Below are 71,276 nucleotides of genomic sequence, written 5' to 3'. Positions count from 1 at the left end.
CCATAAGCATTTGAGGCATTTGAGCCCGGGTGTAGAAACTCCACGCCGCTTTTTCTTTACTGAACAGTCCATGGAAACAACTAGGGAAGATTTGGGAGCATCCTGGATGCTCTCACCTACCTCCTTGCCCCCATTGTCTCCAGCTTCACACGCAACCGATTCAGGCTGCAGTGATGTAACCATGTGCCCAGGAGTGACAATTCATATCCTTATCTGTAAACTGTCAGAGAGAAAGATAAGTCCAATCTCACGGTGCTCTTTCGCCGCATGTTTTTTAAGAGATATGGTGCCACTTGCCCAAGAGAAAAAAGTCCAACCTTTGCGCTCCTATCTCACCGACTGGTCACCGAACTTCCCAAGAAAAATTCTGAATTGGATCCAAAACTAACCCCTTTCTGTATCATAAGCAAAACATATATTTTTAAACTTCTCTAAAAAGAAAAGGTCCAATATAAAGTTGTTGATATTTATATCAGACAATCATAAAATCAAAATAAAAAATAAAAATATTTATTCCAGTCAAACTAACGTGGAAGTTTTTTGAGATACAGTTCTAGTCTAGAGCCTTGTCATCTTGCTCGTTTGTCCCTAGCAACAGGACCACACCCACGCTACCCATGCGGCTGGCTCCTCCCAAGTCAAATGGGAATTGAGAAAAATAACTCTCTTTTGAAAGTTCAACAAAAAACAGTCCCACTTCAACTATTTTTTAAAAAAAACATAGAAATAAGAATTGTTCTTGTGGACTATGCAACCTTATCCACTTTAACTAAATATGATCCTTTTCCTCAGCATCAACCACTTTAGCGTTGAACTTGGCAACATTGCCACGCATACTAGCGTTATGAAAAAAATTAGCATTTTGACTGGGGAAATATCGTCCGGCATTGCGATTTGTGAGCTCGAAGCCATATTATTCAGTGTTTAACCTCTTCTATTTAGCAAGTGCGGTGAGCGTGGGCTATGGCCTGCTAAGTGTTGCATGTGGCTGACTACACAAGTGCATGCATGGATGCAGATGAACAGGTTCCCGTTGCGATGGCCTCCAATTCAAGCCGTTCACCTACAACGGTGGAAGAGCAGCGACTCACGGCCCATATCCCTCGTGTCTACAAGCTTCAAATTTGTCAAATGATCCACACGTACCAAAGAATATGCCGTTGGTGTTGAGCTTACACGTTGGAACCGATGAAGATGAACCACACGGATCTTCGTTCCCCCGCTAAAATCCGAGGGTTTTTCTGACACGGCATGCGTGGGGTTGGTGTGGACTGTGGACAAGTTCGACACCAAAATGGCTGGCGCTCAGCAAAATGGTCAGATTTAGTTGACACTCTTTGCTGAACTGTCAAAAAGAAAGGGGGGCCACGCGGCTGCCCCTTCCCACCCGCACTAGCCACACAACATGTCTCCAGTAATCAAGTCATGTTTTCGCCAGCCAAAGCGGAGCTTGAAGCAGTCAAAGGCCGCATGCTTTGTACAGTGATATGACAAACCATTTTGTTGGGTCCTCTCACCTTCGTCACAGTTACGAGTTTTCCCATCTCAGAAAACGATGGGTTTCGTTCGAGTCGTAAGCATGGTTCAGCAAGGAATAATCCTAGTTCGAAGTTTCAACCAAAGCTGACCATTTTGCTGAGCGCCAGCCATTTTGGTGCTGAACTTGACCACACCAACCCGCCACGCCACATACTGGGTAAGAAAATCCTTAGAAATTTACGGGGAAACGACGGTTTTGTGGTCCAACGCCACTGAACTTAAGCCACACGAGCGCCATGCATACTCGCGTTAAGGAAAACTGGCATTTTAGGGCATCTTCAACAGTAACCCGTAAATTTCTTTCCGCCTCTGTTCGCAGACAAGAGGACCAGTCCGCGGACGCGGATGCAGGAGGACGCCATCCAACCGTAGCCGCATTTTATCCGCCAGCAAATTCAAATTCAAATCTACGATAGCAAAGAATACTCGGAGAAGAGCGGCGTCGTGTTAACATCGACGATGTAAGGATCCGTACCGGCGGTGTTTGCGAGCTGCTTGGTGGCGTAGTAGTACGGAGGCTTGTAAGGCTCCGGCCACGACGCCGTCTGTACTGTGGGCGCTCCCGTCTGGCGGTGTCCGCCATGGCCTCGCCGACCGCCCCGTCCTCCATGCCCACCACGCCCATCGCCATCACCAGGCCCACCGGCGGCCATGCGCTTCTTCATCTTCTCCTCCTTTGCAGCCTTTGCTTTGACGCGGCGATTTTGCTGCGTCTTCGACCTAATCTTCCAGGCGATTGTGATGCTCGGATCCTCCAGCACCTCAGCCAGCTCCATCTTCGACAGGTTCTCTGACAGTACCATGCGTCGGTGGCAGAGGGCAGGAGAGGGTGAGAGAAATGAGCGGGAATTGGGCGGAGAGCGACGGAGAGTGAAAGAAGAGAGTGGGGGGATTTTGGCGCGGAAACAATGCGGGATGCTACAAAAGCGCGGGCTCGGACTTCCTTTTGGATGGGCCAGGGGGTGGAGAGTGACGTTTCGCGGGTCCGGAATCCCGCAAACCTCTCTCAAGTTTGTCTCCGGTTTCGGGAGAAATCGCATCCGGACCGCTCCGCGGATCGATACAGGTCAGCGTTGGATGGCTTCCGCGGTCCGGACAGCGCGGTCCAAACGGTTGCGGGAGATTTGCGGGTCGGCATTGGAGATGTCTGCGGGGAAAAGACAGCTCACTGTTCAATGACATCCCTTCCAACGTGTAAGCTCAACACCAACGGCATATTCTTTGGTACATGTGGATCATTTGACCAATTAGAAGCTTATAAACACAAGGAATGGGCCGTGAATCGCGGCTCTTCCATTTTGGTGCACCTGCACGTAACCCACGTCTTTGGATGTCTCCAGCACTCTGTTCGTCTGCATGCATTTTTTTCAACGCTGAAATGGTTGATGCTGAGCAAATTGATCAGATTTAATTAAAGTGGGTAGGATTGAATAGCGTCATTTCAAGAACAATTCTTGTTTCTGTGTTTCTTTTCCTTCAAAATATGTTCAGAGTGGGATCTTTTTTTGTTGTTGTTGTTGAACATTCAAAAGAGAGTTAATTTTCTCAATTCCCATTTGACTTGGGAAGAGCCAGCCGCGTGGGTGGCCTGGTTGTGATCCTATTGCTAGGAACAGCCGGGCAGATGACAGGGCTTTAGAACTGATCAAATTATTATTTTTGTATCTGGAAAACATCCGTGTTAATAGAGAGGAAGTTTGACCCAAATAAATATAAGTTCGTAAATGATAAGTGTTGCACGTGTGGCACGAAGCAATCCCACTCTTGCGTTTTTTACAACTAACACGTGACACAGATCAATCTTGTTCTGACATTTTTTAGACTAAAGTTGACATCAAAAAGAAAAACAAAAAAAAACTGAAACCTGTCATCCGAAAAGAAAATTGTCATGCTTGACAACTAAAGTTGTCATCCTCGCGTCCCTCAAAAAAGAAGTTATCATCCTCGCATCAATAAACTTGCCATAAAAAAACATTCGGAGTTGTCATGTGTTCGTGACACACGTGTGACACTTATCAGGATCCTATAAATTTTATTATTATTTTTATTTTATGATTATCCGATATAAATATCAAAATTCAGGATTTTTGTTTGGAAGTTTCGCGGCAATTCAGCGAGATAGCGGTGCAAAGATTGTACTTCTTTACTCTTTGGGCAAGTGCACCATATCCACGCGGAGAACCAGCAGCGTTAGGTTGGACTTTTCTTTCTCTTGGACAGTTTATACAGATAAGCATGTATATGGATTCTATCTAACGACTGGCTACATCAGTACAGCCTAGACCGGCTGCGTGTGAAGCTGGAGATAATGGGGGCGAGGGCGATGAGGTTGGTGAGAGCATTTTCATGCATGGACTGTTTATGAAAAAAAAAAACTCTCTGGATATGGAAAGGTTCAGACAATCCAGACAAACGGGACCAGCCAGCGACTAGTTGCATTAGTTAAGTGGAATAGTGTAATACAAGAAAAATCGACGGAGAAATAATAGCCTTACTGCACGGTGCGGACAGAAAAAAAAACATTCCTCCTTACTAATATGCCTATATATAGATCGAACTACCAAAGAGGAAGCTCAAAACCAACAGCAAGCAACCATGGCTTCTTATGACAAACAATTCAAGGTTCTCGAGGTACCTCCGATCGTGCAAGAGCTGGTGGGCGCCGGCGTGCAGGAGCCACCGAGCCAGTACGTGCTTCCTGAGCAAGACCGTCCCGCCGCGGCGGTCTCCGAGATGCCCGAGCCCATCCCCATCATCGACCTCAGCCGGCTGTCTGCCGGCAGCGCCGAAGAGTTCGACAAGCTGCGGTCCGCCTTGGAGAACTGGGACCTCTTCCTGGTAAACTTCTTTTTGAGTTTTCATTTCTTTCATGTGATGAAGCTAGACAGCTAGTGGTCATCTCATCTCCGGCCGATGTTTCTCCAGGCTGTTGGACATGGAATGGAGCCTAGCTTTCTTGCCGAGGCGATGAAGGCCACGAGAGAGTTCTTCAACCTCCCACTGGAAGAGAAACAGAAGTACTCAAACATTGTCGACGGCGAGAAGCTGGGCATGGATGGATACGGTAACGACATGGTCGTGAAAGAGAATCAGGTCCTTGACTGGAACGACCGGCTCAATCTCCTAGTGGAACCCGAGGCCCTAAGAACCTACAGACTGTGGCCAACACAACCCCCTTCTTTCAGGTACTTACCGTCTAGCTCTAGGTTTTTACCATATACATGCACGTGCTCCATAATGCCTAAAGCGACATCTATTTTCTCAAACTTATACTGTACATCAGTAGTCCGGCAGTTGATGAGTAACCCAGTACAATTTTCTTAATTATCATCCATAATTGTGCAGAGACATCCTGTCTGAGTACACGGTCAGGTGCAAAGCGGCGGCTAACCTTGTCTTTCGAAACATGGCCAAGATACTCAATTTACAAGAGGAACACCTGGTAAACATGATCGGGGAGAACTCCATCACCCAAGCTATATTCAACTATTACCCTCAGTGTCCAAGGCCGGACCACGTCTTGGGCCTCAAGGCCCATACCGATGGCTCCATAATCACAGTCAACTTCGCCGATGCTGAGGGGCTCCAGCTTCAGAGAAACGGCGTCTGGTACAACGTGCCCATCGTTCCAAATGCATTGATTATGAACGTAGGGGATATAATGGAGGTAATGTGGATTAGCAGTAGTAATTCCATGTGCTCCATATATAATTGTTTGACCTTGTTTTGTGGATTGACAAGCTGAGATATAATACTTCTCTTTATTCCATCCCGATGCATGCAGATTTTGAGCAATGGGTTCTTCAAGAGCCTGGTGCATAGGGTTGTGACCAACGCGGAGAAAGAGCGCTTGTCGTTGGTGCTGGTCTATACATTGGAGCTAGAGACAGAGCTTGAGCCGGTGTCAGACCTGGTGGATGACAAGAGACCTGCACGATACATGAAGATCAAGCTCCACGACTACATGGAAAAATATCATGACACTTATGCCACAGGGACACTAGCCATCGACGGCGTGAAGATCTGAATATGATTCTGATGTGTACAAGTCCGCTAATGAAGAACTATGCATGGTGAAGTATCTTCCGTCGACCAGTTTGTAACGAGTTTATATTTTTCATGTACCCTTTTCCCCAATTTTTGTGTGTGTACTCCTTCATGTAAAATGTTCGGCAGCTTGTGTGGCTGCATGAAACATTAAAATAAAATGTATCTGCTGTGTGCAACATGCAGATGCAAAGGATGGAATAAAACTTATCGGTCGTGTGCAACATGCGGATGCAAAGGATGGAAGGATTGTTTCTTGCTCGTATATATCACCTTAAAAATTGATAGGTGTACCATTGTGCCTCATTTTCATGAAAAAAAAAAAGACCATTGTGCCATGAAAAATATGTGGATTAGTGGTAATAATTCCATGTACTTCTTTCCTGAAAATAGACATCCACTACTATAGAGTGTGTCATCACTAACCGGCAAAATTTTCTCCCGATCGGTGACCTGTCAGTAGCTTCTCACCTGTGATGACTATGTTGGCACTGACCAGGCACAACAAAGTCTCTCACCGACCGGTGCTTCCAGTCCTCAACAGAAGTATGTTCAGGAACTCCTTGATCATTCTGGTCTTAATGAGGCTCGCATTGCTGAAACTCCTATATGCAGCCGTAGCTCAAGCTTCGTGCTACTGATGGAGATCCCGAGGAAAAAACAACAGTGTGATCCTTTTTTTCTAAAGGAGGATAACCTCCAACCTCTGCATCGAGCGATGCACACATCCATCTTTATAGTAGACTAAAATCAATATATGTCTTCCATCACATTAAGGATATAGTTCTCACATCATAATAACAAGACCAAAGCAAGCGAAAGGTTAGTACCATTTGCAAATGGCCCAATACCATCTACAAGAGGCTCCAGTACAAACCAAAGGCTTATCACATCACAGAAGGTACAATAAATTCTTCTAACTCAAGAATTTCGGCGCCATGACGTGGGAGGGCTCCACATGGATGAAGCAAATAGGAGAAGCATCCTGCAGGTGACCAATGATTCGCAATCAGCTAAAGCAGGCAAGCACAAAAAATATAATCAAGCTAAAGTCTTGATCAATCCAATTCTAGTGGCAACATATACTTCTCTAGAATATAACATATTATCAAGTACCAGATAATGTAGAAGATTTAAGTAAATGGCCATTCCTATCTGCCATATGCATCAACATATAAATATATTAAGAAAAATATTTTTCGTCCCTTAACTTCACCGATAGTCTAGAAATAGTCCATCAACTCCAAAGCCAGAAAAAACAGGTCCTTCAATTGTCTAAACCGGATATTTTTCGTTCATCAAGTTGCTTCGGTTGGTTTTGTGTTAAAGTGGCATGGTTTTGACCGTTGACCATGCCGCATCATTGTCCACCTCACCTTCGAATTATTCCTCTCTTCTCTCTTTCTCTCACTCTTCAACACTGTGCGACATCAACGTCGACGTTGGGCGATGAGACAACCACCGCGCAGCTGCATTAGAGCGCAAAGCCGACGTTGTCGAATTCCTTCCTCACAGAGGCGCCTCCAAGAAGAACCCGACAACACCTGGTCCCCATGGGCTCACAGCCTTAGGGTGCTCCACACGAGGAGCAGTGACGATGGCTGCAAGTGCATGTTGATGCTCTCACACCGCGGTAATGAGGTGTTCGACTGTGTAGAGGTCAAAGGAGTGCACGGTGGCCACGCTCTCGGACACGAGTGCACCCGAAGGGCGCCTTCGTGCATGCCACCTTGGACTCCGGCATGTGTGGCAGTAACAGGCAGAGCGCGACTATGCGGCTCGCCGAACCGTCGACCGTTGTCACAGCTACCATTGACATTGCGGGGCGGGAGCGGGAGCATGGCATCAGGCTCGGAATCGGCTAGGGACTCTACTAGTCAATCTTCTTACACTAAATCCAACCAACATTCATAATTCAAATCCAATATTGTCATGCTTAAATTCCAATATATAAAATCATAATCCAAGTTTCAAGCATTCTAGACCACAACACCACCCTCACGGTGTCATCCCAAAACGTTGCCTCCATTTTGTTTGAAAACAATTTTTACAAACCAAAAAATCTATGAAGTGTGGCCTTGCTAGCTCGTCTATGACTGTGGACAAGGCTATTTGATTAGTTTGAGACTCTACCCAGGTTGTACACTTTACCCACAAGGTCCAGGATGCTTTCCGTGTCAGCCACGACTCGCCATACATTAAGTACCCGAGTTAAGCACCCGATCTAAACTTTTCTCAATTCTAATACTAACATTGAGCCTACCCGTTGGCATGTTCCCCTCCACCCCATCCAAACACATTTTCCCCATTCGGGTAAGATGCAAACAAGATCATTACTTTCCTTCAACCGTAACCTACGGGTGCCACTATTGTGCCTAGTAGTAAGAAACATTGAAGACCCCTCCTTTGGAGTCGGCCCCGTCCAGAGAGAAGTTATGTTGTCCCTCGTCACTATAGTGTGGGCTCCAAGCAAGGTTATCCAAGTTAATTAGTGTGGCCCCAAGCTAGGTTATCCAAGTTACTAAGTTTAGCTCCGTCCCATACCAGGGTAATGTGGTTTCACATCTTAGGCTAGCTTAGCGGCACTTAGCTTTATTCCTAGAGTTGAAAAACCACCTTAGACCAGTTTATCCATCATAGCCATCTTCATCATAATTTCATTATAACAATTCCATCACATCCTTCACATCTTTCTTGTTTCAAAACATTGTTTTCAAAAACATTACTACCTCCAACTACAATATCATTTTTCTTTTCAATAACTTTTTTTGTCAACATCACTCTTGGGCAATAAATGTCTCCCAAGAGGTTTTATAAATAGTTTTGGAGAAGCTCCCAAGTATGGGCCCTGGAGTTAGAAGGGTTGGGTATCATTTATCCTATATACCTAAGAGATTGATCATCACTAACTTATTTATCTCAACATGCAAGCATGCCACATCACCATATAATTATGGATGGGATGAGACCCATCTCAACATGCAATCATGCATGGGAAAAACCCACCACCTCATGCAACCATGCATGGAAAAATATATTTCATTATATTATTCTACTTATTTTCAATAAACATTTTACCAATATGCATAATCTCGTCTGTGTTTTTAACTTTGGTTCACGTGTGATTAATCTAAATATTTCTATTCCATGCAATCAAATAAAAAAATGTTCATCGATTCAAAAAATGCTCACAAATTCAAAAATTGTTACTGAATTTTAAAAAAATAAAATTTTAAAATTTCTCAATTCAAAAAATGTTTGACAAATGTTTAAGGAATTCAAAAGATATCTGTGAATTTGAAAAATTGTTCCCAGATTTCAAAAAAGATCACAAATTCAAAATGTTCATGGATTTAAAATTGTTCAGAATTTTAAACTGAAAAAATGAAAAGAGAAGAAGAAAACAAAAGCAAACATAGAAATGAAAGAAAAAAACACATAAAAGTGTTCACGAATAAAAAAATGAAATGGAATAAAAACATGAATTTTGTTTTGTGAAAAGTGGTTCAGGGAACGGTCTAGAACATTCCCAAAACCGGCTGGAAAACGACAAAGAAAAACCTCGTAATGGGCCGGCCCATGTAGCCTGTGTACATGCTGAGGAGGGTGCGCGTTTTGTCGGTATCCATCGCCTGCGTGTTAAATAGGATCCGTCATTTTATTAGCAGGTTAGTCCTCATCAAAATCAATTGTAGTTAGAGATCACACTGCACATTTTCTGAACTATGCATCTTGTTGTGTTGGACAGTTGATGTACACTAGTGGTTGGGGCCCGCCATTGCGGGCCTCTTGAGAGGAAGCTATGCATATATTTCTTCCTCTCGAAGAAAAAACCTCAACTGCATCTCAAAATTAAAAAGAAAATTTTCTCACAACACGTGAACATCACATCGATCTAAAAAAAAAGAAAGCCTAAAAAACATCTTAAAATGGCTATGAGTAAAAACAAAAAAAGTCTCACTTCCTTCTTTCAAAAAGGATCTTCAAAAAAATTCTCAAAAGAAAAAAAGTCTCAACTTCATATTCTAAAAAATAAAAAAGTTTCTCAATTTCATCTTTCAAAAAAAGTCAAAAAGTTTCTTGCCATGGCCAACCAGCATGCGCCACGTGGCCATGCTGGTTGGCCGCCATTCTCCCGTAGATTAATGTGTTTGATAGCAACAGAAGCAATGAGCGAAACAGTTATTAACAATAGTTATAAGCATGAGTCCTCTTTTGCCTCTAAATGAAAAGGTAATGCTCCTGCCAGTTCCTCGAAATCGGAAATAGTTATGCACATATCCTCCCACCATTTTGGAACAAAATCGAAGGATTTTGTATCGTCCGGCCAGTGAAGTTCCTGCGAAAAATTGCAGCTCGATCGTGAGCTCTGAACCACCAGGGTTTCATTTCAGATTTCACGAACCAAGTCATGCTGAACCGGATGCACCTAACGTTGTGCTCTAACTCCCAAGATCTGAAGCAATTGGGTCTGGCTGGAACACAGGAGCACTTGTAGCTCAGCAGCCGACATCATGGACGGCCAAAGAGAAAAGCTTAGCACGTATGTGCGTACCTGCGCACTCAGGTATTCTCGATTTGTATAAATAAAAGCCCTTTGACTATGCATATGCATATGCATTATGATTCTGGTTTTCTCCTTTTGAGGGATGGATGCCCACGGGTCACGGCAAGTGGACGCCTCCTGATCAAAGTCAACCCACAAGCTAAAAGGAAAAGGTTGCCTCATGCTTGCACGCTAATGCATGTACACTGCAGCACAGCACAATTTTTTGAGATGAAAACTGTACACGAGCAAGGCAGATCGTGCCAGCCATGTTAACGGGCGCAGGTCGGGTCAAAATCTGACCCCTGTATCCTGGAGGTGCCAAGCTTAACAATATGCTGGTAATCGTGGTAATTAACAGCCAGGTCGCTGTCGACAGTTATGTTGCTTATTACAGAAAGCATAACCATCACCCTATAGTTGATTCTCCAAATAGGTCACCCCAGTTATTATAACGAATATGTTCGGTAACTCATTGAGGAAGTTTCATCATCACTTAAAGCACAAATACGATTCGGTGTTTGTATCCCCTTGATGCTCCATTTTGAACGATTCGATGTTTGTGCTTTAGTTCGAACATTATGGAATTGTTGTAATGACCTTGATTGAAATTTTCAAACTTTTTCAGGTCATCTATGGAGCCACTAATTTAGAGCTTGTTTGGAATCTCTCCGATCTCAAACTCCGCTCCACGCTCTGGAGGAAAAGAGGAGCTCGGTTTAAGCCACTCCGTCAAATTGTGCTACTGCTCCCTCCGCTCCCGGGGCTGCAGTGTGGAGCGGAGAGGATCCGAACAGGTCGTTAATGTGTACTTGGTATATCCTTCTTGTGGAGGACGGAGGATCTATAGCTAGAGTTTGGTTACAACCGACCGGAGATGGTTGATGGGATTTCTTCAACCGGATTGGATAGCAATCCAATAACATGATTGGTGATTGACTCATTTTTCTTGTTACTACCTGATTTTTTTTTTAATGAAAGCCCCCCCCCCCCCCCCCCCCCCCGCCCCACTTTATAGAATGAAGCAGAAAGCAACCAGTCACAAGTTTGAGGGGAATCGACTACTACAAAGCAGCTAAAGCAACGATAGAAACCTACAGCAAACAGATCAGAAGTCTTGGCTTGGGCGCATAAGTTTTCCAAGTCTACTTATTACAGAGCACCAGTAGAAAACAGAACACAGGAGGATGAATCAAATAAGCAGATCTTCAGGGGAAAGGATTGATCCATCATCTCCCGCGCCTAGTCTTCAGTTGGTCTCTTCCTGCATCACCTCCATGCGATCCGGAGAAGTTCCCCACGCCGTTTGTCCAAAAGGAGAATGCATTGTTGCAGTAGAGTTGCTTGCACATCGTCGCAAAGAACCTTCCGTTGGTGTAAATAGCAGCTTAGTTTTGCAAGAATGCATTTCACACTTCTCCATTTGCGCCCCTGAAAGCAAAACTCGTTTCTTAGTCTCCACAGGCTCCATAAGGTAGCAGTTGTCACCAAATTCAAAACAGCATTTTTCTTATGCATATGCCAGAAGGACACAATATTTTCAAAACCAGTTATTTTGTCAATATCAAAAAACTCTGCAACAAAATCCCAAACTTGTTGGGCTACCACACAGTCAAACAACAAGTGTTGAACAGTTTCATAATCAGAGCAAAATAGGCAGGAAAGATCTTCAACCTCTCTTCTTTTAGGATTCTCTTGTATGCCAATAATCCATTGGCATGGGGGGCACGGCGACCGATAAAAAGATGAGATCGAGGTCTTTCCAAGCAAAACTAGCATCTTTGCCCCCCAACTGCAGCAAACTCGATCGCAGCGTACGCGTTCCTCGATCGCGTACACATGCGACGACATGCCGCCCGGTGCTACTCGCCTACGTACCACGAATACAATTCATGCGCGCCATGTCGCCAGATCCACGAATGCCGGTGGTCCAATGTGCATGCGATAGATCGCTTGGGTTTAGCTCCAAGCCAGGCTGCGCTTTTGCATGCCCCGGCCCTTTCCTTCGTCCATTCGCATTATGTATGTACTACTTGGAGAAAACTTTAGCAAGTAATTACTGTGATGGCACACTGTATTGCACTTACTGCCATGGTTTAGCGAGGGTTTACGTGCTTGACATTTTGGGCGGGCATCGTTGATCGATCATTCCCTTACCTTCTCGGGAGACGATCCAGCTGGGTTACTTCGTTTTGGAAGGCTATGAAAAATGCTGGGTTAAGTATTACTCCCTCCGTAGAAAAAATAAGAGCGTTTAGATCTCTATTTTAGTGATCTAAACACTCTTATATATCTTTATAGTACTAGGCTTGATTAATCTAAAATAAAATGCCTCTAGAGTAATAAGTACTCTTTTTTGCTTGGTAATACGTGTCTTAATTATAAAATAAAGATCCGGTTACAAGGCACAGGCACGTAAGCACCGACATTACAAGACTGAAAAGATAGGATAATCCTATGCAAAATACCAGCGCCTGTTCCTCTCCTCCGACATCAGCGAAGCGGCCACCAAAGGGAAAGAAAACAGATCACCTCTTCACCCGAACTCGACGCGGCTCCATCGCTGATCAGCAGCTTTACGGACCTCGAAAGTAGTTTGCCAGAAGCAAAACCATTGCCGTTGAAAGAATCAGACCGGGGCAACATGTCCCCGGACACGCCATCGAACTCTAGATTTGACACCCCCGCACGACAATGACGTCGAAGGAGGAAACCAGAACTGCCAGCCACCAACCACAAACCCAGCACGGGATGCACCATCTTCCAGCTGTCACTTGCGCAGACAACCGTCTGCGCGTACTCCTAGATGACAAAACCTTCCTGCTCCACCATGACGTCGAAGACAACGCCACAGCAATGGGGACAGAACAGAAGGAGAGACACACCCGATGGAGTCGCCGCCGCCGCCTCGCCGACATCATCCATGAACCCTAACACAGTCGATCTGAAGAATCGGCAATCACACGATGCCATCAACTCCGAGACGCCGCCTTGAACGGCACCGCCGGTGTAGGAGTGAAGCTGAGGCAGATTTATTCGTCCGGGCGTCGCTCCCACCACCCCAACGGCGCACCACGACCTATAAATCCAAAACCTAATTACAGAGCGGAGGAACGAGGTCCCCCCTCCCTCTTGCCGCCGGAGCAGCCGGAGGGAGAGGGGGCCAACGCCCTGGCCGGCTAAGATCGGAGGAAGAAAATCGCCTCCCTAGTCGCCTGGCGTAGCGGCGGCTAGGGTAGGGAAGAGGTCGTGTGACAAGGATAACAAAAAGTCAGTAATAAGTACTCTAGGTGCTAGCAAATGTGCTTTGTCACGTTTTTTCTAAACACAGACAAACGCATACGCTCATACACTCATCCGTATGAATGCATACATGCACACCCAACCACTATGAGCATCTCTGAGAAACTGAGCCGTCGCATCATGTTGAGATTGACGAAGTTGTTATAGACGCCTTCGTAGTCGACGGAAATGTTTACTCCCATGAACGCATAACTACTCTAGGTGCTAGCTAATGTGCTTTGTCACGTTGCTAATTACTACTACGACAGCTCTCTAACGTACACTTCGCGTCAAAATAAGGAGACGAATCGGATGAAACAAAGGTGACCATAGAGGAGTAAAACTAGCTTTCGTTCGTAGAACACCACCTCCATCGGGCAACGTCAAGTCAAAACTAGTAATGCCACTGTCACGAACCATATCTATCCAATATTGTAAGTTTGCGGGGGAGAAAATGGCAAAATTAGTCGAGGTGCGAAATTTGAGGGACCAAAAGCACACTAGTCTCTCATTTTTTCATCATCTCAATACTTTTTTTGAGTAAATCATCTCAGTACCTGGGGAAGTTTTCACTTGCCATGGTGCACGTACGTGCTTGGAATGACAGGGTAACTTAGGTATGCATGCATGCATGCTTTTCCGTCCATGCATGCATGTGAGGGCGATCGATCGGGAGCGGCGCATGAAGCTCTGGCTAGCCCGCTTTCGTCACACTCATCCTCGTGATGCATGCCCCAATGTACGTTCGCGTTGCTTGCTAGCTGATCCGCGCATCGATCGCCATTGCTTATAAAAGGGGAGCACACGATGCACCACACCCTAGCTTAGATCCTCAAGCCCTCCACGCAGAGCATGATCACAAACTAGAGTAGACTAGCTAGTCCTCTCTCTCTCTATGTGGCCGACCTGAACTCGATCGTGTATCTTACCACCTTTTATCCTTCCGATCTTTGTTTCTTCCTTTTGCCTTTGGCTTCAGTAACTGCTGCTGATTCTGCTCCAGCAAACAACACTGCTGTTTTGGCATTCTGAAAAATACCAGTTTCTTTATCCTTCGCCGAACGTATGTCCATGTGAAGATCGAGCTAGCGTTCTTGCTGGGGAATTGCTCTGCATCCAAGGTAATTAGTGCCCATCCTTAATTTGTCGCCTGTTCTTTTTTCTTGGAGAAAACGTAAAACATACAGAAGTAGTAGTACTGTAGTATGTTGCTTATTCTTGTCTGAACCCGTGTTCGCTTTGCTGAGCTCCTACTGCATCGTTTAAATTCAGATGTTAATGCTGGCTAGTCAAGCAATTCATCACAGTACGTAGCTTGCATGCTGTTCAAAGTAGCAGAGACTTTCGCATTTGCATGCTAGTTAAGCAAGCAAGTCAGCAGCATAAGTGAAGCTACTAGTCAGCCAGTAGCAGAGTAGTCTCTCTCAGTACTCAATAGTTGTTTTTCAAACTAGTAGGTTCCCGCCATCGCCATGGGGATCACCCGCGCGCACATCGTCAAGAACGACTCCCTGGAGGACAGGCTGGGCGACTACGTCGGCGGCAAGCCGAGGCGCGCCTCGTCGGCGTCGAAACACTCGTCGCGCCTCGTGGCGGCGCTCACCTGCCTCCAGCTCGCCTTCGCCATCTACGCCACCTTCCTGCTCTACTACATGAGCCCCGCCGTGGACCTCCGCGCCAAGCCCGACTTCGCCTGGGCCACCCGCATCGCTCAGCGCTGGAAGCAGAGCATCATGCCCGACGGCGTCGGCGACCCGCTGTTGTCGCCGCAGGAAGTGTGCGAGCACGAGAGCATCGAGTTCGAGCAGAAGAAGTCCACCGACGCGCTCATGATCCGCCTCAAGCGCGAGCTCTACGACGAGGTACTCACCTTCCAGCGCCGCTCCTTCGCCGCCGAGACGCTCCCCGAGCTCCTCCGCATGCGCTCCCGCTGGCCCTCGCCGCCGTCCGACGACGCGGGCCGGCCGCGGGTCACGGTCATCCTCAACCACTTCAAGCGGCGGACGCTGTGCGCGCAGCTGGACACGCTGCGGCGGCAGACGCTGCCGTTCCACCGCGCCTGGGTGCTCGCCTTCGGGAGCCCCAACGAGGCCTCGCTCCGCCGCATCGTCGAGAGCTACAACGACTCCCGCGTCAGCTTCGTCGCCTCCGGCTACGACTTCAAGTACTACGGCCGCTTCCAGATGGCGCTGCAGGCCGAGTCCGACTTCGTGTACGTCCTCGACGACGACATGATCCCCGGCACCCGCATGCTCGAGATCCTCTGCCACGTCGCCGGCACCGACAAGTACCGCAACGCCGTGCTCGGCAGCATCGGCCGCATCCTCCCGTTCCGGGGCAAGGACTTCACCTTCCCGAGCTACCGCAAGTTCCGGTCGCGGGAGGCCGGGCTCTACCTCCCCGACCCGGCCTACGACATCACCGTCGACCGGATCGTGCAGGTGGACTTCCTCTCGAGCTCCTGGTTCCTCGCCACGGAGCTCGTCAAGACGCTCTTCATCGAGACGCCCTTCACCTTCATGACCGGCGAGGACCTGCACCTCAGCTACCAGCTGCAGAAGTACATGGGCGCCGGCTCCTTCGTGCTCCCCGTCGACCCCAAAGACAAGGAGACGTGGGGGGACAGCGAGCACCGCCTGGCCTACGTCTCCGAGACGACCGTCATCTTCAAGGACATCGTGACTGTGCGGGACGAGCAGTGGTGGCGCGCCCTCACCTCCGGCTACGTCACCCAGTGGGCGGCCATGAACCCGCAGAAGGTGGACGCGCTCTTCTACGCGCACTCCCTCGGCGAGGTCAGGGCGCTGGCGCCGCTGCTTGAGAAGTTCCGCACCACCTCCGGCAGGAAGGCGTACCTCGTCGTGTCCGGCGGCGGGCACTGCCCCTGCGAGGAGGCCGCAGCCGTGCTCAAGTGGCCCAAGGTGGTGTGCAAGGAGCGGCGCTTCAAGGTGTTCGACCTGGCCCTCGGCGCGCTCTCCGGCCCGTCCCGGTCCGAGGTGCCCGTGCTGCAGGCCGTCTACTCCAGCATGCGCGGCCTCGTCCGGATGCACAACCCCAGCGTCATCGTCGCCGTAGACGACATCGACGGCAAGGTCAAGGACGCCCTCCGCATGGCCGCCGACGTCGCCATCAACCAAACCGCCCTCGTCCTCCTCCCCAGAAAGACCATCCCCAAGGTGCTCTGGATGGCCACCCTCCGCCCTGCCTCACTCCCAAGTAAGTACTCTCCCCGTTTCTTTTTACTCGTCATATAAGATGCTTCTGAATTCAAACTTCGTAAAATTTGATCAAATTTATATTAAAATTATGAACGCCTACAATATTTAATTGAAGTTATATAATAAAAAACTAATTCCATAATGCATCTAACAATATTTGATTTAACATCGTAAACATTAATATTTTTTTCCTGTAAACATGGTCATACTTCATGAAATTTGACTTGAGACAAATCTTATATAACACATCAACCTCCCTCTTTCTCCTCGTCGTACCAATCATCTTCTACAATCATTTCACTGAACACTTACGTTGCAGACTGGAACAAGATGAGGATCTCGGTGAACATCATCACGCAGACGCGCGCGGGGTCCCTGGGCCGGCTGCTGAGCTCGCTGAAGAACGCCTACTACCTCGGCGACGAGGTGTCCATCAGCTTCAACATGGACAGCAAGGTGGACGCGGCGACGCTCAACACGGTGAACGCCTTCGCCTGGCCGCACGGCGGCAAGACGCTGCGCCGTCGCATCATCCAGGGCGGCCTCATCCGCGCCGTCAGCGAGAGCTGGTACCCGGCCTCCGACGACGACTACGGCCTCCTCCTCGAGGACGACATCGAGGTGTCCCCCTACTACTACCTCTGGGTCAAGTACGCCCTCCTCGCCTACCGCTACGACCCCACCGTGTCCCTCCCGGAGCTCTCCTCCATCTCACTCTACACGCCGCGGCTCGTCGAGGTCACCAAGGAGCGCCCGCGGTGGAACGCCACCGCCTTCTTCGGCGCCACCAAGCATGGCGCCAACACCCCCTACCTCCACCAGCTCCCCTGCAGCTGGGGCGCCGTCTTCTTCCCCAAGCACTGGCGCGAGTTCTACGCCTACATGGCCGCGCGCTTCACCGAGGACGCCAAGACCAACCCCGTGCAGATCCCGAGGTCACGCACCAACGGCTGGCAGGCGTCCTGGAAGAAGTTCCTCATCGACATGATGTACCTTAGGGGGTACGTCAGCCTCTACCCAAACTTCCCCAACCAGACCAGCTTCTCCACCAACCACATGGAGCCGGGGGCGCACATCAGCGCCAAGGACAACAAGCTGAAGCACGACAAGGGCGACTTCGAGGTGCCGCTCGTCGCCGACGACTTCGCGCCGCTGCTGCCGTCCGGCAAGATGCCGCCGGCGTCCAAGCTGCCCGTGCTCAACCTCTTCAACCAGCCCGTGTCCATCAAGGGGCTCAAGGCCGCCGGGGCCAAGCTCCGGCAGGACGTCCTCAGCTGCGTCGCCACCCAGCTCGTCTCCGTCGACCACGTCACCGGCTTGCCCAAGAACTGCACCGCCTTCTGAGTTCCATGAGCTTCCCTCCTCCGATCCCATTGCATAGCATAAACTACGGGCTGCATCGGATTCGCATGCATCCTCATCAGACTCTCCAAATTTGTTTCCCGTTGGTCGAATGTTTGTATCGATTCTTTGCTAATTCAGTACGCGCAGGGGCGGACCCAGGACAAAAATGACTCGGGGTCCATCTCTATCACATATATGTCGATCTCATGTAATTATATAGATAAAAGTAACACACTTATAACAATACAATATACCAAGAATGCAATATGAATATGCTTACCAGAGATCTAAAATAAAGAGTTTCACTTGAAATATTAGTTGATAGCAGGAAATTGAACGTTGAAGAAGAACCGAAGTGTCCAGATTATGAATAAAGTATAACCGATGACAAGAAAATGCAACACTAGATCTTGATTGCCTACAAATCAAAAGAAGCAAAACCACTTAGAAAAATATTAATTACAGTTGTGCAATAATAAGTCTGATAAACCAAGGGATAGACAACATGTTTTCTTGTCTCCATTTTTTGAGGGAGCTCACAAATATTACTTAAACCAGAGGAGCGGTCATCTTGCTCGGACACAACAATGTAAAGATGAAGGTGATGTCTAAGGTCCCTGAGTTCTCCATCATCAAAATATTTTGGATAAAATTTAGCAAGACTCGTCAAATACTATGTTGAAATCACGAAATAATTCATTTGGGCTCAAAGTCACCAAGCAAACAAGCAGTTCAGAATTTTTCTCCGTGAAGCTATTATCAAATTCTTGAAGCAACCAATCAATAACATCATTAGAACAATCCACTTAAGAATAAGTACAAGGTTGAGAAGGCCCATTGGCCAAATATTTCCTTCTTACCAAATCTTGCTGATTTGGATGGTACTCATCAATGCTTCTCCTTTTACTTTGATCAATTTTTTTTCCTTTCCAATTGATCTCTTCTCCAGCTTGAAATGAATTCCTTGTATTATTGGCAGAACTTCATATCTGGAGGCATTATTTTGTCCATTTGGTGATGGCGGGGCGGGACATTAATCCCGTTCATGCGGTGAGGGCGGGAAAGAGACATCATTTTGATTATGTTCGTGTGACGGACCAACATTTTCATCTTGCACTGAGGTTCTCCTCTTTTTTAGAAACCTTTCAATAAACCAAGCTTCACCTGAAATTTGTAATTTATTCAAATAATTAAAATTTGCAAGGAAGAAAAGAACTATGAAGCATGTATACGCACAGAACACTTGAATTGCAATTGCACGGTTGTAACATAAAAACTATTTGATATTGTGCTGCCGTCCTAGAGTGTTGCAATATTGGTCTCCACTCGATGCAAAATTATTTAAAATAGTCCAATTACCCAATACAATCAAAATCTCTAGTCTTATTCAGTAGCCCTAATTCCCTAGGGTTAGAGAAAAAAAGCAATAATTAGAACCGGATATGCAATAGAGGCTGAGGCAGACCGCATTGGGTTTGGGGACTGATGCAGCGTACCTGTTCCTTCTTTTCTCCACTGATTCGACGACTCGCCGTGATATGGCGATAGGCGGCGAGTACGGCGTACGGGGGGATACGGACGAAAGCCAAAGGTCAAGGGCACAAAGCGCAGCGTGAAGCGGACGAATAGGAAAGCACGTATGGATGTATTTGATCGATCGATCCACTGCATGCATTAGACAGGTTGGACTGGGCCTTCGTCACGCGCTGGGCTGCACTTGAGTTGTGCTGGGTGGAGCCTTGTACGGGTGCCCCTCTAGAAAAATTAGGGGTGTCCCAGGGTACGTGGGCTCTATAGGTATAACGTAAGACATTTTTTTTACCCGGTGCCCTGTGCTACCTGCTGGCACAACGTGGGCTCGCCCCTGAGTACGCGCTTTACGATGCAATGATTTTAGTGCTAGATACGTCCATTTCAGCAACAACTAATATGAGTATGTATTCTGTTCTCCGTCCTTTTAGCACTCACACTGAAAATGTGGGATGATCTATAAACTAAAGGTGCAGCCAAAAGAGGCATGCGCCCGCCGCCTAACTTTCGCCTTGAGTGCATTAGTGGAAGATATTGTCTACTTTTTTAGGTCGAATCCGCCCTCCTTTTAAATGCATAATGTTTTGTGTGATACGATACTTCACACTACCTGATTGACGTCGGACAGGGCCATCGGCATATGTCCATCTAAGCCGACGCCCCTGACAATAAGCCGTTGGCATAGAAATTACTGTTGGATAGCCAATTATTCCGGTAGTGTCATGTGGCTAGCTAAGTGCTCAATACATTCGGTGCTATATCCATGAGATCTTAGAGCATCTACAACTGGACTTGTCAAATCCAACCCCTCAAATGGCTGTAGAAACCTCAAATCCATATTATTACATTCAACCTAGCTTTCGGATGCCAGATGTACTATCACTAGTAGAAAACAGAGTTTTGGTCACAGCTCAATATACACATTAGTCCCGGTTGCATTACGAACCGGGACTGATATGAGCCTTAGTCCCGATTCGAGCGGCTAAAGACATTAGTCCCGGTTCAAATGAGACCTTTAGTCCCGGTTTGAGACACCAACCGGGACTAAAGGGCATCGCACCCTTTAGTCCCGGTTTGTATCTCAAACCGGGACTAAACATTAGACCTTTAAAACCGGTTTGAGACACGAACCAGGACTAAAGGGTGCCCTTTCGTCCCGGTTCGTGTCTCAAAGTCTAACCTCCCCCCCCCCCCCCCCGCGTGTATCGTCATTTTAGTTTTGAAAAAAACAAAAGAAAATGATAAAAACTTCAAAAATAAAATCCTTCGAGATGTAGTTATATTACTACATCTACTAGTTAGGAAAATAAAAAAACTTAAATTTGGACATGTTTTGCAAAAAAGTGTTATGAAAGAGTAAAACGGCTATAACTTTTGCATCGATGTCGGAAAAAACCATATAATATATCAAAATGTTCAGCACGAAAATCCGCATCCGATTTTGACGCCATAGGCTGTTTTGCAAATTTTTAGAATCTTCAAATTCTAAAAGGAAAAAAGTTATGCTCAAATTTCAGTTTTTTTTGAATTTTGGTTAAATCTGGTCAAACTACTTATTCAAGAAGTATTAGTGTTACTAAATAATTATTCAAGAATATTAGTGTTACTAAATAATTATGTCAGTTTTTTTGAATTTTGGTCAAATCTGGTCAAACTATGGTCAAACTACTTATTCAAGAAATATTAGTGTTACTAAATAATTATTGTTTTTTAGAATAATAGTTTCAAACTCAAACAATGAAACGTGTGACTTCATGCTCAAGCTAAACTCCTGAGGGTTAATAGGATTGACATCTTACTATTGTCAGGAAAACAACAAGTGCAGACTTGGAGACGAGGGGGAATAGAACCCGGAAATTAAGTGTGCTCAGGCTGCAGTAGTGAGAGGATGGGTGACCGGCCGAGAAGTTAGACGATTTGGAATGATGAGGGGTGATTAGAGAATAGAGATTATAGATTAAATTGAGCAGTGATGAGGGGTGATTAGAGATTAAATTGTAAAATAATTCAGAAATTTGAAAATCGGGAAAAAAATTCAAAAAAAAATAGTCCCGGTTGGTGTTACCAACCGGGACTAAAGGTGGAGCTCCAGACAGCGGCCACGTGGAGGGCCTTTAGTCCCGGTTCGTAACAGAACCGGGACTAAAGGGGGGCCCTTAGTCCCTCTGGAACCGGGACAAATGGGACTTTTTCTACTAGTGCGCACACCTCCGGTGAGGCAGCAACGGCACACCTAGCGCCGGATCCATGCGCCATTTAGGTGGACGCAGTGGATTCCTGACAGAAGGAGTCCAAGCGCTGCCTCGCACACGCCTTCTCCTGGGAGCGGCAGAGCGCAAGCCAGACGGCCATCTCCTCCTCAGGGCCGCGTGGGGTGAGTTAGGGGTCGACGGATCTGGAGGTGAAGCACTCAAATCCGCTATCCGCCATGCAGTAAAGTGGATAGGGTTTGGTCCGGCGAGCGGATGGGGAGGAATATACATGGGGTCGGGTGGGCCAGCATGGGCCGAGTCCGACGTGGCGGGCACGCTCGGGCGCCCCCATATCCGCCCCATATTTGGGCTGGAAATGAGAGGTGCCGGTCAGCCCAGGCGTTTGAGGCCCATTTGAGGTGCCTATCTGCGTCGAAATTTCGTGACCGGGCGGGCCGCCCGAGTGTTTGAGGCCGATTTGGGGCGCTCGGCTGTAGATGCTCTTACATGGAGATCCATGTAATTTATTTTTTCTTTGTATATGTTCTGTCACTTGACTGAGACTTTATTAAATCTTAATCGACTGAGATCTAGGCATACCCTTAATATAACTCTCTAACCCTCTGATTACAGATACGTGAGCCGCCATGGTCATTTTGCTTGATGCATCGGTGCTCGCCAAGGAGCGAGCTACAGGATGTTGATGCACTCTGATCGACCGAGCTCTGCTATCAGTACATGTTTTGTACAGTTCCCCTACAGTTTTCAGCTCAAAAACTGTGTTGTGCTGCATTAGCGTGCAAGCATGAGGCTACCTTTTCCTTTTAGCACTACCTAGCTTAGCTTAGCTTGTGGGTTGACTTTGATCAGGAGGCGTCCACTTTCGGTGACCCGTGGGCATCCATCCCTTCCCTCAAAAGGAGAAAAACACGGAGGCTACGACTTACGAGGCTGAGGTAGAGACGCCAGAATCAGAATCGTAACGCATATGCAGCGAGTCAATGGGAACTTCACCGGCCGGAAGATACGGCCTCTTCATGTACGGGTGGAGGAATGGCGAAGGGGATCAAGTTCGGAATGATATTAGCGTTCGCGCTGGCCACAAACTGTTCACTGTTGCCCGCTGGATTAGGCCACACACACACACAAAAGTAGGCAACCATGGCGAGAAGGGAAATTCCCCAATTTTCGTGACTATTCCGCCGGAAAATACGGTCGTTCCTGTCCCCGTTCCTGTGCAAGAAGTTGTTCTGTTTTCTCTTTCGTTCCGATAGAATGAATCTGTCCCATTTCATATTTTCTCTCCGTTTCGGTTTTCCACGGAGCAGACGAGAATATTCTACAGTATTTGTCTTCAGATTTTCTTTTTTGAAAAACTAACAAGGAAAAAGCGAGTCCAAAGAAGCCTCTTGCCTGTCGTCTCGTCTGCAACTGTGCGCCTCTCAAGTAGCAGAGCGAGGCAGCCGAGTCAGGGAACAGGCCGCGGGACGACAGTGAGAACATGGAGCTGCCGCGGAGCGCCAAGACCGCGCCGGCGAAGGTCGACGTCCGGCGGCCACCTTCCGCCTTGCGCGGCCGACGGCCATCGTCACGACGTGCAGGGAAACCCCATTCCCAAATTGACGCCAAAGTGAGTTCCTAGGGTTTGCTATTTTCTCTTCTTTTCCTTTTTTAGGGTACTATTTTCTTTTCTAGTCCTGTTATTTCCGTGTTAGATACCAAAATTACCGTATCGATTGTGTACTTTTTTGCTTCAAATTTGATTTAACCGGACTTGTAGTCTCAGTCCGTAAAGATTAGGCTTCGTTGCAGTCTCTACTAGTACCAGTACTGGGTGGTCCAAACTTGACACATCATACATTAATGTTAGCTAGTGTTTCAATTATTCGGTAGGGAGGCAAATACAGAGATTTCTGATTAGAAAAGCAGCAACTTCCAACACCAATGCAGATAGTTCAATTGGAAATATATTGGTAATACTCCCTCCGTCCGGAAATACTTGTCATTGAAATGGATGTATCTAGATGTATATGAATAAAAATGGATGTATTTGGAACTAAAATACATCTAGATACATCCATTTCAATGACAAGTATTTCCGGACGGAGGGAGTAGTTGATTATTGTCCCACACGGTTGGGTGGGGAGGCTAAGTTGCTTTGGCATTGATGAAAGCAATAGGAAAACATAGCCATCAGCTTTTTATCCCAAGTGAAGTTCGCTTTTACATAATAGCTCAGGGCCTTTAACATCAATGCATAGTGAAATTTACTCCCTCCGTTCCTTTTTATAAGACGTTTTAGACAGCTGATTTTGAACTGTTTTGGGAGTTGTCTGAACCATCTAGAACCATCTATAACGTCTTATAAAAGTGAACAGAGGGAGTACATTAGAAGATTCAGAAATTAGCTACCTAGCTTTTACAATGAAGAAAGACCCTAATAAACGGAAGTAGCTGCGACATAAATCCGTATACAGTATATCAAAACTGTTCTAGGCTTGTAACTGTAGCTCTCAACTGTTCATAGAGAAAAATGCTTCTTTTACAGCCATTACTTCGCCATAAATTTCATGCATGCTTGGGCGATCTTTTGGTGACTTGACGGAGCATAACAGACCAAGTTTAAGGAGTTGCAGAGCGCAGATATGCATCACTGTAGTTGGCTTGTATTCTTCTATTTTGGGGGTAACAGTATGCTGATCTCCAGTTTTTGGCATAAGGCTGGGGTGAAGAATGTGTTCAATCTCTGAAAGTGATGCATCCACATACTTCTGGAGTGTAAGGCCATTACTGAAGGCTTCATCAGTAGGTCTTTTCCCCGTTAGCATTTCTAAAAGTATGATGCCGTAACTGTAGACGTCGCCGTCGGTTGAGATTTGACTGCCCATGCCATACTCTGCAACGATTGGAAACAAAAAGTTATATGACAAGCACTATAATAAAGTTATTATATAAAAAAAAACTCAATTCAGACTAGGTTTAGTTACCCACCAGGAGCAATGTATCCAATAGTTCCCCTTGGTCCAGATATGCTTGTTGAGTTGCTCTGAGCTTCAGATGAATAACCATGAATTAACCTTGCTAGCCCAAAATCACAGACATACGCATTATCGTCATCATCAAAGAGTATGTTGCTTGGCTTCAAATCACAGTGAACCACTGGTGGGATGCATTGGTTATGAAGGTATTCCAGAGCAGACGCAATGTCAACTGCTATGCATATCACTGTCCCCAAACTCAAATCAGCATTCTTCTGGATCTTAGCATGAAGTCGATTTTCAAGGCTACCATTTGCCATATATGCAAATACGAGAGCTTTGAACTCATTCCCCATCAGATCGTAAGTTGAGCATGCAGTTATGACACTCACGAGATTTCGGTGCCGGATGTTCCGCAAAGCTTTGCACTCAGCAATAAAGCTATCCAATGCACCATACTGATTAAGTTTGAACACTTTAACAGCCACCAAGCTGTCTTTTCCGTCCAACTGACCTTTATACACTATCCCGAATTGCCCAGAACCAAGTATATTGTTCGGAGAAAAGCCATTCGTTGCTTTGCTTACATCATTATATGTTAATCTTTTAAACTCCGTATATGTGTGGTCAATGGACTGACTTGATCTCCGCCTCTTGTTCTTTCTCAAAATATGGAAAACCAGGAAAACCAGCCCTAAGATCAAGGCCAATGCAACAACAGCTGACAGAGCTGCCAACAATGGAACAATGAACTTGCGCTTTCTCTGAGATGCCGAGGTGGAGCACCTGGGCAAATCGTTGACTTGAACATTTGAACAAAGAAGTGCATTTCCTTGGACAAAAACACTACTTGTGTTAGCAAAGGCTCCACCTATCGGAACTGGCCCCTCAAAGTTATTGAAGGACATATTTAGGTATTGCAGCGAAGTAAACGTCTCAAGGAATTCTGGTATTGTGCCGGATAAATTGTTTTGGGAGAAATCTAATACTTTGACACCCTTGAGGTTTGTCAATGACTCTGGAATGCTTCCTTCTAGGAGGTTCCTGTCTAAGTTCAGTGCTTCCAACCGGATACATGCACCAAGTGCGGATGGGATTTTGCCTCTGAGTTTGTTGTGCGAAAGGTTCAAGGAGCCAAGGTTTATCAAGCTACCAATTTCCAGAGGTATGGACTCTGTGAACTGGTTATGTGATAGGTCAAGTAACCAACTCAGTTGGTTCAACTTGCTAAACACGCGCCCATTGATACTTCCGTTGAGGCCATTGCTGGAAAGGTTTAGTGCCACCAATTTCTGGCAGCCAGCTAAACTTGTAGGTATGCTTCCACTTAATTCATTTTCTTGTAAATAAAGTTCCGTCAACTGATTCAAGTTACCAATGGAAGGTGGAATTTCTCCGGAGAACTTGTTCCGTGATAGGCTAAGAACAACCAGTTTGCTTAGCTGGCCAAGAATAGAAGGTATAGGCCCTGTGAAAATATTGTTATCAAGATAAAGTAGGGAAGTTTTAGACAGGTTCCCAATCTCCAAAGGAATAGTGCCAGATATGTAGTTTGACCGTAAAATCAAGTTAACCATACTTTTGGGCAGGGTTGCTACAGAACCAGGCGGCAAATTGCCACGTAGTTTGTTTCCGCCCAAGTTCACCTTTAGCAGCTGTGTACAGTTTGCCAAGGACGAGAAGAATGTCCAGTCTCCAGCTTCTAGCTGATTTGAGTACAGCATTAGGACCTGCAAATTCGTCAGGGAACTGAAGGAAGGAACCACCCCACTCAGCAAATTGTTTCCGAGATATAGGAACTCCATTCTGGAGGCATTGGCTAGCGATGCAGGGATGTCACCCTCAAAATGATTATTAGACATAATCAATGAATTTATGTTAGAAAGAGTGTTTCCCATATCAGAAGGAAGTGTTCCTCGAAGATTATTGTTGGCCAACCCAAGAAAGCTCAGCAAAGGTAAACTGTAAATGGACGGTGGCACTATCCCTGATAGATTGTTGTATGAGAGGTCAAGGAATTGCAGGCCTGATAGCTTGGATAAATCCGGAATGTTTCCCTGCAACTGGTTTTGCGCAATTAACAGACCTGTAAGCCGTGTGAGATTTCCTACTGAGGGCGGCACAATTCCAGTTAGGCTATTCCCTGTTAAATGGAGGTAGTTGAGCTTTGAAGGGAAGTTTGTGAAAGGTGGAATTTGTCCAGAAAGATTGTTCATTGAAACATGTATCTCTGTGATGGTTGAGCTGTTGAAAAGAGCTGCCGGTATGGCCCCAGAAAGACTGTTGTTTTGTAAAGAAAGGTAGCGAAGGGAGGAACAATTTGCCAAAAACAGCGGGATTTCTCCCTCGAGAAAGTTGTTGGCGAGACTGACAGACTCCAGAGCCGGTGAGCTCCCGAGTAGAGGTGGAATCTCACCAGAAAGTTTATTGCTGGACAAGTCTAGAGAGGATAGGTTGCGAAGCGTACCGAGTAGAGGTGGGATCGCACCTCCAACAGAGTTGCTGCTCAGCGCCAAGACATCAAGGCTAGAGCATAAGGACAGTGATTCCGGGATCTCGCCGCTGAGCGCGTTGGAGCTGAGGTTGAGGTACCGGAGTCCAGAGAGCCGGCCAATCTCTGGTGGGAGATGGCCAGAGAGCTGGTTGTTCGGCAAGTGGATTCTCACCAGCGACGTGAGGTTGGACATGCAGAGCGAGATTTCGCCGGTGAGGCCTTGTGCCTCCATGTCCAAGGCCACCACCAGGGGTAGTTGTGGCTGCCCTGTGCATGAGACGCCGCGCCAAGTGCAGAAATCAGGCGAGGTGGTGTTCCATGTGGTGATGGAGAGGCGAGACTTGAGGCAGAGCAGAGCGTCTCGGTTGTTGTCGGATTCATCAGCTAATGTTGTCAGAGACAAAGGATGCAAAACCGATGAGACAAGGATGGCTAACACTAATGCACAAGCCATCTGGTTGATATGCAATGTGAGCAACCATGGATCTTGGGCTGATTTGATTCTGGAAGAGCGGTAAATTGCCTTTTATAGAGGTTTGCTGCTGGATTATAGAAGCCTTTGGCTGATTGTTCTTGGTGCATACAAGTCTAGCTTTGTGTTCAGAACTGAAACCAACAAACGTGCCGTTTATAAACTTCTGGACCTACGGTTGGAGTTTCCTCGATGGAGTACCAGTTTGTTTGTTAGTCTGTCCACATTGGGTGTGTGAAATTATATGTAGTATAAACATGGACTATATCAGATTGACTTGGATTATGCCATTTTGAGGTCACAGTCGTGCTACAGTTCCTATTAATTTCTATTGAAACGTTTTCGCACTAGGAGTGTGATATTTGTAGTACATTTCAAACGACTTCTCTTCCTACTTATTGCCCCCAGTTTGGTAGATTTTGAGGGCAATGACGCGTATGAAAATCCTGTGAGAAGTTCCTGTCCAACTTCGTCAGTAGACTGAAAACTAGTGTGATCATATCAAACTTTTGCAGGTTCTCTAACTTGTGCACACTGTCTTGCCTAAATAGTTGATGGAGAAAAATAGTCGCACGCAAAGTCATTGCGCTGCCATCAGAACAGCATTTTCCAGTCAACATGATTGGTCTTTGAATAGATTTTTCTCTGTTACTTGTCTGTCTTATACAGTATATATCACTGTTAAAAGTTATAGAAACTTCTTGTCGAAGTTATCGAAATATCAGTTTTGTCTGCTGTCTTTCCAGTCAAAGTTATTGAAAGTTCTTGTCTCGTAGGTATGTTTTGAACTAGTCCTGGTACAGATCCTTTATTTAGACGGAGATGAAGCATAATGCCCAACCATAGTGAGTGCAACGGCCTTCATTTTCCCTCATAATGGATTGGAGGTACCTCTTGGTTCTTCGACTTGTTACAACCGGGATCATGCTGCTCATTTTCTTTCACCCGGCATCTTCGAGTATGTGCTCTGCCTTGTGATTCTACCATGTGCAACCTGTACCTCTCTTTGATATACCAGTTTTGTTTACAGAAAATCGAGTTTTTTTATATGACAATCTCTATCTTCTACTTTTATCTGTTCATTTTGCGGGAACTACCAGGACAAATAATCTCCCTACATCTCATGATATCCTGATTAATTAGTTTGATCCCAGCAATGTTTTATCCAAACTCATTTTCACCTGATACACTCCGTGACTGCCATCAGCCATCAGGAATAGATCACCTTAGGCGTAATAATTGAAACCCTTTTTTGTTGCCGGTGAGCTAACATGGAGTTCAATTCCATTACAAAGTATCGGATATACTTCTTCAGAATTTTCCGGTCAAGCTAGAAATTCAGGCCATTAATGAATATTGGTTGCTGTTGTCCACCTTGTATTTGTTTATAACCACATTGTATATGTTTCTTGCAGATACTGAACCCAATTGTCCACCTTGTACTTGCTGCCGACCATGCAGCTGTGGTCATAACTGATTGTACATCGTTCCAGCAGTCTTCTTGGGATCACTGTTCCGCAGAAAGCCAATTACAGTCTCCTCTTTTTACGCCATATATATGTATTACTCGGTTGTACCGTAGTAAAACAAGATACCGTTGTAACGATGGATGCTGGTCTATTGAGTATTTACCTGGCCTAAGACTCGGAGCACTATGCCATAACTTGTAACGATGAATGCTGGCGAAAATAGCTTTTGGAGCTCGGCCTTCATGGAGGCCGGTTTTTGAAAAATTCAAAATTCATATTTTTACATTTTAAAAAATTCTGAAAAAATGCATACATATATGGAGGCATAACACACATGTGTGTAAATTTTCAGGACGAAATAAGTTGAAATGGGGCTGTGCAAAAAAGACAAATCTATGGTTTTTTAACACATGATACTATTCATCCCAAAAGTCTATGAATTTGTTCTTTTTGCACATATCGTATCTCAAGATATTTCATTCTGAAATTTTACACGTAGACGCATCACATCCTTGTGTCCTTGTACAATTTTTTTCAGATTTTTTGAAACAAAAAAATGAATTTTAAATTTTTCAAAAAAAACGTCCTCCATGGAGGCCGAGCTCCAAAATGCCTTTCTCGAATGCTGGTCTCTATGTAACGATCTTACTACTATTCATAAGGACATGAGCAAGGTGCTAAGCATGTACATATGCCCAAACCGGTGCCTAAAAAGTGAGATAAGGCCATAAGGGCATCTTAACGCTGATCCTTAAACCTCCCGCAACCGTGCAAGCTATCCAACGCGGTCCTGTATCGGTCCGCGGGGCGGTCCTGGCATGATTTCTCTCACAAATCGGAGATTAACGTGGGCGAGGATTACGGGAGTCCGCACCGATCCCATGCCTGCTTTTGACTGCCCTGGCCCACCAAAAACCCGTCATCCGCGCTTTCCTTCCGATGCATGTGCCGCTTACCGCGTCGCATTCATGCCGACCCAGAGCACGCGGAGGCCGGCATTGATGTCGTGATGTGACCGGAGGGAGGGAGGGTGGCGCTGACCGATGCGACCTCTCCGTAGCCGTCGCTTCAATGCGGACGCATGTTCCTGAGGAACCAACTCCAGCCGCTGCATCGCATTGAAGCGGCTGATCGGCCCTTTGCATGGCCTAGCCACGACTATTAAGCCGCGCTCTGACGTCGTCCACAATGCCTCCTCCTCCTCCTCCCCGTCCCGCCCATCTCCCTCCACATTTCCGGCGATGGGCAAGTCCTGGGCGTCGGCGCCGGCAAGCACCTTCTGGGGCGGGTTCTGGCGGATCGTGGCGACGCTGCCCTCGAACTCCAGGACCGTTGTCCTCATCGGCTGGCGGCGACTCGACGCGAGCAGAGATCGTCATGTCCTCTAGTGACGAGGAGGACCAGCAGCCACCGTCGCTGCAGTCCGCGCTGGTGGTGCCGGGCCAGGTCTACGCCGTCACCGACATGGAGTTCAAGGAGCAGATGGAGTTGATGTTCCGTCGCTCCTTCGTCCACATCAACGGCCCGACTCCGCCACCGGGGGCGCTCCTCCCCGTGAAGCCGGTGTCGGCATCCCCTCCACGTTCTCCGCCACCGTGTGAAGGAAGAGTGGCTCTCACCGCCGCCCCGTCGCGTCAAGGAGGAGCGGCTCTCGCCGCCGCCCTGGCGCGTCGTGAAGGAGGAGCGCCGCTCGCTGCCGCCCCTACCAAGGCGCGTGGTCGCATTGTCAACTACCTCTGCAGCGGCGACATCAGCGGAGCTATTCGTCCTCCCGGAGCACCATGACGGTGCAGGAGTACGTCGACCAGGAGCAGCGCTGGCGGGACAGTCGCAACGCCGCGCGCCGACCAAGTTCGCGGACTTGGACGCCCCCCCCCCCCCCCCGCCACACATCGCGGCGGACCCGGACTTGGCGTACGCTCCGCCACCTCGACGGGGAGATGGCCAGGTACATCGAGGAATGGTCCCTCGCCGAGATCGACGCCACCACCGACGCCTCCTCCAACGACCGCCGCCCTCTCCCCCAGCCCACATCCTCGGTGGCCGCGGCCGCACTGTGCACAGCGCAGGAGGAAGCGGAGAGGATCATCCACAAGCATCAGTCGGCCGCCGGGAAGCCCTGCCGCGACACCGCCACCTTCCGTCGCCCGAAGCCCAACGACGACGATGACGCCGGATCGGCCGCCGATGACCGAGGAGGAACCGCCGGCCAGCCCGGCATGACCTACGAGGTCACCATAGTACAAAATCGAGTCACTTATTTTGGGACGGAGGGAGTATCTATTAACCATTCTTGGAGATAAGGAAGTTGTCCGTTTCCAGCTACTTGGGAAGAAATGGAAGGGGAAGTTCAGCGGTTCATGTGAGGATTATCAAGTTGAAAGTGGATGGAAGAAGTTTGTCAAAGACAATGATATGAAGATGGATGATATCTGTCACTGAGATGGACTCATTAGTTGCGGTCAAGATGATCGGGGGCGTGATCAAGACAGGTCTATTTGTGCATCTCTAGTTAAAGAGATTAGGTATCTCTTATCTCTTCATGAAAATTGTATTACTCATATTAGTCGGTCTCAAAATAAGGTTAGCAATAGCTTAGCGAATTTCGCTCGCATAGAGGTAGAACAATGACTTGGATAGGTTCTGGTCCCTCTTGCGCTCTGGAACTAGCAAATGCTGAGTGTAACACTACTATGGTTTGAGTAATACAATTTATCACCCGCAAAATCAAAAACAAAAGATGGACGATATCTGCCTCTTTGAGCAGTTGACCAACCAAACGAGCACCACGGAAGTCCATATTATCCGTGCAAATAATGGTAATAGATTGATATGCCATACTGCCATCTTACCGAGTTCCCTATCCCTAAACTCTATAGCAAGGACACTTTTGGTCATGGTGGTACTTCTTCGTGTTGGCTAGTAGAGTCCTGGACTCCTTGTTGTTTTGATCAGACGATGCCTACTTCACCTGCGTAATGCTGCAAGTTATTAGCAAACTTGTGTTTGATTCAATGTTGAATTAGTGATATCGGTGTGCTGCGGTGAATGCTAATTTGAAGCCTTCTTGTTGAATTACTAAAACCTATGTTCATGGGTGCTACAAGACTTGTTGCTATGATTTTTTTTTGTCATACTTTTCACTGTTTCTTGCTGCATTTGTGATAGGAAATAGCTGCAAATCGTCCCCTTCTTGAAGACATCGTCGCGGCCTTCATTGCCCGTCGGGTTGCTCCAGGAGAAACCCTGACCCTCGTGTCGGGCGGTGGCGGCGCTCCGGTGTCGTTCCCTTCCTGAAGGCGCCGCCTTGGAGCCCTCGGTTCGCCGTATGCGGCTTCACTTCTTCGCGGTGGCGTGTTCACGGCTTAGATCTCCGGTTACTCTTGTAGTGCTAGGGGTGGTGTTGCTGCGCTCAGCATCTTTGTATCCTGCCTTGGGTGTGTGTGTTCTGTTGGCGTGCGGTTGTACCAGGTTTGTTGATGATCTTTGCTTTATATATAAAGCAGGGCGAAAGCCTTTTTCGATAATAGCTGCAAAGAAAGCTCATCATGTGGTAACAGAAGAACTGCAAGTGTTATGATTTATTCCTGTAGTGATGTCATTCATGGATTTATGCACTGCTAGCTCCAAAAAATCAATGTCCTCTCCTCTCCCGCGACCGCGCCCAGCCTTCTCCCCCGCGCGCCTCTCCCTCCCCCTTCCTCTCTGCCGCCGTCGCCGGCGCCCGCTGTAGCCTGGGCCGGGCGACGCTGGTGGCGGCGGCCCCCTGGCTTTTCCCCTCTCGGGTGTCCGCCGGCGCGGGACGGGGCGACCCCGGGCGGTGCTTCTAGGCGGCGGCGGTCCGGCGCGGCGGCGGGGGCTCCTGGCGCGAGCGGGGGCGGACTTCTGGACGGCGGGGCGACGCGGCGGTGCGGTCTGGCGGCGCCCGCTCGGCCCAGATCTAGGCCCTTCAGGCCCCATCTGGGCCAGGGCGGGCCAGCGGCGGGGTGGGTCTGCTTCGTTGCTTCCGGGAGGTGCGGGAGAGGCGATGAGCGGCAGGGTGCTGGCGGCGCCATCGCCGGCTTGCTGCAGCATGGCGGCGGGGCTTAGCGGGCCCGTTTCGGGCCTGGCCGGGCCAGGGGTGGCCAGGCATGCCCTGCTGCCGCGTCCGGACGGCTACCGCGACGGTGCCGGAGGCTCTGGCCTCCCGCATGACGGCGGTGGAGGTGGTTCCCCCCCGTTCAGCTTCGGTGCTGCTTCTCCCTTTGCGGGGCGCTTCTCTCCGGCCCTCTTGGCCTCGTGTTGGTGTTCGCAGTGAGGCGGCGTGGGTGACGGCGCAACCATGATGGCGCATGGTGGTGGGCGGCGGTCTGGCTGGTCGGCTCCGGTCCGTTGGGCGGTGGGGATTGGAGTACGGGAGAAATCCTTGCCGGTCTTCGGCCCCGATGCGGTGACACCTGCGGGTGCCACCATTCCTTCCTGGAGGGTGTCGGTGATATCCATCCCCCACCTCCCTCCGCGTGCTGGGGAAACCCTAGGACATGTCCGGGCAGCAGCGTCGCCGGCGTCGCTTTCCTTCTTGGAGGTGCTGTTTTGTACGTGGTGGTCCGGAGCCTCAGGTTATAGTGGTTTGTCTCTAGTGGGCGTAGCGGTGACGGGTCATCCGCGCTCTGTCGAGCTGCCGTTGTCGGCATTTGCTTCTTCTTCTTTTTCTTTTGGGCTTGTTGTGTTGTTCGCCCCAGCGATCCTGTGTCGGTGTTGGTTGTTTTGGAATACAAAGCGGGGGGAAACCCTTTTTCGGTAAAATCAATGTGCTTTCACCTATGCCGTTCCTGCAGTTCACTTTTATATGTATTCCTATGTTTGTTACCAGGAGAGTGTGGCATAAGAGAAGTGATGTTGCAAGAGAATATGAAAGCTGTGTACGTAAACCTTAGCCAAATAGGCTCAAAAGAACTGGCCCTTATACCATTTCTGAAGAGGCTTGTAATAAGTAAGGACAGTCTTATTCAGCATCTGACCGATTAGAAGGCTGGTTAATCTATGACCCACATGCTAAGAAAGAGGACCATAACGCACAAGAATTCTTCCTGTACCATCCAGTGTTACCACGCAAACAATTTCAGACATCACATATATCACCTCAAGCAAAAGCAAGAACTTAAGTGTGCAAAAGACATGACATTTATAACAGCTCAAGAAAGGTGTGACAATTATAGTGTTCTAGATTACAGATACCAACTAAACACAGCACGGGGAGACGAAACATCGTGGCGTCGTGGATTCCAGTTAACAACGAGCGACAACGCCATTCCATAGTCTATACACATCAAGGGTACAGGAGTTGATGATCTGTCAGGATCCTAGGTATGCAGAAAGGAAGCATCCATTGACTGCAGAATACTGGCCGTATCGAACCTGAAGCTTCTGAAGCTTTTGCCAGGGCGGTTGTCGACGTGCTGCGTGCCAGATCCTGCTCTACTAATAACAGGATTCTGCATGTCGGATCCTGCTCTAGTAATAACAGGGTTCTCAACAGGCACAAAGACACCCGAGGGATTCTTCGCTTTCCACACAGTACCTGTGCAGTGATGTTACCTCAGGGTTAACAACAATGTAGGAAAGCAGTACATGTCACAACAGGTTCAACATGGGTATATATCAAGCGCCAATAGTTGCTCATGAATATAATATTGCCCTCGAATATGTTATACTTGTGTATTAGCTTTGGTTCACTTCAGAAAGTCATCTGTGGATTGACTTTGGACTTTAGAGAACAGGGCTTGGTAAATTCGAAGCAAAACAGTTAATACAGAATTAACTCGTGGGTACTCAGGAATGTCTTTATCTAGGCCAATGACCACAATGGGCATAAGAGGGAGCAGAAGAAACCTCTAGCAGATGTATCTGGCTTCTGATATACTTGGGACCGATGTGTGCCTATCCATGATTTCAGACCCCTGGGACAAGCAAAACCATAAGGCACCAAATAATGTGGAACCAACAAAATACATTTAAGAAGCAGAACCAATCGAACATGCTAAGAGTTTAACAGCAACAATGGGAGCAATGCATATAACAACTTCTGCACAAAGGAAGACACAAAAAATAGTGTAAAGAAGTACTGACGTCAAAAATGGTGCAACCATATAAAGCTTCATCCCATTCACTCCACGAGATATTGCATCATCACTAGCAGGTAGAAGATCATCAATTCTGTGCCATGAGATCTCCTGCCATATTCACAGAGAGAAAAGGTTAGCAGTGGCAATTTCACTGATTTACCAAAAAAAAGGTTTAAAGAAGAAAGAGAATAGTAAATAAAAACCAAACAATGCAAAGACAATAGCTTTGAAGCTCGAGCAAACAAAAAAATTACTAACACAATGCTATACCTAAGATAGCATACGGGATAATAAAAATTTGCAAGCAGTTTGGTCATGTGGCAATGTTCAAACCAAGGAAATAAGAACATGTGGGGATGCAATGTGCTGATTAAAAAAACATGTGTGAAATTGCAAAGAGTCTGGGCATGTGTCAGCGTTACAAAAATAGTAACAAATATCTACATAGTGCCACTTCTCAGCCGGGATGCACTGTTGCAAAACATCAGGACCATTCAATTACAATATGTTATTCAGAAAGGAGAAACTATTACATACAGTAGTAAATACAATTGAAGACTACCGATTAAGGAACCATGACATGCATACCAACACCATACCATATATTCATAACATGATGTTGATAGGTGCGGAAAAAAATTGTTTTACCGAATAGAAGGATGAGGAAAGATTTGAGAATTTGCATACACTGATCTCTTTCTTAGTTTGAGGTGCGAAAACAGTATCTTCCTTAACACCCGTAATAATATAGAGTCGAACTCTTTGTTGTCCAATTGAAACTTCAATGTGGTCATCCATTTTCAAAAGCTTAGAAACATCACACCCAGTCTCCTCCAGAACCTGCATAGTTATGCAAATAAATGTCGCTTAGGTAAAACTGGTTACAGAATGAAAAGCAGGGAAGTGTAAAACATGGACAGGACGAGCTCGTAATTGGACAAAAGAAAAAATATGATAAACTTCAGATCTTCATGTAATTTATGCAGAGAACTAATAGGCATAAATACAGCTAATTGGTGCTAAATTGCCTCATTCTCGGTCGAGAAAAATAGTATAGATGACTAGAGAGCTTGATAGTCCCACCTAGAAAAGAACACATCTAAGAATGAAGCTGAAACATGATACTTTTACTTCTGAATATGCTACGAATTCGGGATTCAATTGTTATCTTTGACATTGTGACAGTGACACATTGCCAAAAGGAAAATTGATGTGGTCCATCGTTGGCATAAGAAGACGCCCATATGTAGAGAACAGATGCAGGCGTTAACTCAAGAATGCAATGTGTTGGGGTGCATAGAATATCTAGAGCTTTGAAATTTGAATTGTTAGGAAACTATTCTGTAAAAATCAAGGACTTCCATGTTCAGCAAACCAGAAAATGACTGTCCAGCAATATCTACAGACATTATTGCTTCACTACAAGCGCAATATATCTGATGGAAACTGTAAAGCACAACATGGATCAAGCCCAGAAACTTACTTCTCTAACTGCACAAGTATGATCCTCTTCATCTTTGCTCCTCTTTCCGCGGGGGAAACTCCAGCTGGCACTAGACTTCCATCCTTTCACAAGTAAGCACTGCAGAGAAAAAGGGAAAAGTCAGCAAACCTTGAGATTCAACAAAATTCCTGAGGAAATTGAGGGCTATTGCATAGCAGAGTGTGAAATTGTACTATGTAAAAATTGAGAAAATTAAGCGATTCATCTATAAGAGGCTAACAGGTATCACATGCTAGGATTTAAATTGCATCCTTTCGAGCAGAGCGACTGATATCAGACGCGCTGCTTATCTCCAAATCCCAATCTTTAGTACAGCCGTTGCTGCTGTTCCGACCTAGCAGCCCACTCCTATAAATCCTAAACCACATCTAGGGATGCAGTAACATGCTCTCGGATGGGCATAAAAGACAGAGCGCACAAAGAATTACCCTGTCATAGTTGTCATCGAGGATGATGGCGCCGGAGACGGGGACCCGGAACTTGTAGTGGGTGAAGTCCTTGTAGATGTCGTCGAGGTGCGCGCGGTAGGGCCTGAGAGCGGCGCAGCTGTTGAACACTGCACACACAAGGACGACGGCGACCGCGACGGCGACAATGTCGGAGTTAGCGACGAAGCCGCCAAGAATCATCATCCTCGACGGGGCTCGGAGTCCCGGACCGTGACGAGAGGGATTTAAAGGGAAAGGAAGGGGAAAAAAGGAGGAATCTTACTTAGGGAGGTGAAGTCCTTGAAGGAGAGGGACTTGAGGGAGGGGTTGTGCTCCACGGAGTTGTCCTCGTAGAACCAGTGCGCCTGCTCCAGCAGGAACAGGATCCGCTCGAAGGACTCCAGGTCCTCCTTGGGCACGTTCAGCACGAACCGGCTGCGGCACGAGATTGGATTCGATTGGATTGGACTGGATTCGGTTTTGGGTCGGATGGAGTTGCGGAGATGGGGATCGGGGTATGGGTTAGGGATACGCACCTGCAGAGATCGTCGAGCAGCTCCTGCGGCGGCAGCTGCCCCCGCGATGATGACCGGTTCAGTCCCCCGCCGCCCGCCATCGCCATCCACCGCCCGCCGCCGCCCACTCGCTCTCGCGCTCGCCCGCCCCTCTGGCTCCGGTCTCCTCACTGTAGGCCGGACTCGAGAAGGGGGGAAGTGGAGTATGGGAGCTGTGACTCAAGCCGGAAAGCGTACTCTCTATTTTACGTAAATCGAAACTTCATTGCTGCACAAACTATCTGCCATGTTTTTTTTTTCTTTTGTTGAACCAGGCTCTAGCGAACTAAAACCCTTGGGGCAACTCTAAGGTGGTTCATCAAATCACTCCTGAATCGCTGGATTGCATTTTTTTTGTCATCAAACGCCGACCATCAAATTTGTCCGAACCAGTTCGGATGTTCGGAATCCCACAAACTGGAACCAAACATAGGGGTGGTTTGTGGGCGTCCGAACATCCACCACGTACGCCGCCAACACCGATGGCCCATGTCCAAAACCCTTGTCCCGCCTCTCTCGCCGCGTCTACGAGCTAGTCACGCCACATTCGTGTCAGTTGAGAGCAGACATGACGGCTTTCTAACAAACTCAAGTCGGCTGACCAGCCGTCCCCATGTCCGGCATTCACACCGCCGCTCCACATTCAAGTCGCCTCTCCCGCCGCGTCCACGAGTTACTCGCGCCCCATTCATGCCAGTTTAAAGCAGACGTGACGACTTTCTACCTAACTCAAGTCGGCTGACCAGCCGCCCCCTGTCCGTCATTCACACCGCCGCTCCACATTCAAGTCGCCTCTCCCGCTGCACCCGCTCGCTCTATGCACTGCATTCATGTCGGTTCATAGCAGACATGACCAAACAGGACAACGGAACGGCTTCCAACCGCATTCAAGTCGGTTAACCAGCCGTGCGTCTACCCGAAATTCACAGTGGTGCGGTGAACGATAAGCCAAATCCAGGCGCTCGCATTCAAGTCGTCGCTCCGTCAGCCCGGGCGTCGGCTATTTAAAGTCGATTGGGACGTCATAGAACCCTACCCCTCTGAGCCACATCTCCCTATACTAGTGTCGTCGGTGCACCACCCCTTTCCTCCAACCCTCATTTTTACTACCGTCGCAATTGCCATAACCCATCGTGGGTGGTGGAAGAGCCTGGTGACGTGGCGGAAGTCACGGCCGATGTGCATGCATGGGAAGCTCGATGCGCGACCCGCATTTCAGCGGGATAGTCCTCGAAGGAGAGGCACTCGAGGGAGGGGTTGTGCTCCACAGAGTTCTCCTCGTAGAACCAGTGCACCTAATACAGCAAGAATAGGATCCACTCAAAGGACTCCAAGTCCTCCTTGGAAATATTCATCATGAAGCGGCTGCGAGGAGACTGGATTCGGTTTGGGTTGGATGAACTTGTGGAGAGAGAGTGATGGGGTCAGGGTTGGGTTAGGGTCATGATCCTATATAGATCTTCGAGCAGGTCATGCGGTGGTGGCTGCCCCCTCGACGTCGACTAGATGAGTCCCAGCCACCTGCCACCACCCACTGCCGCCCACTCGCACTCGCCTTCCCTTGCCCCTCTCTGGCTTTGGTGTCGCTCACTATCGAGCAGATTCAACAGGAGGAAGTGGAGTAAGGGGTCATTTGGTTCCAGACCTTGTCCTGCACACTTTGCCACACATTTCTTGGCAAAATTGTGTAAGCTAAATTCAACAAATGAAATTTACGAGTTGGTAAGCCTAAATAAATCTTGCCACACTTTTGAGTGTATGTGATTTGGGGCTCCAATTTTGCAAAAATCATCTTTCCTAAGGTGAGGCTTGAATCAAACATCCTTCTAAGTTGGTCGAACTTGCCTAAGCTTAGGTGTGACAACCTAACTGATCTTAGTTACAAACCAAACAACCTCTAAGAGAAAGAAAAAAGTGCGGACAACCGCCACCCCATACCTTTCCACTCCCACATCTAAAACCTAACAAAACATCCCTTGGTGCCTACTGGGTTTGCCTGCGTGTCGGCTGGGCTTGGGAGTTGGGACCGGCCTACCATGTTGGGTTTGGACCTCCCACATCTGAATGACCCCACCCCCAAAGCGAATTGACCTAGGCAACCCCTTCATCTTTCCCCTCATCCGAACCTAGGATTCATTCTCCCCTACCTTCGAGCACCATGGCCATCCATAGCCCAACAAGCTCAGGTTCATCGTGTGATGGCTCCATTTTATGACACATTTTAGAGCTCATTTTTTCCATCAAAACTCCTCATATTATGTCCCAATGTACCACTTTCATGTCCATTATGCATGATTTCTGGTTCGCACTCATTTTTTGTGAGCATTGCACAGTCTTTAATTTGTATCAGAGTTTGTTTTCTTTGTTCTTGTTGTGTATGTAGGTGATTTGGAATTCCTATGGACTTAGCATGATGAATGACCCAAGATGGAATCGATACGGAGGCCTTTCATGGAGTTTGACAAAAGATATTTCCCAACCATCCAAAATTGAAGGACCAATAAAGGGCTTACATGGAGAGTTTTTTCGTTGTTTTATTGTGTGTGTAGGTGATCTCCACCCCCGAGTCCATACTAACGGTTTAGCGTCTCTATTCCCATGACTTGTGAAACATAGTCATCAACCGAATTGTATACTGGTCAAACAATCTGTGTTCGCATAACGTTGTGAACTACGTACCATCAGAACTATCAATATACAATATGTAGTCTCACAAACAAGTCACATACTTATTTATACATATCAGTGATGATAATACATAAGGAAATAATCATCATCACATGATTTCCTATAGGGCCTATCTCCAGCAGTACGAGTATCCGCACTCGCACACAGTGCCTGTACCAGGTGATTCTGGCAACGGGAATTGCAATAACTTTCGCATCTTCATCGATTTCATCCTTGTTTGTTCCTAAGGGATCCTTGGACCTCATGGGAGATATTGCGAGAGAATGGGGCTCACCTAAAGCCCATGGATCAAAGGGGGCAAGCATGCATATCCATGGAGGAGGCATGAGGAGACTGGCTATTTAGACACCTTCAACCCTAGGCGTTGGGGATCATCCATCCACAAAATCCACACAGTCGTAGGTGTTGGAAATATGAGCAAATTACTACGAGATTTTATCCGAATAAACAGAAGATAGATCATGACAGCAATAGCAGAGATTAAACTAATCATGCGAACTAGCCTAGTAGATGAACAGATCACATCTAGGGCACATACTAGAAACATGAATTCTACCATGATCTCGAACAAGAAGGATAGAATCACATACGGTGCAGCGGGTGCAGCACCGCCGGCGTTGACATTGTCGCCCATGTCGTCGAGGATGAGATTGCCGAGGTCAGGGAAGAAGTCGTCGTTGGCGAAGTCGTCGCTAGCAGCAATCGCGCGAGTGCGCTCCCCAAAAACCTGATCGCCCCTCTCCCGTACAAGATCACGAGAGGCGGGGTTCCGGAGGCCTGCTGTCCCTTCTTGTGGTGCACGCCGAAAGGAGGGATGGAGAAGACTTGCCATGGCGGCGCAATGATCTGGAATGGTGGTGCGAAACCATACGATACATTGGCGGCTAGGGTAGACGTCTGCTTGACTATATAGTGCGGGCCGGCTAGGTCGTGGGAGTAAACCCCACGTCCGAGTCGCGATCCAAAAGAATCGAAAACGGTTCAGTAATTAACGCGTCCGTTAATTATTAATTACTGACTCATTAATTTTTCCCGAGCAGCAAAAATATAGACAACGTGCATAGCTCTGTCCTCGGCTCGGCTCAATACCGCAACCCGCGGCGCGTCGTGACAAGGCGTGGCATGGCGAGGCGAGCGAGGCGGAGGAGCGCGCGTGTAGGTCTCCTCTTCTCATTCTCAAACAAGTGGTAGAAGAGCTCACCTTATAAAGAGGTGCAAGTCTCACTCAACTTCCGTGGTGGGACTAAACTTTAGTCTCACTCACTCCACTCACATGTGTGCATGAATGGGCCAAGAGAATTTCAGAATTTTAGTTGGGCTTTGGGCCAAAGGCCTACTAGCAAAATTCCAACAATCCCCCACAAAGTCTCATTGGCACATCTCACCATTTAGTTCCAAAATATTGTTTATATACTGGTGCTTAGTGGAGACTGTGAAGTTGAACTTCCACTTAGAGTTTTATGCTACACTAGATCACAACTTGAATAGTGGACTATGCCCTGAACTACAAGTTTTCTGCGAGACTAGTTTCACACAAATTCTTGACCGATACTAGGCTGCCGCAAGGCTTCCCCGCGGGTGGAGCGTATACGTCATACTCCAGGGCCTTTCATGAATTTATTAGAGAACACTCAATTCTCACAGACTGCGACGTTAACAGTCAAATTCATATAGGTGTGTTCCTCAGGAGATGCTCTGCAGGACAACATCTCTGCTTACTCAAATAAGCCACTTGGAACACATTAAGATAAATATCAACCTGCCATGCAGATCAGGAGAGTATTTGTGATAGCCTGGCTTATTAGGGATGATAGACTACTCATATGAATAAGGAATTCCTTCTTTTCCGGGAGCCCATTCGGACAGAACTCCAAAGTTAAGCGTGCTCAGCTTGGAGTAGTTTCTGGATGGGTGACCGACCGGGAAGTTGCTCCCGGGTGCGCACGAGTGAGGACAAAGTGCGCAGAAAAGACTAGTATTGATCTGTGGGGCCAGTCTAGATCCCGCCAGGAGTAACGACCACCGGCGGGTGTGTCCGGGGCGTTACAAGTTGGTATCAGAGCCGACCCTCGCGGTTACATGGATGTTCGCGGACAGGTGCGCGATCATGTTGTTCATGACGTTTGTGACCCATCGTGGCACACGGCATGGAACATGTACCGGACTAGATGCACAGACGTATGTGCCAAGAGGGAGCGTTCCTATGGCCCGACGAGGACGTCGTTTCCTCTGAGTGGGGGTGTATGTGATAGCCTGGCTTATTAGGGATGATAGATTACTCATATCAATAAGGAATTCCTTTTTTTCCGGGAGCCCATTCGGACAGAACTCCAAAGTTAAGTGTGCTCGGCTTGGAGTAGTTTCAGGATGGGTGACCGACCGGGAAGTTGCTCCCGGGTGCGCACGAGTGAGGACAAAGTGCGCAGAAAAGACTAGTATTGATTTGTGGGGCCAATCTAGATCCCGCCAGGAGTAACGACCACCGGCGGGTGTGTCCCGGGCGTTACAGTATTGCATCTTCACGGAGTGGGATAATTAAAATAGGGATACTCTCCTCCCAGCTGACCAACAGCTTGTCTCCCACTTCTACTTCACGGGATCTCCAATCACATAGAGTGGGTTACCACTATGGACAACTCATGTGGTGGGTCTCAAACCCATCTCCATCGATGCATTATCTATGACATTACGTGATACCTTTGTGAAGGGATCTGCCAAGTTTTTCGACGTTTGGATATAATCCAACGTAATAACTCCGGAGTTCCTCAATTTTCTGACAGATTTTAGTCTCCTCTTCACATGCCTTGAGGACTTCATATTGTCCTTAGAACTATTTATCTTGACGATCACAGTTTGATTATCACAGTTCATCAGGATAGGGGGTATTGGTTTTTCAACCATAGGTAAGTCCATCAAGAGCCCACGAAGCCACTCTGCTTCAATAGTGGCAGTGTCTAATGCTATGAGTTCTGCTTCCATAGTTGACCTCGTTAAGATGGTCTGCTTGCAAGACTTCCAGGAAACAACACCACCACCAAGTGTAAAAACATAACCACTTGTGGCCTTAATCTCATCAACATCAGATATCCAGTTCGAGTCACTATAACCCTCCAGTACCCTTGGATACCCGGTGTAGTGAATCCCATAGCTCACAGTGACTTTCAAGTAGCGCATAACTCTCTCAAGTGCACGCCAATGATCATCTCCCGGTTTTGACACAAACCGACTCAGCTTGCTCACAGCAAAAGAGATGTCAGGCCTCGTGGCACTCGCCAAATACATAAGCGAGCCAACAATCTGAGAATTCCTTAGTTGATCTCTAGAAATCCGTCGATTCTTTCGAAGCAACACACTAGCATCATATGGAGTTGGAGAAGGCGTGCAGTCGCTATACCCAAAACGACTTCAGATCTTTTCCACATAGTGAGACTGAAGCAGTGTAATCCCACCATTCTCATCTCTCAACAGCTTGATGTTTAAGATAACATCAGCTACTCCTAGATCCTTCATCTCAAAGCAACGGGATAAGAAATCCTTAACCTCCTTGATTAAATCAAGTTTGGTTCCAAAGATCGGTATGTCGTCAACATACAGACAAAGAATGAATTCTTCGCCCCCACCATGGCGATAGTACACACACTTGTCACCATCGTTTACTACAAAGCCGGTAGCAGTTAATGTTCTTTCCAACTTCTCATGCCACTCCTTAGGAGCTTGTTTAATGCCATATAAAGACTTTAATAACTTGCTCACCTTTCCTTCCTGACCAGGTACTACAAAACCATCTGGCTGATCCATGTAAATTTCCTCCTTCAACTCTCCATTGAGGAAAGTCGTCTTAACGTCCATTTGATGAACGGGAAGACCATGTGAGGCAGCCAGTGATAGTAGCACCCGAATTGTGGTCAGTCTAGCCACGGGTGAGTAAGTATCAAAGAAGTCTTCACCTTCTTTCTGGGTATAACCCTTAGACACAAGCCATGCCTTGTACTTTTCAATCGTACCATCAGGTCTAAGCTTCTTCTTGAACACCCACTTACATCGTACAGGTTTGCACCCATAAGGACGGTCAGTGATCTCCCAGGTTCTGTTAGTTAAGATGGAATCCATCTCGCTACGAACAGCTTCCTTCTAGTAGTCAGCATCAGGAGATGCATAGGCTTCTGAAATAGTCCTGGGTGTGTCATCCACAAGGTACATAATGAAATCATCACCAAAGGACTTTGCAGTCCTCTGTCTCTTACTCCTCACAGGAGTTCCATTGTCACCCTCAACAGGATTCTCAACGTGTTCCATCGCAATGGTGGGTTCAGGAATTACAGCGAATTCCTCACTAGATGGAGTAGGTATCTCCTGATTTGATGAACTCGACATATCCTTCGTAGGGAATATGTCCTCAAAGAAAGTTGCATCATTCGACTCCATAATCGTACCAACATGCATGTCGGATACCTCAAATTTTATTATCGAAAATCTATAACCAATGCTATGAAAAGCATAGCCCAGAAGAACACAATCCACGGTTTTTGGTCCAAGCTTGCGCTTCTTGGGAATTGGTATATTGACTTTCGCCAAGCAACCCCAAGTACGTAGGTAAGAGAGTTTCAACCTTTTCCTTTCCCATTCCTCAAATGGAGTCATGGTCTTATGCTTTGTGGGAACATGGTTTAGGACATGACATGCAGTCATTAGCGCCTCCTCCCACCATTCCTTGGAAAGACCCGATGTGTCTAACATGGCGTTAACCAAATCAGTTAGAGTTCCGTTCTTTCTTTCGGCCACCCCATTAGACTGTTGGGGATCGTTGCAGAAATTAAAAAATTTCTACGCATCACCAAGATCAATCTATGGAGTTTACTAGCAACGAGAGGGGAGTGCATCTTCATACCTTTGAAGATCACAATGCGGAAGCGTTGCAAGAACGCGGTTGGAGGAGTTGTACACGTAGTGATTCAGCTCGCGGCAGAATCCGATCCAAGCATCGAACAACGGTGCCTCCGCGTTCAACACACGTGCAGCCCGGTGATGTCTCCCGCGCCTTGATCCAGCAAGGAGGAGGGAGGAAGAAGGCTCCAACAGCAGCACGACGGCGTGGTGGTGGTGGAGTGGCAGTTCTCCGGCAGGGCTTCGCCAAGCTCACGCGGAGGAGGAGAGGTGTTGGGGAGGGGAGGGGCTGCGCCTTGGATGTGGTGCTGCTGCCCTCCCTCCACCCCTCTATTTATAGGGAGAAGGGGGCCGGCCCCTCTAGATGAGATCTAGAGGGGGGGCGGCGGCCAAGGGGGAGGGGGCTTGCCCCCCAAGCAAGGGGGGCACCCCCCTTTAGGGTTCCCCCCAACCCTAGGCGCATGGGCACTAGGGGGATGGCGCCCAGCCCACTTAGGGGCTGGTTCCCTTCCACCTACAGCCCATAAGGCCCTTCGGGGCAGGTGGACCCTCCCGGTGGACCCCCGGAACCCCTCCGGTGGTCCCGGTACAATACCGGTATACCCCCGAATATTTCCGGTGACCGTATGATGACTTCCCATATATAAATCTTCACCTTCGGACCAATCCGGAACTCCTCGTGACATCCGGGATCTCATCCGGGACTCCGAACAACATTCGGTAATGACATACAAACCTTCCTTATAACCCTAGCGTCATCGAACCTTAAGTGTGTAGACCCTACGGGTTCGGGAATCATGCAGACATGACCGAGACACCTCTCTAGCCAATAACCAACAACGGGATCTGGATACCCATGTTGGCTCCCACACGTTCCATGATGATCTCATCGGATGAACCACGATGTCGAGGATTCAAGCAATCCCGTATACAATTCCCTTTGTCAATCGGTACGTTACTTGCCCGAGATTCGATCGTCGGTATCCCAATACCTCGTTCAATCTCGTTACCGGCAAGTCACTTTACTCGTTCCGTAATGGATGATCCCCTGACCAACTACTTGGTCACATCGAGCTCATTATGATGATGCATTACCGAGTGGGCCCAGAGATACCTCTCCGCCATACGGAGTGACAAATCCCAATCTCGATCCGCGCCAACCCAACAGACACTTTCGGAGATACCTGTAGTGCACCTTTATAGTCACCCAGTTACGTTGTGACGTTTGGTACACCCAAAGCATTCCTTTCGGAGATACTTGTAGTGCACCTTTCGGAGATACCGGGAGTTGCACGATCTCATGGTCTAAGGAAATGATACTTGACATTAGAAAAGCTTCAGCAAACGAACTACACGATCTAGTGCTATGCTTAGGATTGGGTCTTGTCCATCACATCATTCTCCTAATGATGTGATCCCGTTTATTAATGACATCCAATGTCCATGGTCAGGAAACCGTAACCATCTATTGATCAACGAGCTAGTCAACTAGAGGCTCACTAGGGACATGTTGTGGTCTATGTATTCACACATGTATTACGATTTCCAGATAACACAATTATAGCATGAACAATAGACAATTATCATGAACAAGGAAATATAATAATAACCATTTTATTATTGCCTCTAGGGCATATTTCCAACAGTCTCCCACTTGCACTAGAGTCAATAATCTAGTTACATTGTGATGAATCGAACACCCATAGAGTTCTGGTGTTGATCATGTTTTGCTCGTGGAAGAGGTTTAGTCAACGGATCTACGACATTCAGGTCCGTATGCACTTTACAAATATCTATGTCTCCATCTTGAACATTTTCACGAATGGAGTTGAAGCGACGCTTGATATGCCTGGTCTTCTTGTGAAACCTGGGCTCCTTGGCCAGGGCAATAGCTCCAGTGTTGTCACCGAAGAGAGTCATCGGGCCCGACGCATTGGGAATAACTCCTAGGTCGGTAATGAACTCCTTCATCCAGATTGCTTCATGCGCTGCCTCCGAGGCTGCCATGTACTCCGCTTCACATGTAGATCCCGCCACGACGCTTTGCTTGCAACTGCACCAGCTGACTGCCCCACCATTCAAAATATACACGTATCCGGTTTGTGACTTGGAGTCATCCAGATCTGTGTCGAAGCTAGCGTCAACGTAACCCTTTACGACGAGCTCTTCGTCACCTCCATAAACGAGAAACATATCCTTAGTCCTCTTCAAGTACTTCAGGATATTCTTGACCACTGTCCAGTGTTCCATGCCGGGATTACTTTGGTACCTTCCTACCAAACTTACGACAAGGTTTACATCAGGTCTGGTACACAACATGGCATACATAATAGACCCTATGGCCGAGGCATATGGGATGACACTCATGTTTTCTCTATCTTCTGCCGTGGTCGGGCATTGAGCCGTGCTCAATCTCACACCTTGCAATACAGGCAAGAACCCCTTCTTGGACTGATTCATATTGAACTTCTTCAATATCTTGTCAAGGTACGTACTTTGTGAAAGACCAATGAGGCGTCTCGATCTATCTCTATAGATCTTGATGCCTAATATATAAGCAGCTTCTCCAAGGTCCTTCATTGAAAAACACTTATTCAAGTAGGCCTTTATGCTTTCCAAGAATTCTATATCATTTCCCATCAATAGTATGTCATCCACATATAATATGAGAAACGCTACAGAGCTCCCACTCACTTTCTTGTAAACACAGGCTTCTTCATAAGTCTGCGTAAACCCAGACGCTTTGATCATCTCATCAAAGCGAATGTTCCAACTCCGAGATGCTTGCACCAGCCCATAGATTGAGCGTTGGAGCTTGCACACCTTGTCAGCATTCTTAGGATCGACAAAACCTTCTGGATGCATCATATACAATTCTTCCTTAAGGAAACCATTAAGGAATGCCGTTTTGACGTCCATTTGCCATATCTCATAATCATAGAACGCGACAATTGCTAACATGATTCGGACGGACTTCAGCTTCGCTACGGGTGAGAAAGTCTCATCGTAGTCAACCCCTTGAACTTGTCGATAACCCTTAGTGACAAGCCGAGCCTTATAGATGGTCACATTACCATCCGCGTTTGTCTTCTTCTTAAAGATCCATTTATTTTCTATGGCTCGCCGATCATCGGGCAAGTCAGTCAAAGTCCATACTTCATTTTCATACATGGATCCTATCTCGGATTTCATGGCTTCAAGCCATTTGTCGGAATCCGGGCTCGCCATCGCTTCTTCATAGTTCGAAGGTTCACCATTGTCTAACAACATGATTTCCAGGACAGGGTTGCCGTACCATTCTGGTGCGGAACGTGTCCTTGTGGACCTATGAAGTTCAGTAGTAACTTGATCCGAAGTTCCTTGATCATCATCATTAACTTCCTCTCTAGTCGGTGCAGGCACCACAGAAACATTTTCTTGAGCTGCGCTACTTTCCGGTTCAAGAGGCGGTACTTCATCAAGTTCCACTTTCCTCCCACTTACTTCTTTCGAGAGAAACTCTTTCTCTAGAAAGGATCTATTCTTGGCAACAAAGATCTTGCCTTCGGATCTGAGGTAGAAGGTATACCCAATAGTTTCCTTAGGGTATCCTATGAAGACGCATTTTTCCGACTCGGGTTCGAGCTTTTCAGGTTGAAGTTTCTTGACATAAGCATCGCATCCCCAAACTTTCAGAAACGACAGCTTAGGTTTCTTCCCAAACCATAATTCATACGGTGTCATCTCAACGGATTTCGACGGAGCCCTATTTAAAGTGAATGCGGCAGTCTGTAAAGCATATCCCCAAAATGATAGCGGTAGGTCGGTAAGAGACATCATAGATCGCACCATGTCCAACAGAGTGCGATTACGACGTTCGGACACACCATTACGCTGAGGTGTTCCAGGCGGCGTGAGTTGTGAAACAATTCCACATTTCCTTAAGTGCGTGCCAAATTCGTGACTCAAATATTCTCCCCCACGATCTGATCGTAAGAACTTTATTTTCCTGTCACGTTGATTCTCAACCTCACTCTGAAATTCCTTGAACTTTTCAAAGGTCTCAGACTTGTGTTTCATTAAGTAGACATACCCATATCTACTTAAGTCATCAGTGAGGGTGAGAACATAACGATAACCACCGCGAGCCTCAACGCTCATTGGACCGCACACATCAGTATGTATGATTTCCAATAAGTTGGTTGCTCGCTCCATTGTTCCGGCGAACGGAGTCTTGGTCATTTTGCCCATGAGGCATGGTTCGCATGTGTCAAATGATTCATAATCAAGAGACTCCAAAAAGTCCATTTGCATGGAGTTTCTTCATGCGTTTGACACCAATGTGACTAAGGCGGCAGTGCCACAAGTATGTGGGACTATCATTATCAACCTTACATCTTTTGGCATTCACACTATGAATATGTGTAACATCACGTTCAAGATTCAATAAGAATAAACCATTGACCAGCGGGGCATGACCATAAAACATATCTCTCATATAAATAGAACAACCATTATTCTCAGATTTAAATGAGTAGCCATCTCGCATTAAACGAGATCCAGATACAATGTTCATGGTCAAAGCTGGCACTAAATAACAATTATTGAGGTTTAAAACTAATCCTGTAGGTAAATGCAGAGGTAGCGTGCCGACGGCGATCACATTGACCTTGGAACCATTCCCGACGCGCATCGTCACCTCGTCCTTCGCCAGTCTCCGCTTATTCCGCAACTCCTGTCTTGAGTTACAAATATGAGCAACCGCACCGGTATCAAATACCCAGGAGCTACTACGAGCGCTGGTAAGGTACACATCAATAACATGTAGATCACATATACCTTTGGTATTGCCGGCCTTCTTATCCGCTAAGTACTTGGGGCAGTTCCGCTTCCAGTGACCGTTTCCCTTGCAATAAAAGCACTCAGTCTCGGGCTTGGGTCCATGCTTTGGCTTCTTCCCAGCAACTGGCTTACCGGGCGCGGCAACCCCCTTTCCGTCCTTCTTGAAGTTCTTCTTACCCTTGCCTTTCTTGAAACTAGTGGTTTTATTGACCATCAACACTTGATGTTCCTTTTTGATCTCCACCTCCGCTGATTTCAGCATTGAATATACCTCAGGAATGGTCTTTTCCATCCCCTGCATATTGAAGTTCATCACAAAGCTCTTGTAGCTAGGTGGGAGCGACTGAAGGATTCTGTCAACGACCGCGTCATCCGGGAGATTAACTCCCAGCCGAGATAAGCGATTGTGTAACCCAGACATTTTGAGTATGTGCTCGCTGACAGAACTATTCTCCTCCATCTTACAACTGTAGAACTTGTCGGAGACTTCATATCTCTCGACCCAGGCATGAGCTTGGAAAACCATTTTCAGCTCTTGGAACATCTCATATGCTCCGTGCTGCTCAAAATGCTTTTGGAGCCCCGGTTCTAAGCTGTAAAGCATGCCGCACTGAACCAGGGAGTAGTCATCAACACGTGCTTGCCAAGCGTTCATAACGTCTTGGTTTGCTGGGACGGGTGCTTCACCTAGCGGTGCTTCCAGGACATATGCTTTCTTGGCAGCTATGAGGATGATCCTCAAGTTCCGGACCCAGTCTGTATAGTTGCTACCATCGTCTTTCAGCTTGGTTTTCTCTAGGAACGCGTTGAAGTTGAGGTTGACATTAGCGTGGGCCATTTGATCTACAAGACATATTGTAAAGGTTTTAGACTAAGTTCATGATAATTAAATTCATCTAATCAAATTATTAATGAACTCCCACTCAGACAGACATCCCTCTAGTCATCTAAGTGATACATGATCCGAGTCAACTAGGCCGTGTCCGATCATCACGTGAGACGGACTAGTCATCATCGGTGAACATCTTCATGTTGATCGTATCTGCTATACAACTCATGCTCGACCTTTCGGTCTCTTGTGTTCCGAGACCATGTCTGTACATGCTAGGCTCGTCAAGTCAACCTAAGTGTATTGCGTGTGTAAATCTGGCTTACACCCGTTGTATGCGAACGTTAGAACCTATCACACCCGATCATCACGTGGTGCTTCAGAACAACGAACCTTCGCAACAGTGCACAGTTAGGGGGAACACTTTCTTGAAATTTTAGTGAGGGATCATCTTATTTATGCTACCGTCGTTCTAAGCAAATAAGGTGTAAAAATGATAAACATCACATGCAATCAAATAGTGACATGATATGGCCAATATCATTTTGCTCCTTTTGATCTCCATCTTCGGGGCGCCATGATCATCATCGTCACCGGCATGACACCATGATCTCCATCATCATGATCTCCATCATCGTGTCTTCATGAAGTTGTCTCGCCAACTATTACTTCTACTACTATGACTAACGGTTAGCAATAAAGTAAAGTAATTACATGACGTTCCAGTTGACACGCAGGTCATAAATAAATTAAGACAACTCCTATGGCTCCTGCCGGTTGTCATACTCATTGACATGCAAGTCGTGATTCCTATTACAAGAACATGATCAATCTCATACATCACATATATCATTCATCACATCCTTCTGGCCATATCACATCACATGACACTTGCTGCAAAAACAAGTTAGACGTCCTCTAATTGTTGTTGCAAATTTTTACGTGGCTGCTATAGGTTTCTAGCAAGAACGTTTCTTACCTACGCCAAAACCACAACGTGATATGCCAATTTCTATTTACCCTTCATAAGGACCCTTTTCATCGAATCCGATCCGACTAAAGTGGGAGAGACAGACACCCGCTAGCCACCTTATGCAACTAGTGCATGTCAGTCGGTGGAACCTGTCTCACGTAAGCATACGTGTAAGGTCGGTCCGGGCCGCTTCATCCCACGATGCCGCCGAATCAAGATAAGACTAGTAATGGCAAGTAAATTGACAAAATCGACGCCCACAACAACTTGTGTTCTACTCGTGCATAGAAACTACACATAGACCTAGCTCATGATGCCACTGTTGGGGATCGTTGCAGAAATTAAAAAATTTCTACGCATCTCCAAGATCAATCTATGGATTTTACTAGCAACGAGAGGGGAGTGCATCTTCATACCTTTGAAGATCGCAATGCGGAAGCGTTGCAAGAACGCGGTTGGAGGAGTTGTACACGTAGCGATTCAGATCGCGGCAGAATCCGATCCAAGCACTGAACAACGGCGCCTCCGCGTTCAACACACGTGCAGCCCAGTGATGTCTCCCACGCCTTGATCCAGCAAGGAGGAGGGAGAGGTTGAGGAAGAAGGCTCCAACAGCAGCACGACGGCGTGGTGGTGGTGGAGTGGCAGTTCTCCGGCAGGGCTTCGCCAAGCTCACGCGGAGGAGGAGAGGTGTTGGGGAGGGGAGGGGCTGCGCCTTGGATGTGGTGCTGCTGCCCTCCCTCCACCCCTCTATTTATAGGGAGAAGGGGGCCGGCCCCTCTAGATGAGATCTAGAGGGGGGGCGGCGGCCAAGGGGGAGGGGGCTTGGCCCCCAAGCAAGGGGGGCGCCCCCCTTTAGGGTTCCCCCCCAACCCTAGGCGCATGGGCCCTAGGGGGATGGCGCCCAGCCCACTTAGGGGCTGGTTCCCTTCCACCTACAGCCCATAAGGCCCTTCGGGGCAGGTGGACCCTCCCGGTAGACCCCCGGAACCCCTCCGGTGGTCCCGGTACAATACCGGTATACCCCCGAATATTTCCGGTGACCGTATGATGACTTCCCATATATAAATCTTCACCTCCGGGCCAATCCGGAACTCCTCGTGATGTCCGGGATCTCATCCGGGACTCCGAACAACATTTGGTAATCACATACAAACCTTCCTTATAACCCTAGCGTCATCGAACCTTAAGTGTGTAGACCCTACGGGTTTGGGAATCATGCAGACATGACCGAGACACGTCTCTAGCCAATAACCAACAGCAGGATCTGGATACCCATGTTGGCTCCCACACGTTCCACGATGATCTCATTGGATGAACCACGATGTCGAGGATTCAAGAAATCCCGTATACAATTCCCTTTGTCAATTGGTACGTTACTTGCCCGAGATTCGATCGTTGGTATCCCAATACCTCGTTCAATCTCGTTACCGGCAAGTCACTTTACTCGTTCCGTAATGCATGATCCCGTGACCAACTAATTGGTCATCACATCGAGCTCATTATGATGATGCATTACCGAGTGGGCCCAGAGATACCTCTCCGTCATACGGAGTGACAAATCCCAGTCTCGATCCGCACCAACCCAACAAACACTTTTGGAGATACCTGTAGTGCACCTTTATAGTCACCCAGTTACATTGTGACGTTTGGTACACCCAAAGCATTCCTACGGCATCCGGGAGTTGCACGATCTCATGGTCTAAGGAAATGATACTTGACATTAGAAAAGCTTTAGCAAACGAACTACACGATCTAGTGCTATGCTTAGGATTGGGTCTTGTCCATCACATCATTCTCCTAATGATGTGATCCCGTTATCAATGACATCCAATGTCCATGGTCAGAAAACCGTAACCATCTATTGATCAACGAGCTAGTCAACTAGAGGCTCACTAGGGACATGTTGTGGTCTATGTATTCACACATGTATTACGATTTTCGGATAACACAATTATAGCATGAACAATAGACAATTATCATGAACAAGGAAATATAATAATAACCATTTTATTATTGCCTCTAGGGCATATTTCCTCACTAGATGGAGTAGGTATCTCCTGATTTGATGAACTCGACATATCCTTCGTAGGGAATATGTCCTCAAAGAGAGTTGCATCATTTGACTCCATAATCGTACCAACATGCATGTCGGATACCTCAGATTTTATTATCGAAAATCTATAACCAATGCTATGAAAAGCATAGCCCAGAAGAACACAATCCACGGTTTTTGGTCCAAGCTTGCGCTTCTTGGGAATTGGTATATTGACTTTCGCCAAACAACCCCAAGTACGTAGGTAAGAGAGTTTCAACCTTTTTCCTTTCCCATTCCTCAAATGGAGTCATGGTCTTATGCTTTGTGGGAAAACAGTTTAGGACATGACATGCAGTCATTAGCGCCTCCTCCCACCATTCCTTGGAAAGACCCGATGTGTCTAACATGGCGTTAACCAAATCAGTTAGAGTTCCGTTCTTTCTTTCGGCCACCCCATGCAACCAAAGTTAATATGACAAAGTCGTGAATGCCAAATATCAGACTCATTATTGTGGCAAATGTTATTAATAACTTTAGTGCAAATATCTGACAAAGATAGGCGGAACAAGCCTCCGCACTCATAGCCTTTTTCAAAAAATTATCCACACTTAGAAATTACAACTTTATTGGATTCGAAAACCAACTTAAAAACCATCTCGACATAAACGGGAACCGCTAACGAGATTTTTATTGATGGACGACACATGATGAATGTCCTTCAGACGCACGGTCTTCCCCGAAGTAAACTTCAGATCGACCGTACCAACACTCGAACGATGGCATGTGACCCGTTCCCCATCAGCACGGGAGAAGTCCCTGTGACCTGGTAAGAAGAAACCATGGAGGCGTCAGCACAAACATGTACATTGGCACCGGTATCAATTAACCAATCAGGATATTGAAATACTAAAAGGATGGTAGGAAGAATACCATACCCAGATTCCTTCATATCAGTATTGAAAGTGCTAGCATTCAACTAGAGGGGGGGGGGTGAATAGGCAATTTTTATGAAAGTCTTCAAAACACGGGGCTTTGAAGACAAACAGTAGAAATGAACCTATTGATATGCAGCGGAAGGTAGACTACAATAGACAAGCCATAGTCAAGTAAGCAATGAAGTGAAAGCACAAAGACTATTAGCAGCTAGGTAGTATGGATCAGGATGGAAGATAGTATGAAGCCAGACAACAACAGTCTTCACACAGTAAAGACAATCAGATCATACAAGCAGGCAATGACTTCACGAAGATCAACTAAAAGTAAACAAAGGTAAGAGATAGAACCAGTTGCTTGGTGAGGACAAGGATTTGGTAGACCAGTTCCAGTTGCTGTGACAACTGTACGTCTGGTTAGGGAGGCTGAGATTTAACTCAGAAGACCGCGTCTTCACCTTATTCCCCTTGAGCTAAGAACACTTAGTCCTCGCCCAATCACTCTGGTAAGTCTTCAAGGTAGACTTCCAAACCTTCACAGACTTCGTTCATCGGCGATCCACAATGGCTCTTGGATGCTCAAAATGCGACGCCTAACCGGCTGGAGGATTCAGTCCTCAAGTGTAACAAGTCTTCAGATCACGCGGACAGAAAGACTTCAGTGATGCCTATCACTCTTTGGCTCTGGGTGTTTTGGGGTTTGTCCTCGCAAGGATCTCTCTCTCAAATGCTTCGGAGGTGGGTTGCTCTCAAATGACAAAAGCCGTGCACTAACTCTGAGCAGCCACCAATTTATGGTGTAGGGGGTGGGCTATTTATAGCCAGGGGCAACCCGACCTGATTTGTTTGAAATGACCCTAGGTCACTAAGGAACTGACACTTGTCCAACAGTCAGATTTTAAACACACGCGACAGCTTGACTTGGGATACAAGTAAAGCTGACTCATCCAGCTCTCGATAAGATTTGCTCTCATTGTCTTCGCTCGAAGAAATAGGATTTGGTTGAGCATCACATTAGTCACTCTGACTTTGTTCACTTGGACCCCACTTAACAGTACGGTGGTTCCTATGACTCAACAAAGAAGAAAAGGAACTACGAAACAACTATGTCTTCGCACTCCATAGTCTTCACGTGAATGTCTTCTCAAGTCATAATCTTCGTTGTGAATACCTTCACAGACCACCATTGTTGGGGATATAATTATTGGGTATGACCCGCCCAGGAGGGGCCGGGTTATACCTATGGCCGTTCATCAAGACAAAGCCCATGATGATGTTGAAGATGGTGGTTCGTGAAGCAGACTTGCTAAGGGCCCGAAGCCCAAGAGGCGACTTAAGGCCCATAGGTGTAAAGCGCCATATATGTATGACTTGTATTGTAAGGCAAGGGTAATTAGTCACCGAGCCGGACACGTTGTTTATGAGCCGGCGGGGACACCGTGAGCCGCTGGGCATCAACCTATGTTTATAAAGGGACGACCAGCGGCGGTTTAGGGCAAAAAAACAAGAGATCGAAAGCTAGGTCAAGTGTATTCGCTCCCTGGTAATCGAAACTCAAGCAATACCACCTCAAACTGGATTAGGCATTTACCTTCACCGCAAGGGGCCGAACAAGTTAAACTCCTTGTGTCCTTTGTCCCGTTTAACCCCTTTAAGCTAACCTAGTTGCGATGGCTCCACGACTAAGTCCTCACACTAGGACATCTGCCGTGACAATTCCACGACAGTTGGCGCCCACCGTGGGGCCAGCGCACGGTGGTTTTGAGTTCTTGAAGGGCAGCTTCGAAGGGATCAAGGGATACGTTGTGGGCCGGATGACCAAGAGTCGTCGCGGCAAGCTCTACATCGATGATGCAGGCTGGGGCCCTGAGGCCGGCTCAATTGAGTACGGGTACCGGGTCCCATTCGGCGGAATTCATGTTTTCATCGGCAAGATCGGCGGACCGGGCCCTAAGCCGGACATTTGCACCGACATCATTGAGACGGCTCAGCGTGCACGACCCGCCCGAGATCAGCCCGCCGTGGAACGTGCCTTCGTGGGATTCATCCATGGGGCGGAATCTGAGGATAGATCTATGTTCGGTGGTGAGACGGTCGTCTACACGGATGGTGAGTCGTCCACTGGCGAAACTGAGTCGTTGTATCAACTGCAAGATGGCCGGCTTGAGGGTTATTCCGATGGCGACAGTATTCCGGACCCCTATGAGCCGCCAAATAGGGTTGCAATTTCCATGGCCGGTACACAGCCAGCGCAGAATTCTACGACCGCGACAGCGATGATCTCCGGGTCAGCAACGATGACGGCTGCCGGGGCAGGAGGCCCTGTGCGCCCGCCGGCTCAGGCCTTGACCGACTTGCTAGACCGTCTGACAACATTGTTAACAACAGAGGTTAACCCGGCGAATCAAGTTCAGCATAACGCGGAGGTTGCAAAACTACGTGACGAGATAGCATAGGCCACGGAGGAGCTGAACGCGGAGAACGTTAGGATGGCCATGGAGCGGGCTGCTTTGGATGCTCATGCACAACGGATTCATTCAGAGTCTTTCCGGCTCACGATGGATCAAAACGCTTCAAATGAGGTCATGAGGAGATGGTATCGGACTCATTTGCCTTCAGTTTACGAGGCGAGGAACCTCTTTAACATGCCCAGAGCGGGGACCTGTAAGCCGCCAGAGAGAAACCGGGTTGAGACGCCTGGGGCTGGTGTTGGAAATATGCCCTAGAGGCAATAATAAAATGGTTATTATTGTATTTCCTTGTTCATGATAATTGTCTATTGTTCATGCTATAATCGTATTAACTGGAAACCGCAATACATGTGTGAATACATAGACCACAACATGTCCCTAGTAAGCCTCTAGTTGACTAGCTCGTTGATCAATAGATGGTTATGGTTTCCTGACCATGGACATTGGATGTCATTGATAACGGGATCACATCATTAGGAGAATGATGTGATGGACAAGACCCAATCCTAAGCATAGCACTAGATCGTGTAGTTCGTTTGCTAAGAGCTTTTCTAATGTCAAGTATCATTTCCTTAGACCATGAGATTGTGCAACTCCCGGATACCGTAGGAATGCTTTGGGTGTACCAAATGTCACAACGTAACTGGGTGGCTATGAAGGTGCACTACAGGTATCTCCGAAAGTGTCTGTTGGGTTGGCACGAATCGAGATTGGGATTTGTCACTCCGTATGACGGAGAGGTATCTCTGGGCCTGTCGGAGTAATTGGCCATGGGTATCCCGAAGACGGCAAGACAATATTTCAAGACATCGGGGCTAGCAAAGCCCCTCAGTCCGACTACCCGGCCGCTCCTGCCGGCTCCCCGTCCGACTGCTCTGCCCGGCCGGCTGCCGACTGCCGACTGCGCCAACCAGCCGGCTGTCGACTGCAGCCCGACCCGACATCGACAAGACACCGACGAGACGGCCGTACCCGAGCACTATTCACGTGTGACCCCAGCCATCATGTATAGTGTCACTTGTCCCTTGGCACTATTTATGAAGTGACCCACGGGACAAGCATGACATGCACCATGCCTTGCTCCCATACCACCACATAGCTTAGATAGTAAGCTAGCTCCACACTATATATAGCCATCCATCCATCCATCCAAGAGGATGGACTCACTCTCACACACACTCACGCATGAGCACCCACATGCTACGGCCATGAGCATGGCCGGCCACTAGCATGCCACATACGAGGCATATACGAGGCCGGATGCCAGATGCCTATGGCACTGACCTCAGATACAACTCCAGGAGCATCCTGTACCAAATATACTACAGATACTCAGACATGCAGGAGTAGGGGTGTTATCTCTCCGGAGAGCCCCGAACCTGGGTAAACTAGCGCGTGCTACTCGCATACCCGCTCCCGGTCCTATCAGCAGCAGTCTCACCCTCACACTAAGCCCTTGTGGCATCTGTCGCCTCACACCCACCCCGTGAGAATACCACGACAGTTGGCTCCCACCGTGGGGTGGTACTACTACTATGCTACCACGCTGCTGCTGGTTTCGCAGTCCGGGCGGGACCATTCTCGCCTTCACCTCCGTGGCGTCGCGCCGTCTCTCCAGTAGCGGTCGGGGGATCGACATCGACACGCCCCCGGAGTGGCCGCGAGGGGCGGCGCGTCCTCGCCATCAGCCTCACCATTTTCGCCACAATCACCGCGGCGTCGCCATCGTCTCTCCGGTAGCGCTCGGGGGCCCAACATCGACACGTCCTCAGAGCGGCCGCGAGGGGCGGCGCGTCCTCGCCGTCGGCCTCTTCGTCTTCATCATCGCGGCGTCGCGCCGCCTCTCCGATAGCGGTCGGGGGCTCGACATCGACATGCCCCCGGAATGGCCGTGAGGGGCGGCGTGACCTCGCCATCGGCCTTGCCTTCTTCACCACCACCGCAACGCCGACCGTCCGACCGCGCGCGTGCCGCGCGCGGGGCCTCGTTTCGGTCGGCCGTGGCCATCCACGCGCCGCTCGCGTCTGCTTCCCTCCGCGTTGCGCCTTGCTCCTGCCGAAACGAGCGCTCGCCCCTCCATATGCTATCTATGCAAGCTAGCTAGATGCAAGTCAACATTGGTCAAACCACGGCCATGCACTACCCAAACACTTCTCAGATGCGAGTCGTACACTACATGTATATTGGTCAGACGATTCCTACATACAAGCCAGATTATCCCCATACACTAACCAAAGCTAGCAAGCAAGCACACAGCCAAGCAGCTCGATGGATTTTTCAAGCCAGCTGGCGCTACGTGCGTTCTATCTCGCTCATATGCATGTACGCCCGCGCCTACACCACATCGCCCATGCGTCTCCGCGGCCGGCTCGCGCCTCCGTCCCGTGACCTGCTCGCCGGCTTGGCGCCCGCCGGCTCGCGCGTGCATCACGGCCACTCCTGCGCGTCCGGCCTTTGCCTCGACCGAAGGCCGGCCTCCCCGCCGAGTCCGTCTCCGCCCTGCTCCATGTGGTGCGCGTTTGCTAGGTCCAACCGGTCACGCGCTGCCGGCTGCCCTAGCGCCGGGCCGCCTCCTCACCCGCCTGGCCGCCTGGCCGGGTCGCCGTCTCGCCACCTCCCGCTGGCCCAGGCCGGCTCTTGCCTGCTCGCTGCCTCCGCCGTCTACCCTGCAACGGTGCTGCGCCGGCCTCCTCCAGCCGCCCCTCCCCGCCGGAGCTGCGCCGTCCCCTCGTGCCCGAGCTCCTCCCCATCGCCTCGCCCCCGGGTGCCCCTACATCGCGCGCCCCCTGGCCGCGCCTGCGCCGCTGCGCCGTCTTCCTCCACAAGCACGGCCGCGTCCGAATCCCCGACGACGCCCCGCACCTGCCCGAGTACCCGGCTGCTCCGTCCCCGCGCCGTCTGGTCGCACGAGTCCCGCTCCGCCTCACGTGCGCCCGCATTCGGCCTCACCGGGCTCGCCTGCGTCCACGCCCCTGGGCGTCCGGCCGCCTCCCCGCACTGGCCCCGCGCCGCCTCCTCGGGACCTTCGCGCCGGCTCCGCCTTCTCGCCTAGCCGGCCCCGAGCGTCCGGCTCCTCCCCTCCGGGTCCTCCGTGCCGGCTCGCCTGCTCCGCCCCGACCGGCTCCCCCAACCCGGCCGCCTCTGCTGCCGGCCTCCGCGCCCGGCTCCGGCCGCTTGCCGTCCCCCCCGCCTCACCGCGCCGGCTCCGGCCCCGACTGCCGCGGATCCCGTCGCCGGCTCTGCGGCCGGCCGCGCCCGCGTTGTGCCGGCCCCCGGCGGCTTGCCCCTCAGTCCGGCTGCCCCAGCGCCGGCTCCGGCGGCCCCGCTCGCGGCCGCCTGCTGCTGCGTCCCCTTGCTCTCTCCCGCAGGCGGCAGGCCGGCTGGTTAAAGAAAACAGGCCGGCTAGGAGAAAGAAAAGTCAGTGGCTGAAGAAGAAAACGAAAAGAGGTCCGACTGACCAAGTCAAAGGCGCCGGCTGGTGAAAAAAAAGAGAGAAAGAAGTCGGCTGGGACAAAGAGAAGAAAAGAAACACCCGTCCGGATGATTCGTCCGCCTGCTTCGCCACTCGGACGGTCAGTCGTGACCCACGCTGTCGGCAGTGCCAAGCCCCCGCGAAGAAGAAGACAAAGTAGTTGCCGGAAGATCCGGCCCGACTGCTCAGCAGTCGGCCCGAATCTCGGGGGCTACACCCAGCGGGTGCGCTGACGCGCCCCCGCGAGGAAGAAGACAAAGTAGTCGCCGGGAGATCCGGCCCGACTGCTCAGCAGTTGGCCCGAATCTCGGGGGCTACACCCAGCGGGTGCGCTGACGCGCCCCCGCGAGGAAAGAAGACAAAGTAGTTGCCGGAAGATCCGGCCCGACTGCTCAGCAGTCGGCCCGAATCTCGGGGGCTACACCCAGCGGGTGCGCTGACGCGCGCCCGCGAAGAAGAAGACAAAGTAGTCACCGGGAGATCCGGCCCGACTGCTCAGCAGTTGGCCCGAATCTCGGGGGCTACACCCAGCGGGTGCGCTGACGCGCCCCCGCGAGGAAAGAAGACAAAGTAGTCGCCAGAAGATCCGGCCCGACTGCTCAGCAGTCGGCCCGAATCTCGAGGGCTACACCCAGCGGGTGCGCTGACGCGCCCCCGCGAGGAAAGAAGACAAAGTAGTTGTCGGGAGATCCGGCCCGACTGCTCAGCAGTCGGCCCGAATCTCGGGGGCTACACCCAGTGGGTGCGCTGGCGCGCCCCCACGGAAGATTGCAGACAAGAGAAGAGTTCTGTCCGGCTCCCAGCAGCCGGTAGAAGAGAAAAGAAAGAAAAGGGCGCTGTCAGACGCCTCGCCGCCTGGCCGGCTGTGCCAGGCCGGCTTGGCTGCGTTCTGCTTGCCGCCTGGCCGGTCAGGCCCAACCGGCTGGACCCTCCTCGAGCGCCTAAAGGCTCGAGGGCTACACCCAGCGGGTGCACCGACGCGCTCCGCGAGCGCCGAGCCGCGCCGGCTGTCTTCGACGACCTCCGCCTCAACTACACGAAAATCAATGTGAGCTCCTCACCCGCATATTTTTTCACCGCGAGAGCACAGATAACCCCGAGTGATGCTCGGGGGGCTATCTCCGCATTTTATTACAGTTGCAGCACTGTTCACCCCGGCGCCAGCCAGAGTTGGCCCGGGGGCTGGCCGCTTGGCCTGAGACGCTTGTTCCCGCAGACGGCTTAGTAGCGTGCGCGGTACCAAAGGCCCATTCTTAGTCACAGACCGCGGAGCGGCTGTCCGGCTAGCAAGAGTGAACGCTGGAGGCCACCCACGCGAAAAACGTCCGGGAAGAAAAGCGGTTATGGTGACCCAGCCTTTTTCTTTATGAGTATCTGCTCGGTTAAATTCGCTCCTAGAATCTGAGTATTGTACACTCCACTCCGCGGCCCACTCTCAGCCATAGACCGCAGAGCGGCTGTCCGGCAAGCGAGAGCAAGCCAAAGAGTGGAGGGAACATGAAAAAGATTGAAGGGGGCTCGGACGAAACCGAGTCGGCACCCTCCGCATAAAACTTGCAGTGCTAAAAAGCAATCATTTGATATATCTGCGTGGACTAACTTTGTCTTTTGCATGATCATTTCCATGAACACCCGCCAAAAAACCTCCGCCCAACTTTGCCAAGTTGCTCGGAGGCTTGGGGGCTACTGTCGGAGTAATTGGCCACGGGTATCCCGAAGACGGCAAGACAATATTTCAAGACATCGGGGCTAGCAAAGCCCCTCAGTCCGACTACCCGGCCGCTCCTGCCGGCTCCCCGTCCGACTGCTCTGCCCGGCCGGCTGCCGACTGCGCCAACCAGCCGGCTGTCGACTGCAGCCCGACCCGACATCGACAAGACACCGACGAGAAGGCCGTACCTGAGCACTATTCACGTGTCACCCCAGCCATCATGTATAGTGTCACTTGTCCCCTGGCACTATTTATGAAGTGACCCAGGGGACAAGCATGACATGCACCATGCCTTGCTCCCATACCACCACATAGCTTAGATAGTAAGCTAGCTCCACACTATATATAGCCATCCATCCATCCATCCAAGAGGATGGACTCACTCTCACACACACTCATGCATGAGCACCCACATGCTACGGCCATGAGCATGGCCGGCCACTAGCATGCCACATACGAGGCATATACGAGGCCAGATGCCAGATGCCTATGGCACTGACCTCAGATACAGCTCCAGGAGCATCCTGTACCAGATATACTACAGATACTCAGACATGCAGGAGTAGGGGTGTTATCTCTCCGGAGAGCCCCGAACCTGGGTAAACTAGCGCGTGCTACTCGCATACCCGCTCCCGGTCCTATCAGCAGCAGTCTTACCCTCACACTAAGCCCTTGTGGCATCTGTCGCCTCACACCCCCCCGTGAGAATACCACGACAGGGCCCACTCGATAATGCATCATCATAATGAGCTCAATGTGACTAATGAGTTAGCCACGGGATCATGCGTTACGGAACGAGTAAAGAGACTTGCCGGTAACGAGATTGAACGAGGTATTGGGATACCGACGATCAAATCTCGGGCAAGTAACATACCGATGGACAAAGGGAATTGTATACGGGATTGATTGAATCCCCGACATCGTGGTTCATCCGATGAGATCATTGTGGAACATGTGGGATACAACATAGGTATCTAGATCCCGCTGTTGGTTATTGGCCGGAGAACATCTCGGTCATGTCTACATGGTTCCCGAACCCGTAGGGTCTACACACTTAAGGTTCGGTGACGCTAGAGTTGTTATGGGAAATAGTATGTGGTTACCGAAGGTTGTTCGGAGTCTCGGATGAGATCCTGGACATGACGAGGAACTCCGGAATGGTCCGGAGGTGAAGATCGATATATTGGACGAAGGGTATTGGAGTCCGGAATTGTTCTGGGAGTACCGGGTGACGACCAGCGTGACCGAAAGGTGTTTCGGAGGCCCCGGCAAGCGTTGGGGGGCCTTATGGGCCAAGGGGAGGGGCACACCAGCCCACTAAGGGGATGTGCGCCCCTCCCAACCCCTCTCACGTAACTTAGAGAGGTGGGGGCGCCTCCCCTAGGGCAGCCATCCCTCCCGGCTTGGGGGGCAAGTTTCCTAGGGGTGGGGGCGCCCAAACCCATCTATGGTTTCCCCTGTGGCCGCCGCCCCTCCCCTAGGGAACCCTAGGGCGCCTCCTCCACCCCCTTCCCCCTATATATAGTGAGGGAGAGAGAGGGCAGCCGCAACCCTTGCCTGGCGCAGCCCTCTCCTCCTCCAACTCCTCCTCCTCCTCCGTAGTGCTTAGCGAAGCTCTGCCAGAGAACCACGAGCTCCATCGCCACCACGCCGTCGTGGTGCTGGAGTTCTCCCTCAACTTCTCCTTTTCCCTTGCTGGATCAAGAAGGAGGAGACTTCCCCGGGCTGTACGTGTGTTGAACGCGGAGGCACCGTCCGTTCGGCGCTAGATCGTATCTTCCGCGATTTGAATCGCCGCGAGTACGACTCCATCAACCGCGTTCTTGTAATGCTTCCGCTTAGCGATCTTCAAGGGTATGAAGATGCACTCCCTCTCTCTCGTTGCTAGAATCTCCTAGATTGATCTTGGTGACACGTAGGAAAATTTTGAATTATTGCTACGTTCCCCAACAGTGGCATCATGAGCTAGGTCTATGCGTAGATTCTATGCACGAGTAGAACACAAAGTAGTTGTGGGTGATGATTTGTTCAATTTGCTTGCCGTTACTAGTCTTATCTTGATTCGGAGGCATTGTGGGATGAAGCGGCCCGGACCGACCTTACACGTACACTTACGTGAGACAGGTTCCACCGACTGACATGCACTTGATGCATAAGGTGGCTAGCGGGTGTCTGTCTCTCCCACTTTAGTCGGTTCGGATTCGATGAAGAGGGTCCTTATGAAGGGTAAATAGCAATTGGCATATCACCGTTGTGGCTTTTGCGTAGGTAAGAAACGTTCTTGCTAGAAACCCATAGCAGCCACGTAAAACATGCAACAACAATTAGAGGACGTCTAACTTATTTTTGCAGGGTATGATATGTGATGTGATATGGCCAAAAGGATGTGATGAATTATATATATGTGATGTATGAGATTGATCATGTTCTTGTAATAGGAATCACGACTTGCATGTCGATGAGTATGACAACCGGCAGGAACCATAGGAGTTGTCTTAATTTATTGTATGACCTGCGTGTCAATGAAAAACGCCATGTAATTACTTTACTTTATTGCTAACCGTTAGCCATAGTAGTAGAAGTAATAGTTGGCTAGACAACTTCATGAAGACACGATGATGGAGATCATGATGATCGAGATCATGGTGTCATGCCGGTGACGAAGGTGATCATGCCGCGCCTCGAAGATGGAGATCAAAAGGCGCAAGATGATATTGGCCATATCATGTAACTTTATGATTTGCATGTGATGTTTTTCATGTTTACATCTTATTTGCTTAGAACGACTGTAGCATAAATAAGATGATCCCTCACTAAAATTTCAAGAGATGTGTTCCCCCTAACTGTGCACCGTTGCGAAGGTTCGTTGTTTCGAAGCACCACGTGATGATCGGGTGTGATAGATTCTAACGTGCGCATACAACGGGTGTAAGCCAGATTTACACATGCAAAACACTTAGGTTGACTTGACGAGCCTAGCATGTACAGACATGGCCTCGGAACACAAGAGACTGAAAGGTCAAACATGAGTCATATAGTAGATACGATCAACATGAAGATGTTCACCGATTATGACTAGTCCGTCTCACGTGATGATCGGACACAGCCTAGTTGACTCAGATCATGTATCACTTAGATGACTAGAGGGATGTCTATCTAAGTGGGAGTTCATTAAATAATCAGATAAACTTAATTATCATGAACATAGTCAAAAGGTCTTTGCAAATTATGTCGTAGCGTACGCTTTGGTTCTACTGTTTAAGATATGTTCCTAGAGAAAATTTAGTTGAAAGTTGATAGTAGAAATTATGCGGACTGGGTCTGTAAACTGAGGATTATCCTCATTGCTGCGCAGAAGGCTTATGTCCTTAATGCACCGCTCGGTGTGTGAACCTCGAGCGTCGTCTGTGGATGTTGCGAACATCTGACATACACGTTTTGATGACTACGTGATAGTTCAGTGCGTAATGCTAACGGTTTAGAATTGAGGCGCCAAATACGTTTTTGAAACGTCGCAGAACATATGAGATGTTCCAAAGACTGAAATTGGGATTTCAGACTAGTGCCCACGTCAAGAGGTATGAGACCTCTGACAAGTTTCTTAAGCCTGCAAACTAAGGGAGAAAAGCTCAATCGTTGAGCATGTGCTCAGATTGTCTGAGTACTACAATCGCTTGAATCGAGTGGGAGTTAATCTTCCAGATGAGATACTGATGGTTCTCCGTAGTCACTGCCACCAAGCTATTAGAGCTTCGTGATGAATTGTAACATATCAGGGATAGACATGATGATCCTTGAGCAATTCGCGATGTTTGACACCGCGAAAGTAGAAATCAAGTAGGAGCATCAATTGTTGACGGTTAGTAAAACCACTAGTTTCAAGAAGGGCAAGGGAAAGAAGGGATACTTCATGAAACGGCAAATCAGTTGCTGCTCTAGTGAAGAAACCCAAGGTTGAACCCAAACCCGAGACTAAGTGCTTCTGTAATGAGGGGAACGGTCACTGAAGCAGAACTACCCTAGATACTTGCTAGATGAAAAGGCTAGCAAGGTCGACATAAGTATTTGGATATACGTTATATTAATGTGTACTTTACTAGTAATCCTAGTAGCACCAGGGTAATAAATACCGGTTCGGTTGCTAAGTGTTAGTAACTCGAAATAAAAGGCTACGGAAACTAGCTAAAGGTCAGATGACGATATGTGTTGGAAGTGTTTCCAAAGTTGATGTGATCAAACATCGACCGCTCCCTCTACCATCAGGATTGGTGTTAAACCTAAATAATTGTTATTTGGTATTTGCGTTGAGCATAGACATGATTGGATTATGTTTATCGCAATACGGTTATTCATTTAAGGAGAATAATGGTTACTCTGTTTATTTGAATAATACCTTCAATGGTCTTACACCTAAAATGAATGGTTTATTGAATCTCGATCGTAGTGATACACATGTTCATGACAAAAGATATAAGATAGTAATGATAGTACCACATACTTGTGGCAGTGCCATTTGAGTCATATTGGTATAAAACGCATGAAGAAGCTCCATGTTCATGGATCTTTGGACTCACTCATTTTTGAAAAGATTGAGACATGCGAACCATGTCTATTGGTATATATGCATGAAGAAACTCCATACAGATGGATCGTTTGGACTCACTTGATTTTGAATCACATGAGACATGCAAATCATAACACATGGGCAAGATGACTGAAAGGCCTCGTTTTCAGTAAGATGGAACAAGAAAGCAACTTGTTGAAAGTAATACATTTTGATGTGCGCAGTCCAATGAGTGCTGAGGCATGCAGTGGATATCGTTATGTTCTTACTTCACAAATGATTTGAGTAGATGCTGAGTATATTTACATGATGAAACACAAGTCTGAATTATTGAAAGGTTCAAGTAATTTCAGGGTGAAGTTGAAGATCGTCGTGACAAGAGGATAAAATGTCTGTGATATGATCATAGAGATGAATATCTGAGTTACGAGTTTGGCACACAATTAAGACATTGTGGAAATTGTTTCACAACTAATACCGCCTGGAACACCATAGTGTGATGGCGTGTCCGAACGTCATAACTGCACCCTATTGGATATGGTGCATACCATGATGTCTCGTATCGAATTACCACTATCGTTTATGGGCTAGGCATTAGAGACAACCGCATTCACTTTAAATAGGGCACCACGCAATTCCGTTGAGCCGACACCATATGAACTATGGTTTAGAGAAACCTAAGCTGTCGTTTCTTAAAAGTTTGGGGCTGCGACGCTTATGTGAAAAAGTTTCAGGCTGATAAGCTCGAACCCAAAGCGGGTAAATGCATTTTCATAGGACACTCAAAAACAGTTGGGTATACCTCCTGTCTCAGATCCAGAAGCAAAAGGGATTGTTTCTAGAATCGGGTCCTTTCTCGAGGAAAAGTTTCTCTCGAAAGAATTGAGTGGGAGGATGGTGGAGACTTGATGAGGTTATTGAACCGTCACTTCAACTAGTGTGTAGCAGGGCACAAGAAGTTGTTCCTGTGGCACCTACACCAATTGAAGTGGAAGCTTATGATAGTGATCATGAAACTTCGGATCAAGTCACTACCAAACCTCGTAGGTCGACAAGGATGCGTTCTACTTTAGAGTGGTACGTAATCCTGTCTTGGAAGTCATGTTGCTAGACAACAATGAACCTACGAGCTATGGAGAAGCGATGGTGAGCCCGGATTCCGATGAATGGCTCGAGGCCATAAAATCCGAGAGAGGATCCATGTATAAAAGCAAAGTATAGACTTTGGAAGAACTACTTGATGGTCGTAAGGCTGTTGGGTGCAGATGGATTTTAAAAGGAAGACAGACAATGATGGTAAGTGTCACCATTAGGAAAGCTTGACTTGTCGTTAAGATGTTTTTCGACAAGTTCAAGGAGTTGACTGCGATGAGACTTTCTCACTCGTAGCGATGCTAAGAGTCTGTTGGATTTATATTAGCAGTTATTTCATTATTTATGAAATCTTGCAGATAGGATGTCAAAACATTGTTTCCTCGATGATTTTCTTGAGGAAAGGTTGTATGTGATACAACCAGAAGGTTTTGTCAATCCTGAAATATGCTAACAAGTATGCAAAGCTCCAGCAATCCTTCGAAGGACTGGAGTAAGCATCTCGGAGATGGAATGTACGCTTTGATGAGATGATCAAAGATTTTGGGTTTTTACAAAGTTTATGAGAAACTTGTATTTCCAAAGAAGTGAGTGGGAGCACTATAGAATTTTTGATGAGTATATGTTGTTAACATATTGTTGATCAGAAATGATGTAGAATTTCTGCAAAGCATACAGGGTTATTTGAAAAGTGTTTTTCAATGGAAAACCTGGATTAAGCTACTTGAACATTGAGCATCAAGATCTATAAGGATAGATCAAAAACGCTTAATAGTACTTTCAAATGAATACATACCGTGACAAGGATTTGAAGGAGTTCAAAATAGATCAGCAAAGAAGGAGTTCTTGGCTGTGTTACAAGGTGTGGGTATTGAGTAAGACTCAAAACATGACCACGGCAGAAGAGAGAGAAAGGACGAAGGTCGTCCCCTATGCTTTAGACGTAGGCTCTACAGTATGCTATGCTGCGTACTGCACCTGAAGTGTGCTTTGCCATAAGTCAGTCAAGGGGTACAAGAGTGATCCAGGAATGGATCACATGACAGCGGTCGAACTTATCCTTAGTAACTAGTGGACTAAGGAATTTTCTCGATTATGGAGGTGGTAAAAGAGTTCGTCGTAAAGGGTTACATCGATGCAAACTTTGACACTAATCCGGATGACTCTGAGTAGTAAACCGGATTCGTATAGTAGAGCAGTTATTTGGAATAGCTCCAAGTAGCGCGTGGTAGCTGCATCTACAAGATGACATAGAGATTTGTAAAGCACACACGGATCTGAAAGGTTCAGACCCGTTGACTAATAACCTCTCTCACAAGCGAGATATGAACAAACCCCCATGGGTGTTGGATTCATTACAATCACATAGTGATGTGAACTAGATTATTGACTCTAGTGCAAGTGGGAGACTGTTGGAAATATGCCCTAGAGGCAATAATAAAATGGTTATTATTGTATTTCCTTGTTCATGATAATTGTCTATTGTTCATGCTATAATTGTATTAACTGGAAACCGTAATACATGTGTGAATACATAGACCACAACATGTCCCTAGTAAGCCTCTAGTTGACTAGCTCGTTGATCAATAGATGGTTATGGTTTCCTGACCATGGACATTGGATGTCATTGATAACGGGATCACATCATTAGGAGAATGATGTGATGGACAAGACCCAATCCTAAGCATAGCACAAGATCGTGTAGTTCGTTTGCTAAGAGCTTTTCTAATGTCAAGTATCATTTCCTTAGACCATGAGATTGTGCAACTCCCGGATACCGTAGGAATGCTTTGGGTGTACCAAACGTCACAACGTAACTGGGTGGCTATAAAGGTGCACTACAGGTATCTCCGAAAGTGTCTGTTGGGTTGGCACGAATCGAGACTGGGATTTGTCACTCCGTATGACGGAGAGGTATCTCTGGGCCCACTCGGTAATGCATCATCATAATGAGCTCAATGTGACTAAGGAGTTAGCCACGGGATCATGCGTTACGGAACGAGTAAAGAGACTTGCCGGTAACGAGATTGAACGAGGTATTGGGATACCGACGATCGAATCTCGGGCAAGTAACATACCGATGGGCAAAGGGAATTGTATACGGGATTGATTGAATCCCCGACATCGTGGTTCATCCGATGAGATCATCGTGGAACATGTGGGAGCCAACATGGGTATCCAGATCCCGCTGTTGGTTATTGGCCGGAGAACGTCTCGGTCATGTCTACATGGTTCCCGAACCCGTAGGGTCTACACACTTAAGGTTCGGTGACGCTAGAGTTGTTATGGGAAATAGTATGTGGTTACCGAAGGTTGTTCGGAGTCCCGGATGAGATCCTGGACATGACGAGGAACTCCGGAATGGTCCGGAGGTGAAGATCGATATATTAGACGAAGGGTATTGGAGTCCGGAATTGTTCTGGGAGTACCGGGTGACGACCAGCGTGACCGAAAGGTGTTTCGGAGGCCCCGGCAAGCGTTGGGGGGCCTTATGGGCCAAGGGGAGGGGGCACACCAGCCCACTAAGGGGCTGTGCGCCCCTCCCAACCCCTCTCACATAACTTGGAGAGGTGGGGGCGCCTCCCCTAGGGCAGCCATCCCTCCCGGCTTGGGGGGCAAGTTTCCTAGGGTGGGGGCGCCCAAACCCATCTAGGGTTTCCCCTGTGGCCGTCGCGCCTCCCCTAGGGAACCCTAGGGAGCCTCCTCCACCCCCCTTCCCCCTATATATAGTGAGGGAGAGAGAGGGCAGCCGCACCCCTTGCCTGGCGCAGCCCTCTCCTCCTCCAACTCCTCCTCCTCCTCCTCCGTAGTGCTTAGCGAAGCTCTGCCGGAGAACCACGAGCTCCATCGCCACCACGCCGTCGTGCTGCTGGAGTTCTCCCTCAACTTCTCCTCTCCCCTTGCTGGATCAAGAAGGAGGAGACGTCCCCATGTTGTACGTGTGTTGAACGCGGAGGCGCCGTCCGTTCGACGCTAGATCGGATCTTCCGCGATTTGAATCGCCGCGAGTACGACTCCATCAACCGCGTTCTTGTAACGCTTCCTCTTAGCGCTCTTCAAGGGTATGAAGATGCACTCCCTCTCTCTCGTTGCTAGCATC

General features: G+C 48.3%; 4 protein-coding genes and 1 long non-coding RNA gene across 5 annotated transcripts; 3 read left to right on the top strand and 2 right to left on the bottom strand.

Annotated features, from left to right (window-relative positions):
* The first annotated feature begins 4,095 nt into the window (after positions 1-4,095).
* LOC123146035 (protein SRG1) lies at positions 4,096-5,810 on the top strand. Its single transcript, XM_044565605.1, has 4 exons — positions 4,096-4,377; positions 4,465-4,724; positions 4,885-5,206; positions 5,324-5,810. The coding sequence occupies exons 1-4, from the start codon at positions 4,135-4,137 to the stop codon at positions 5,564-5,566; spliced, it is 1,068 nt and encodes a 355-aa protein (XP_044421540.1). The 5' UTR covers positions 4,096-4,134; the 3' UTR covers positions 5,567-5,810.
* An 8,441-nt stretch (positions 5,811-14,251) lies between these two features.
* Positions 14,252-18,255, top strand: LOC123146034 (uncharacterized). The gene is made up of 3 exons (XM_044565604.1): positions 14,252-14,535; positions 14,872-16,630; positions 16,952-18,255. Exons 2-3 carry the CDS (start codon positions 14,887-14,889, stop codon positions 17,974-17,976), a joined length of 2,769 nt encoding a protein of 922 aa, XP_044421539.1. The 5' UTR covers positions 14,252-14,535; positions 14,872-14,886; the 3' UTR covers positions 17,977-18,255.
* A 4,572-nt stretch (positions 18,256-22,827) lies between these two features.
* LOC123146033 (uncharacterized) lies at positions 22,828-29,375 on the top strand. The gene is made up of 3 exons (XR_006472580.1): positions 22,828-23,328; positions 28,419-28,600; positions 29,058-29,375. It is a non-coding gene; the product is annotated as an uncharacterized lncRNA (long non-coding RNA).
* LOC123146032 (receptor kinase-like protein Xa21) lies at positions 23,929-27,751 on the bottom strand. Its single transcript, XM_044565603.1, has 2 exons — positions 24,690-27,751; positions 23,929-24,594 (listed from the first exon to the last, which is right to left on the bottom strand). Exons 1-2 carry the CDS (start codon positions 27,622-27,624, stop codon positions 24,212-24,214), a joined length of 3,318 nt encoding a protein of 1,105 aa, XP_044421538.1. The 5' UTR covers positions 27,625-27,751; the 3' UTR covers positions 23,929-24,211.
* Positions 29,376-34,251: 4,876 nt separating the features above from the next.
* LOC123146031 (mRNA-decapping enzyme subunit 2) lies at positions 34,252-37,946 on the bottom strand. The gene is made up of 8 exons (XM_044565602.1): positions 37,684-37,946; positions 37,431-37,582; positions 37,148-37,275; positions 36,699-36,797; positions 35,903-36,055; positions 35,220-35,323; positions 34,983-35,050; positions 34,252-34,671 (listed from the first exon to the last, which is right to left on the bottom strand). The coding sequence occupies exons 1-8, from the start codon at positions 37,767-37,769 to the stop codon at positions 34,454-34,456; spliced, it is 1,008 nt and encodes a 335-aa protein (XP_044421537.1). The 5' UTR covers positions 37,770-37,946; the 3' UTR covers positions 34,252-34,453.
* Between the last annotated feature and the right edge of the window lie 33,330 nt (positions 37,947-71,276).

The sequence above is a fragment of the Triticum aestivum genome, chromosome 6D, assembly GCF_018294505.1.
Source record: "Triticum aestivum cultivar Chinese Spring chromosome 6D, IWGSC CS RefSeq v2.1, whole genome shotgun sequence".
Classification (NCBI taxonomy): domain Eukaryota; kingdom Viridiplantae; phylum Streptophyta; class Magnoliopsida; order Poales; family Poaceae; genus Triticum; species Triticum aestivum.
This window is presented reverse-complemented; position numbering and strand designations above follow the sequence as displayed.

Coding starts and splice junctions, on each gene's coding strand:
- LOC123146031 (XM_044565602.1), bottom strand. CDS start 37,769: ATGGCGATGGCGGGCGGCGGGGGACTGAACCGGTCATCATCGCGGGGG. Junction 35,324..35,902: donor AAACTAAGAAAGAGATCAGT/GTATGCAAATTC, acceptor TGAATATGGCAG/GAGATCTCATGGCACAGAAT. Junction 34,672..34,982: donor GCCAGATACATCTGCTAGAG/GTTTCTTCTGCT, acceptor ATCACTGCACAG/GTACTGTGTGGAAAGCGAAG.
- LOC123146034 (XM_044565604.1), top strand. CDS start 14,887: ATGGGGATCACCCGCGCGCACATCGTCAAGAACGACTCCCTGGAGGAC. Junction 16,631..16,951: donor CCGCCCTGCCTCACTCCCAA/GTAAGTACTCTC, acceptor CTTACGTTGCAG/ACTGGAACAAGATGAGGATC.
- LOC123146032 (XM_044565603.1), bottom strand. CDS start 27,624: ATGGCTTGTGCATTAGTGTTAGCCATCCTTGTCTCATCGGTTTTGCAT. Junction 24,595..24,689: donor TATTGGATACATTGCTCCTG/GTGGGTAACTAA, acceptor CAATCGTTGCAG/AGTATGGCATGGGCAGTCAA.
- LOC123146035 (XM_044565605.1), top strand. CDS start 4,135: ATGGCTTCTTATGACAAACAATTCAAGGTTCTCGAGGTACCTCCGATC. Junction 4,725..4,884: donor ACACAACCCCCTTCTTTCAG/GTACTTACCGTC, acceptor ATAATTGTGCAG/AGACATCCTGTCTGAGTACA. Junction 5,207..5,323: donor ACGTAGGGGATATAATGGAG/GTAATGTGGATT, acceptor CGATGCATGCAG/ATTTTGAGCAATGGGTTCTT.